The 72,089-nt window shown below is 49.6% G+C and overlaps 1 long non-coding RNA gene across 11 annotated transcripts; it reads left to right on the top strand.

Annotated features, from left to right (window-relative positions):
• The first annotated feature begins 58,292 nt into the window (after positions 1 to 58,292).
• On the top strand, positions 58,293 to 67,634 carry LOC109776630 (uncharacterized). Of its 11 annotated transcripts, XR_005757706.3 has the most exons (9): positions 58,293 to 58,634; positions 58,708 to 59,138; positions 59,342 to 59,442; positions 59,545 to 59,620; positions 64,822 to 64,871; positions 65,233 to 65,296; positions 66,583 to 66,904; positions 67,118 to 67,170; positions 67,321 to 67,634. It is a non-coding gene; the product is annotated as an uncharacterized lncRNA (long non-coding RNA). The 11 variants fall into 11 exon arrangements; XR_005757700.3 differs by lacking the exon at positions 59,545 to 59,620 and having other exon boundaries at positions 58,708 to 58,833; positions 58,934 to 59,138; positions 64,822 to 65,296; XR_005757704.3 differs by having other exon boundaries at positions 58,708 to 58,925; positions 64,822 to 65,296.
• The last annotated feature ends 4,455 nt before the right edge of the window (positions 67,635 to 72,089 follow it).

Below are 72,089 nucleotides of genomic sequence, written 5' to 3'. Positions count from 1 at the left end.
GTTGTGCCCCCTCGGGGCACCCCCCAGGTGCTTCTTTGGCCCATCGGGAGTCTTCTGGCCCATAAAAAATCTCCATGGAGTTTCGCGGTGTTTGGACTCCGTTTGATATTGATTTCCTGCGATGTAAAAAACAAGCAAAAAAACAGCAACTAGCACTGGGCACTGGGTCAATAGATTAGTCCCAAAAAATGATATAAAGTTGCTATAAAATGATTGTAAAACATCCAAGAATGATAAAATAACAGCATGAATACTTCATAAATTATAGATACGTTGGAGACGTATCATGGGTTGCTAGTAGTGTTGATTACATATTGTAGTTGATGCTAGTTGGTTCATTTGTGAGTAGTTACTTTTGTTCTCGAGGACATGGGAGAAGTCTTGTCATACGTAATCATGTGATATTGGTATGCATTTGATATTTTGATGATATGTATGTTGTTGCTTCCTTTACTGGTGTTATGTGAACATTGACTATATGACACTGCACCATACTTGGGCCTAAGGGAAGGCATTGTGGAGTAATAAGTAGATGATGGGTTGCTAGAGTGACATAAGGTTAAACCCTAGTTTATGTGTTATTCCGTAAGAGGCTGATTTGGATCCATATGTTTCATGCTATGGTTAGATTTATATTAATTCTTCTTTCGTAGTTGTGGATGCTTGTGAGAGGGGGTAATCATAAGTGGGTTGCTTGTTCAAGTAAGAACAGCACCCAAGCACCGGTCCACCCACATATCAAATTATCAAAGTAACGAACGCGAATCAACTAAACATGACGAAAGTGACTAGACGATAATTCCCATGCGTCCTCAAGAACGCTTTGCTTATTATAAGAGAATGTTCCAGCTTGTCCTTTGCTATAAAAAGGATTGGGCCACCTTGCTGCACTTTTTCTACTATTGTAACTTGTTACAAAATATCTTCCTACAAAACTATCTATCACTCTTACTTACAACACTTGCAGAGAATACCTTGCTGAAAACCACTTATCATTTCCTTCTGCTCCTTGTTGGGTTCGACACTCTTTCTTATCAAAAGGGCTACAATTGATCCCCTATACTTGTGGGCCATCAAGACTCTTTTCTGGCGCCGTTGCCGGGGGGTGAAGTGCCTTTGGTAAGGAAACATTTATATTATGTACTGAAATTTTCTGTCACTTGTTACTATGGAAAATAATCCTTTGAGGGGTTTGTTCGGGGTATCTTCACCTCGACCGGAAGAAATAAGAGTTGCTCCTCAACCTACTAAACCTACTGAAAATATTTATTATGAAATTCCTTTGGGTATGTGATACGTCTCCAACGTATCTATAATTTTTTATTGTTCCATGCTATTATAGTATCAATCTTAGATGTTTTATATGCAATTATATGCTAGTTTATATCATTTTCTGGGACTAACCTATTAACCGAGTGCCTAGTACATATGATAAAAGTTTTTAAATAACCGGGTAAAATGGTTTGGTTTTTCTTCTGGTTTCGATCGGTTCAGTTTTTTTTGGGCTGAGCTTTTCTTAGTTTGGTTTGGTTTTGGGTGTGTATAAAAACTAATTCGAGTATAGTTGGTTATGGGCTTAAATTTTTTGGTCTAATACGGGTGCAAACTGTAGGTCCAACTGGTTCCTCTCCCCGAAGCAAGCCCAATCGCGCTAACCCCAACCAAGAGCCCAGACGGCCAGACCCCGATTCCCTACTCTCCCTAAGTCCTACAGCCTCGAGGCCTCCACTGCTGCCGGCCGCCAAGGCGCCAACCACCTCCTCGGACGGCAGCGCCGCCTCATCGACGCAAGCGGCCCTCGTGCGCGTGGCGGCTAGGGTTCGCCTCCGCCCTCGACCTCGCCATGTCTCCTCCTCCAGCCCCTCCCCTCCTCCCACTCGCCTCCCATCCCCCATCAACGAGGAGGAGCAACCGGTGCCCCCGCCCTCGAGTTCGCCGATGGCGACGTCCTCCAACCCAAGCTTGTTGCTACTGCTCCTCCTCTACCCTGTCCACGGCTTCCCCAAGCAGTAAGGTAATCTGACCTCTCATCTCCTCTCCTCTGTGATCTGCATTCTTCATTACTCTGATGATTTGGTTGTCACACCAACATGTTGATGTTGATGATCTTAGACTTAAATATTTGATTAAATGTACCCCAATGCTGCTGCTTGTTTTCAGTATAGTTCAATTTTACTTTCTCGGCACTGTCTATTACAGTTCCACGCACGTGCACACTCCCGTCGCTCTTTTCATCGATATCATACTCGCACACTCCTACCACCTTGATATAGTAGGCCTCTCGCACCACCTCCTAGCCGCATCCCTCTCTCTCTCTATCCGTCTCTCCAGACCTTATTTGCTTCTAACACATGCATGCATGTATACCTACCGATCTCCCTACATACAGCTAGGTCGACTATAAGTATTTTTTCCCACGCACCGATCGACATACCTCACTAGTTATGTCTCTCCCTTTCTCCGACACATGACAATTGATCTTCCTATGTAGTTACGTCTGCTTACCACAACCATATCGTTCCCCCTCATCATCCTTTCATGCCTCCCCACCCATCTCTCACACGCACGTGCACAGACAGGCAGGCATCCCCTCTTTTATTGATATTGCAGTCGTACCCTCCGTCTGTCTAGCAGGCCTCTCCCACCATTTGTGAGAAGCAACTCCACCACCAACCCTCCGACACTCTAGCTTTGTCTCTCTCCCAACCTTATTCCTCTGCTACACATTGCATGGATGCCGATCAATCTCCCTCAATACATAGCTAGGTCTCTCTCCTTCTCCACACATATACCAGTCAATCTACCTCTCTATAGTTAGGTCTCTGCCCCCCCCCCCCCCCCACACACACCGATAGTCGAACGCTGTAGGTAGGTATCCATGCCACATAGATAAACTGCACCTCTCCCCTATCACATTCCAGTAGGCCAGTCGCCCTGTATCTTTGACGTGGGCAAACACAAATTTGATGGCACTCTTTATCTATCACGCACCCACACACTTCATCCCTCTTTTTGATTATATCGACATCTCATGCCGATGATCCCTCCACTCTCTTCTCATGGATCGCTTGCTCTATATATGATATATCCATGCCTCTATTTCACACACATTGCATATGTTACATTTTTTGTTTGAGATATCATCGACACATTGCCTCTATTTCGCACAAACCATCTCTCTCACACACACCCACATACGTACCTGCACGTAGAGAAGAGGTGCACGCACGATGCACGTACTCATGTCTCATTCCCGGCCACACCCGCGCGGGTACACGGTGGAGCTCATTTATGTACGAAAAGGCAACCCATGTGATAATTTGACGCGTGTAGCGGTTGTTTACTTGAAGGAGGGTCGTGTACAACGCGTACACAGAACAAAGTTTGACTTGACGCGTTAGTTTTAAATAAAGTTATATTCCTCAATGGCACATACAGAATATAAAATGATTGTTATTGAGAAAAAGAAATCCGCTCCACTATATACAATGGAGCCTGCCTGCCGAGGTTTGTCTCTCGTCACACTATCTCACACAAGGCGGCGGTGGCCTCTCTCTCTCACCGTTGGTCACTGATCCGGCCGCATCCCGTACGCTGACAGAAAGGGAGGATGTGCATCGTTTCTCTGTTTGACGGCGTGAGGCAGCACGTCCCGATCTGCGGCACCCGTCATTCTCTCTGACCAAGCTCCGACGCGGTAGGGCCTTCGTCACTTGCTCGCTGTCGCCGTATGGGCAGATCCCGCCCGCCGCCGCCCTCCTAGTTACATCCCAACGACCCCCAGGTACAACTTCCTCCCCTCGGGCCTTGCTCCACTGCCCATTGTCTCATGTTGTTGCATGTGTAAAATCCTGCATGTGGATCTTCCCTAGTTCTTTGCCCAAAACATAGCTTCTCCGGCGTACTTTCCATATTGCAATCTCGTCCTCACACCGTTTTAGATAAACAACCATGCTATTATCTTCCCTTAGGACAAGGAATATGCATATTTTTTGTCGTCGTATATGTGTCATCAACTGTTATTGGGCAGTAATTGTTTCTTTTCTACCTCTTTTGCAAACAGGGCTATCCATCTCACCTCGTTGCTATTGCGATCTTTTGGTGAACTACACAAATCACTTTTTTCTTAAGAGTGTCTTGTGCAGTTCTACTAAAATGTCACACGGGCAACGTCTCTACATTTCAGTGCGACTGCACAAAGGGAGATTGGTTTTGCTATCCTCCCCATCCAACTGCGAGCCTAATCTTCTCCAGCAAGTGGTTAGTTTTATGAGAGATTGCAAAGGTGACCGGCTTCTACTTGTGTGTGTATGTTTCATCAACTACTACTGGTGCCAGTATTAATGTAATCACACTTATTCAATATCTTTGCAAACAGGGATGCTCAACTCAATTTTAGTGGAACTGCACAAAATGATCGGATGTCCCATGTCCTCCATAGAATCCTTTCTTGGCTAACATGTCTTGTTCACTTCCACAGAGTTGCGTGAAACTAGCTGCCAACCAATGAACGATAGGAAATGGAACCATGCCTACGGACATCATCCTTCATTTTTTTTGTACACATTCTCACAACTTTGTATTCGGTTGTGATGTAAATATTGACGCTCTTTTAGATGCATTAGCATGCATGTTAATTTCCTTTGTATTTGATGGAATGTTGTAACGAGACTACTTTGGAGGCAAGAGGACACATGAAACCAAAGTTGAAAGCTTCATAGCATTATAGCACAATTTCATTATGCTGAAAAATTATGTGTACATATAAACATATCCCGGAAGCTTGATAGAAATGCCACAAATCATTCAAACTTCCTACAGCCCACATGTGGGACATCCAAAATCGGGGTCCACATGCCATGTACCGCTGGTGAGATTCAGCCCGCTCATTGCGCCGCAGTAATGATGACTAATGAGCAGTCAAATCACAGAGCCCCACCTTTCCCGCAGTACAAGTAAAAGTTGCTCGGGCGAAGCAACCATCATTTCACTCTTTGTTGAATGCATTGGTACTCCAATATTCCAAGAGTAAAGTTGCTCAAACAAAGCAACCATAAGTACAAGCGAATATTGGACGGTAGCCGCACAACATCAAGTGTATGGTTTCAATTAAAAAATTGAGACCAACCAATGAAGTACTAGATGGTGAGAATTTAGAGCAAGTACAATAGGAATGACGTAGGCGGGCTGTAAGACTATTAATACTAGTTACCAAAAATTCAGTTTTTCGTTTTATAAGTCACATTTTTATTAATTCCCATCACATTATTAGATTTCAACGTGCATTAAATCTCTGCTTGCAAGAATTAAGATAAATGAAACTCACCAATACATGTAAAGCTTCTTGGTCCGCTCACGTGGGTGTGCGGCCACGGGCAGTGATGAACTCAGCTCGGCAGGACGTCATCGCTTCTTTATCCTTAGCAGTGTGCTCTAGGGCGGAGTGGCCGGACACTCATACAATGCGGTGGTTTTTTAGACAAACGACGCAGGAAATTCGGATTCCCCTACAATCTTGGTCATTTACTATCGTACACACTTCATTTCCGCCGCCTCTGGAAACTGTGTACGCTCACACGACTGGGTTGCGTTGTAATTCACCGGAACCCCAGGCACGCGGATCGCGCGTGTGCACCGTAGGATGCACCGCAATTCAACGGCAATCCACGTCCCTCTCATCACACCTGCGTAGCTATTGCTGGGCTAATAAATGTCTATAGAATGCACACAATGAGCCCGGAAAAGTGCCAAATTTGAACAAGTCACCTTACGAGAAACTGGACCCACTCACTGCATGCCTATCGCGCTTGGTCCGCCGGTCAAAGTGCTTCCTATTGTCATATCACTATTCTTTTTAGATTTAGAATGCTATTGGCATATCTCTAACATGTGGGAGCGAGTGTGAGCGAACCAACCTCAATCGATGGCAAAACCGCCTGTCGGACGCACTTTGAGAGAGACGAGGAGCGAGAAGCGATACGGGCTGGTGGATTACTAGAGCTAGGTGTCGCACAGAGGCCGAGAAATATGGTGATTGCGTGCGGTGGGCATTTACATATGATGTAACTACAGAAGGCTTGTCGTTTTTCCTACTCCTCCAGTCTAAATGTGTAGAGTAGAAGATATGGTTGATTCTATAGTATTACTAGAAAGTTTAGCAACTAAAGCCTCCAACGCACCGGTGCTAACATGAGATGCTAAGCACATTAAAAAGTTTAGCAGCTAAAGCCTACAATGCACCAGTGCTTTAAGTTGTTGTAGCTAAGCATCCTTCATTTAATGAGCATTTGTGTCGTTGTACAAAAGTAGGGGCCTTTTTGTACCCCTTTACTTGTGCACGGGCAGCTGTAGCCACACCTGCGGCCACGCTCGGCGAGGCAGAGCAAGCAAAGACACAAGACTACCAGGGCAGTGCTCAAGCCAGAGGCGCGAAGAGCAAGGGGGCAAGATGGGCTTCCCCGGCAAGAGCCTTGCCAGGGCGGCCTGCGTAGCCCCGGCAAGAGCCTTGCCGGGGCAACTTGCCCAACACCAGCAAGGCCACCACCCTTGAGCCTGAGAGTCCTGACACCATCGACAACATCGGGACCAAGGCTCGGGAGGCGCCTACATGGTGGCATGAAGATCTTTGTGAAGACCAGAGGCCTGCAAGACTAGATAAGAACCAGAAGATGAAGGTGTCGTGGTTCTAAGACTGACAATAGAATGGGGGTAGGTATGAGGAGGCAAGATCCTAGCTATGGTGAAGTTTTATACATAAGACTTACGAGTTCAGGCCCTTCACGGTGGAAGTAACAGCCCTACGTCTCGGTGCTCGGGAGCTCGGTCGATTGGATTATGTGTGTGGAGTTATAGGGGGTGCGAACCCTTGTCCCTAAGGAGGGGGGTGGCTTATATAGAGTTCGCCAGGCCCCTCAGGCCCTCAGTTACACATGGTTTAAGGTACATAAAGATTGGGCGTTACTGATAACGCCAGCAATAAAGGTACATGAATGCTCATAAGTCTACAGGGTAACGCCTGACCGTTGCCATACAGAGTGACTTTAGATCTTCTATCTGTCGAGTGATTCTTGTGACGGTCGAGTGAGTACTTCCTGGTCGAGTGAACTTGAATCTTTCGAGTGGAATGTTCTGGTCGAGTGGATGATGGTATCCCTTGAATGCTTCTGACTTTAGGTAAATGTCCTTGGGAAGGGTGTCTAGGTCAGGCCTATGACCCTACCCTAGGTACATGTCGTCATCATTAGCCCCTGTATGATTCAGGGTTCGAGTGGAAAAAGGAGTGGAAGTTGGTTCCGACTCAGTTACACGCTGCGGAAGCGTTTTCCTTAGACTAATGAGCCATGTGACAACTTTGACTTCATTTTCAGTTGCCTTGATCCATTCTAAAGTAGTCGAGTGAACTTTTGCTGATAAGCTTCGAGTGTTGATATGGAAAAAATCTTCAAGCTGACAGGTTGCTCTGCTGCTCCCGGATCTTGCGGGATTTGAAATTTTGGGAAGCGTGCGGGATGGATTAGGCAGGGGTGCCTCGATCTCCGTGCCACCATTTTCGCCACGTACCGAGTGAGTGACAGGTGCGGGATTTGACAGGATTGCCCAGGCTCAGCCATCAGTCACTCGGAAATGACTCCATATAAGGCGTTGGGTTGGGGAATTTTGCACAGTGCGCCTCAATTTCTCCTTCTTCCTCCTCTGCTTCTCCACTGTTATGCTTCCGCTCTTGATGCCGCCTCCCGCCCGTGCGCCTCTTGCTGCGATGGCGAAGGACAAGACGGCGGCGCTGGAGCGAGAAAGAAGGGGGCGGCGAAGGGGAAGGGGAAGAAGACCGGCAGGAGTAGGTCGTCATCGAGATCCGCGTTGCCACGCGGCTGGGTTCAGGGCGACTGGATCCAGTCCACAATCGAGCTGGATGACTTGCAAGATCTGGCCGAGAGCGGGCTGATTGAGCATGGTTCCTGGAGGCTCCCGGGGGATGAAACTGAGCCGCAACCTCAGGAGGGTGAGTGCGTCTTACTCGCCACTCATGTCGACCGTGGTTTTTTTTTTGCCCCCACATCCTTTTTTCCGTGCTTTTCTGAACTTCTTCGGAGCTCAACTCCACCATTTCTCTCCCAACACTATCACGTACCTCGCTGCCTTTGTCTCCTTGTGTGAGAATTTCTTGGGCTGTCAACCGCACTGGGGTCTGTTTAAGCACATCTTCACATGCCGCTCGCAGACTGTGAAGAAAGCTAGCCCGAGTGATGAGAGAACCCAGGTGATCCAGATGTGTGGGGTCTTAGGTATCCAGATGAGCGGGAAGAGCGATTTTCCCGCGATAACTCTCCCTGACTCGGTTAGAGGGTGGCAGTCGACTTGGTTTTATTGCAAAGACAAGTCGACCCCTGGTCATTCGACTGGTCTTCCTCCCTTTTCCCCGGAGCGAGTCCAGAAACCCACTTCCTTGAGAGTGACTCCAGCAGAGAAGGTGGGGGTGTCCATGTTGATGGAACAAGTAGTTCAGCGGATCCGTGAGGGTGTGACTGGCATGGATCTGCTTGAGGTATTCCTCAGTCGACGTATCCAGCCTCTCCAGGCTCGTGATCACTCCATGTGGATGTACTCGGTGATTGAAGATTCCACTCGGATCAATCCGGAGGACGTTGATGAGAAGACCGTGGCGCAGTGGGTGCAAGGCATCACAGGAAACAAGGATAACCCCAGGGGGTCCTGAAGAGTTTTACCTTTTGACGCCAACAACCAACCAGACCAGGTCTATTCTTTATTTTCTAGTGTTTTTCATTCTGACTTGCAATTATTTATTGAGTCGACCATCCTTTGTTCACCTTTTTTGCTTCGCAGATCTCTACGGAGACGTACTCAATGCCGAACGGGGAGCAAGAGCAGTACCAGGAAGGAGAAGAAAGCGGAGGCGAAAGCATGGATTGGCAGTCTGATGGAGGAGAAGAGGAGGAGGAAAGCAAGGACTCGAGCAGTGGTGAAGAAGTTGAGTCACCACCTCGCAACGAAAGGCGTTCCAAGCATAAGCACGACCCAGCAAGTGTCCGTGGCAAAGTAGCTCTGCCGACTGAGCAGACTTCCAAGTGCATTCGGACCTCTTCCTCTGTGCCGACTAAGAAGGCTCCAATCCAGCCCAAAGTTGCAGCATCGAAGTCTCGGAAGACCCTGCCCAAGATCAAGATCGATGTTCCCGTCGCTTCTACGTAAGTGCCTTGTCCTCACTTTTTGCTCAAGGACCTGTGATGTCGACTCTCTTCCTGATTTAACTGAGTGAATCTTGAAACTTGCAGTGCTGCTAGCTCTGGGACTTCTGCTTACAGAGATGGTGACGAGGAAATGGGAGACGCGGTCACTTCCAACCCGGGTATGACTTTTGCAATCTTGTCTTTACTTTCTCAGCCATTTTGTTGGTCGACTGAATTCTGGTGATTGATTCTTTTGCAGCTCCTCCCAATATCATTGATCTTCCAGATGACGACGAGGATGTGCCGCTGAGGCCCATGGGAAGGAGAAGCAGGAAGACATCAACTGGCAAGGCGCATCAGTCGACGCCAGTGACGGAACCGGTGATCCAGGAGACCGGCGATGCGAACTGGGCTTCTGTGACTTTTGCCGTACCATTGTCGAGTGCCCAGCCTTCAGCGTTGACTGCACAGATTCCAGCCGATCCACCGTCTTCACTCTTCACTGCGCATCACGTCCCAGAGGACCCAGTGGGTGCTGCCAAGGAAGCTATACGCCAGGTAGGCATCATGATGGAGCAGATGAAGGTGGTTCGGGAGGCCAGTCAAGCTGCTTATGACGCCAGCTCGGCTCTCCAGAGCACGTCCAGGTTGGTTGATTACCGACTGATCCTTTAGCTTGTTACTTGTTCTGTTAGGATATGCTACCTGGAAACTTTCCTTGTGCATCTTTTCGTCAGTCTGCATTTTGCATTTGTACACCCACTGGGTGTTTAACTTACTGCTGAATAGTTTTGTTTCTTGAGTTGACTAGGTTGTGTCAATTGAGTCTTTGAACCAGTGGGGGCACGCTGAGTGCACCCATTGGGTGTAGTCCCTGAGACCATAGTTGACTGCGGGCAGTCAGCTATGGTCTAAGAATCAGAACTTTCTCACTCGGTCTGAACGGATCACGTTGAGTGGAACCTAAACCAGTGGGGGCACGCTGAGTGCACCCACTGGGTGTAGTCCCCGAGATGGTAGTCGACTGCGGGCAGTCGACTGTGGTCTAAGAACAACTTTCCTGGTTTTTTTACACTCGCCCTGGACGGACCATGTCGAGTGGAAACTGGACCAGTGGGGGCATGCTAAGTGCACCCACTGGGTGTAGTCCCCGAGACTACTGTTGGATGTTCGATCCGGCAGTAGTCTTAGAACTTGTTGAATTTGTCACTCTATTGTTCTGAAGTAACCAATCATTGCATCTGTCGACTAACCATCCTCTGATCACAGAAATCTTGTGAACTTGGAGCTCGTTTTGCTGACCTGGATCAGAAGCAGATTCAGCTCAATCTCGATTTGGAGTTGGCCAAGACGAACTTGCAGAAGGCCAAGGATGAAGCCATTGGTATGAAAAATTTGTCGACTAATTTGTTTCTGAACCGAGTGTTATTTCCTTTCTCTGAACCAAGTGCTATTTCTTTCAGAAACAATGAACCAGGCTCTGGCAAAGAAGGATCTGGACCTTGCAGCTGCGCGGAAGGCAGCAAAAGAGAAAACCGCACTCGCTGAGCAGAAGCTTGCTTCAGTCCGTAAACTGGAGGAAGAGAACGCCAAGTTGAAGACTGCCCTGGATGAAGCCAACAAGGAGGCGACTCATCTGAAGAAGGACAAGAGGGCCCTGACCGACAAGATAGAAGACATCGCCCGCAAGAGAGATGAACTGGATAATTATCTGGGGGGACTTGCCAAGAAGTTATTCGTTATGCTTGAAGGTGCTTCCCTTTGTCTGACCAACTTGTTGCTGTCGACTCGATATATAGCTATTGACTCATCATTGTATTGTGTGTGCAGAATTTTGCCAGAATTTTGAGGAAGAGACTGGGCGAATTGAGACAAGCTTGGATCCCATCCTCTCTCCTGTTAAGGATGAAGCTGCCATGAACGTGCTCCGACTGGAATCTCGTGTTGCTGCTGCTGTCGACTACCTCGCTCGGCTGAAAGTTGCGGTGTCGCGAATCGACACAACACTCTGGCCAGGGGCGACGCTCCAAAATGACCTCGAGTCTCTGATGGCTCGACTCAATGAGGTCCCTGGTCGAGTGCAGGAATGGAAGAAGTCTTCTACTCGATGCGGTGCTGACGTGGCTCTGTCTCTGGTTCGTGTCCACTGTAAGGAAGCTCGAGAAGACAAGCTGGCGGCGATCAAGGTTGCCAATACCAAAAGGCACGACTTCCAATCTTTCATGGAAACCTTCATTGCTGCTGCCACTCAGATTGCCGATGGAATCGACCTGGACGAGTTCGTCGAACCTGCTAGCCCTCCTCCTGCGGAGTGAACAAACTTTATGCCTTGCCTTAAATTTGCCTCGGAATGCCGAGTGATTTTGTAACCGTTAAACTCCTTCGGGCCTGATGCCCGAGTACTTTTATTCGCGGTCTGGAACTTTGCGAGATTTATTTGACCTTGGTCTTTCTCTAAATATGCTTGTGTTTGCCTTCGAGTGGAACATGTTTCTTCACTCGGAATAGTCTTTGTATTTGTGATGCAGTTCTGAGGAGAAGGTAGCATTCGACTAGCACCTTGTCGTCCTGGCGGATCAGGATGGAGAGCACATTGTATTTATGGCACAACTCTGAGGAGAGGGTCGCAGTCGACCTATACCTCGTCGTCCTTGCGGATCAGGATGGAGCGCACATTGTACTTATGGCGCAGCTCTGAGGAGAAGGTCGCAGTCGACCTGTACCTCGTCGTCCTTGCAGATCAGGATAGAGCATGTGGCCAAATCCCCGAGTGAGAAGATCGGTCCTCACTCGGAACGTGTTTTATACTTAGGCGAGTACTGGACTGCAGCTAAGCCCCCGAGTGAGAGGGTTGCTCTTACTCGGTGGGATTTTTTAAACTTAGGTGAGTACTGGACTGCAGCTAAGCCCCCGAGTGAGAGGGTTGCTCTTCACTCGGTGGGATTTTTCAAACTTAGGCGAGTACGGGAGTGCAGCTAAGCCCCCGAGTGAGAGGCTTGCTCACCACTCGGTAGGATTTTTTAAACTTAGGCGAGTACTGGACTGCAGCTAAGCCCCCGAGTGAGAGACTTGCTCACCACTCTGTAGGATTTTTTAAACTTAGGCGAGTACGGGACTGCAGCTAAGCCCCCGAGTGAGAGGCTTGCTCACCACTCGGTAGGACTTTTTAAACTTAGGCGAAACGGATTCGGAGGTAAGCCCCCGAGTGAGAGACTTGCTCACCACTCTGTAGGATTTTTTGAACTTAGGCAAAACGGATTCGCAGCTAAGGCACAACAGTTTGAACAACAATCAATTAGGAGACTGTAAAACTGTGTCTTTGATAATCAAACTAGGAGGTATTTCTTATTACATCTCAATAGTCTGAATGCTTAGGAGGCGGAGTAGCTCCGCATTCCAAGCGCGTGGCTCGTCTTTATTGTGCTCCACATTGTAGAGGTGATATGCTCCGTTGTGGAGCACTTTGGTGATGATGAAGGGGCCTTCCCAAGAAGGAGCGAGCTTGTGTGGTCACTGCTGATCCACTCGAAGAACCAAGTCCCCGTCTTGAAATGCTCGACCCCTCACGTTTCTAGTTTGGAATCGACGCTGGTCTTGCTGATAAATGGTCGAATAGATCAGGGCCATCTCTCTTTCCTCTTCCAGGATATCAACTGCATCTTGCCGAGCCTGTTCTGCTTCATCTTTTGAGAAAAGTTCGACTCGGGGTGCATTGTGAAGTAAGTCACTCGGAAGCACAGCTTTAGCCCCATAGACCAAGAAGAATGGAGTTCGACCAGTCGACCGATTAGGAGTTGTCCTCAATCCCCAAAGCACTAATGGAAGTTCATCAACCCAAGCGCCTGCTGCATGCTTGAGGTCATGCATCAATCGGGGTTTCAGCCCTTTGAGAATCAATCGGTTTGCTCTTTCGGCTTGCCCATTTGACTGGGGATGGGCGACTGAAGCATAGTCGACCCGAGTACCTTGGGAAGCGTAGAAAGTTCTGAACTCGTCGGAATCGAAGTTCGACCCATTATCTGTGATGATGCTATGTGGAACTCCATATCTGAATGTTAACTCTCTGATGAAGCTGACAGCAGTACTTGCTTCGAGGTTTTTGACTGGTTTAGCCTCAATCCATTTGGTGAACTTGTCGACTGCTACAAGCACATGAGTGAAGCCACTCCTACCGGTCCTTAGAGGTCCAACCATATCTAATCCCCAAACAGCAAAAGGCCAGACGAGTGGAATGGTCTTCAGGGCTGATGCTGGCTTGTGGCACATGTTGGAATAGAACTGACAACCTTCGCATTTGTCGACTATGTCTTTTGCCATTTCATTCGCTCGTGGCCAATAAAATCCCGCTCGGTATGCTTTGGCCACAATGGTCCGAGAGGACGCATGGTGACCACAGGTCCCCAAGTGGATGTCATTGAGGATCACTCGACCTTCTTCCGCTGTAATGCACTTCTGAGCGACTCCAGTAACACTTTCTCTATAAAGTTGTCCACCCATTACTGTGAAACCTTTAGATCGACGGCCAATCTGACGGGCCTCTTCTTCATCCTCTGGGAGCTCTTTCCTGAGAATATATGCAATGTACGGCACTGTCCAATCGGGTATGACGACCAAAACTTCCATGATCAAGTTGACCACGGCTGGGATTTCAACTTCAGTCGGATCAGTAGGGCTCTTTGGTTGTGGGGGCTCTTCCGTGAAGGGATCCTCTTGAACTGACGGTGTGTGAAGATGCTCCAAGAACACATTACTGGGAATAGGCTCACACTTGGAACCTATCTTTGCCAAATCATCAGCTGCTTGATTTTTCAGTCGCGGTATATGATGAAGCTCTAATCCCTCAAACTTCTTTTCTAACTTTCTCACTGCATTACAATAGCCAGTCATAGCCGGGCTCCTGATGTCCCACTCCTTCATTACTTAATTAACCACCAAATCTGAGTCACCGTAGACCATTAGGCGACGGACGCCGAGTGAAATGGCCATATGCAACCCGTACAGAAGTGCTTTATATTCAGCTTCATTGTTGGAGGAATCAAAATGAATCTGGAGAACATAGCTGACCCTATCACCTCAGGGGGATACCAATACCACCCCAGCACCAGAACCATTCAACATCTTGGATCCATCAAAGAACATGGTCCAATGCTCCGAGTGAATCTGAGTCGGTTGTTGCTGCTCAACCCATTCGGCGAGGAAATCTGCTATTGCTTGGGACTTGATAGCTTTCTTTGCCTCAAACTTGATATCCAATGGAAGGAGTTCAATCGCCCATTTCGCCACTCGACCAGTTGCATCTCTGTTGTTCAGAATTTCTGACAATGGTGCGTCGCTGACGACTGTAATGGAATGATCTAAGAAATAATGTGCAACCTTCTTCATGGTCATGTAGATTCCAGAAACAAGCTTCTGGTAATGCGGATATCCCTGCTTGGATGGAGTCAAGACTTCAGAGATATAGTACACTGGATGCTGAACTTTATAGGCTTTTCCTTCTTCTTCCCGCTCGACCGTGAGTACTGTACTGACAACTTGTCCAGTGGCTGCAATATAAAGCAGTAAAGGCTCTTTGCTGATTGGGGCAGCGAGCACCGGCTGGGTGGAAAGCAGGGCTTTGAGCTCTGCAAACGCTGAGTCAGCTTCAGGAGTCCACTCGAACTTATCAGATTTCTTCATCAGTCGGTAAAGAGGCAATGCCTTTTCACCGAGAGGAGAGACGAATCGACTCAGGGCGGCCAAACAACCAGTAAGCTTCTGAACGTCATGCACACGCACAGGGCATTTCATCCGGAGTATGGCACCAACTTTCTCTGCGTTCACGTCGATCCCTCGTTCGGAAACGAGGAAACCGAGCAACTTTCCACCTGGAACTCCGAATGTGCACTTTGACGGATTAAGCTTAATATCATACCTTCTCAGGTTGGCAAAGGTTTCAGCAAGGTCAGTCAGCAGGTCGGAACCTTTATGCGACTTGACCACAATGTCATCCATATATGCTTCCACATTTCGACTGATTTGAGTGAGCAGGCACTTCTGAATCATCCTCATAAATGTGGCACCAGCGTTCTTGAGACCGAATGGCATGGTGACATAGCAAAAGCACCCGAATGGGGTGATGAAAGCTGTTTTTATTTCATCGGGTCCATACAGTCGGATCTGATGATACCCGGAATATGCGTCCAGAAAAGACAAATGCTCACACCCCGCAGTTGAGTCGACAATTTGGTCGATGCGGGGGAGAGGGAAATGATCTTTCGGGCAGGCCCGATTGATATGCTTGAAGTCAATACACATACGAAGTGAATCATCCTTCTTGGGGACCATGACAACATTGGCGAGCCACTCGGAGTGGTAAATCTCTCGGATGAACTCAGCTGCCAGAAGCCGAGCCATTTCCTCGCCAATTGCCTTTCTCTTCTGTACGGCAAATCGTCGAAGATGCTCTTTGACTGGTTTTACTTTTGGGTCGACTCGCAAACGGTGCTCAGCCAGTTCCCTGGGTACACCCGGCATGTCAGAAGGTTTCCATGCAAAGATGTCCCAGTTCTCACGGAGGAACTGGATGAGCGCTTCTTCCTATTTGCTGTCGAGTGATGTTGAGATATGAGTAGGAGCAGCATTAGGATCGGTCGGGTGAATATGAACCGACTTTGTTTCACCGGACGACTGAAATGCAGAATCTATGGCAGGCTTCTTGGCTCGCAACAAATCACTCGGATCTGCATTCTTCTGCTATTCTTGCATTTCAACGGCTGCCATTTGTGCATCGGCAATTTTTGCACCCTTCTGGAGGCACTCTTCTGCCTTCTGCCGATTGCCAGTGACCGTGATCACTCCTCTAGGACCAGGCATCTTTAATTTGAGGTACACATAACATGGTTGAGCCATAAAACATGCATATGCAGGCCTACCCAAAATATGATAAGCACTCTGGAAATCCACTACTTCAAATGTCAACTTTTCCTTACGGTAATTCTTTGAATCACCAAAAACCACGTCAAGAGTGATCTGGCCGAGTGATTCGGCTTTCTTTCCAGGGATAACGCCATGGAAACTCATGTTGCTCTCGCTAAGCTTGGACATTGGAATGCCCATCCCCTTCAAGGTTTCAGCATAAAGAATATTCAGGCCGCTACCACCATCCATCAACACTTTGGTCAGTCGAGTGCCTCCAACAACTGGGTCAACTACCAATGCTTGCCTCCCTGGAGTGGCATCGCATGCAGGATGATCAGATTGGTCGAATGTGATAGTTGTTTGTGACCACTTTAGGTATGTTGTCGTTGCCGGAGCAACCATATTCACTTCTCTGTTTATCACTTTCAGTCGACTTTTGCTCTCAACATCAGCAAAAATCACCAGGGTGGAATTAACATTGGGAAAACCGCCATATTCCTCTTTGTCCTCATCCTTGTCTGACTCCTTCTCCTTTTCACTGGGCTGCTTCTCTCGGAATTGCTGGATCAGGAGCCAACACTGTCGAGTGGTGTGTTTAGGATAAATCAGATTACCCTCGTCATCCTTCTTGGTGTGAATGTGACATGGCAAATCCAACACATCATTTCCTACTTGATCTTTCACTTTCTTGGGGATCCAGGGCCCCATGGGTTTCCCTTTAAACTTTCCTTGGATCACTGCCGCAGTTTCACCAGGTCCTGCAGGCTTAGCTTTACGCTTCTATTTCCGATTGGAATTGCCTCCACCGGTGTCCTGACCGACTGTTTTGCTCTTTCCACTGCGGAGTCGATCATCTTCTTCTCCATTAGCATACCGAGTGGCTATTTCCATCATCCGAGTCAGAGACATATCTCCTGTCCGACCGAATTTCAGGTTAAGCTCTCGATACCTAACGCCTTCCTTAAAGGCACAAACTGCTTGATGCTGAGATACATTTTCCACTATGTGATGCAAAGTGGTCCACCTCTGAATGTAATCTCTCAGAGTCTCATTCGGTTTCTGAACACAATGTTGCAATTCTGCCAACCCAACTGGTCGTTTGCAAGTACCTTCAAAAGTTCTGACAAACACTCGGGCTAGCTCTTCCCAGCTGAATATACTGCCTGGGGTCAATTGATTTAGCCATGCTCTGGCCGAACCTTCCAGCATCAGAGGAAGATGCTTCATGGCTACCTCATCATTTCCACCACTGATCTGAACAGCCACTCGGTAATCTTCCAGCCAAGTGTCAGGCTTGGACTCACCGGTAAACTTACTAACCCCAGTCGCCAACCTGAAGTTGGGAGGGATCTCAGCGGCTCTGATGGCTCTGCTAAAACACTCGGGACCTGAGACATGCACTCTGCTTCCAGCCGGACAATCTTTGCCGAGTCCTTCTCTGTGAGCTCTGTTTCTGTCAACCAGACCTTGAACGAGAATTGATCTTGCATCAAAACCTGGCTCTCTAGGGTTGAATGGAACTCTCCGCTCGCCACTGTGCGGGCACCTGTCATCATACTGCCGGGGCACATATGACCCACTCCTCGGAGGAGGGGAAGGCACTCGACCGTGATCATCATGGCCGAGTCAGTGATCATACTGCTCGTGATTCCGACCCACATACTGCTCTTGGCGATGCCCACGTCCTTCACGCCTCAGGGGTGATCTTGGGCTATGTGTCGACTAAACTGTACCAGCCATTACAGACCTGGTATGAATTCTATCCTGCGACTGAGACACTGTTGTGTTCTGCTCTCCTGCTGCCCAAAGTAAAGCCCGGATCTGCATCAAACCTCTTCCAGCCTCCGACTGGGAAGGCTGAATGGACTCTGCTATGCGGGCTGCAGCTGTAAGATTCTGAATCGGAGTGTGGTATACCTGATGCTGAGGTGGGAAAAGTTGTCGCGGCCGTCGACTAGACTCGGGGATCCGCTGTCGAGCACACTCGTCGAGTGCATGCTGAAGGTTCTCCAGACGAGTGCGCTCAGCCAAAGTGGCCAGGCGCGCTGCCTCCAAGGCCCGAGCCTCGGAGGTCTCCCCGACGATAGGCGTGTGAAGTGCGTCCTCGTTGCGGCGGCGAAGTTCCTCCCTCTGCTGCGAGGAAAGGGCTTCAGGATGATACTCCTCGTGAACATGTGACGGGTCACCACCGTCGTCGCCGCCATCGCAACGAAACCCGGGTGGGCTATGCGGCTCATTGACCACCAAGACCTCCACCGCAGGGTCGCTGTTGTCGCATTCGGAGAGGGTCTCGACGGAGCCAGTCGAGCAGGCTGTAGAGAGATTTGTCGGGCTCGATTGCCGCGGCTTGTGGGGTGGCCGACTGACGTGCCACCGCGTGTTTCACCCACCGCTGAAGCCGCGACCGACTGGATCGCTTGCGTCGGCGAACAGCGGGGAGCGAGGACACCACGGGAGCCGACCGATACTGGGTCGGCGGCTGCCGCAGAAGGACGTCGCGAACGCACGCGTGAAAGTGCGTCGCCCCACGGACGGGGAGTGTCTCGACGTCGAGGGGAGCTTCCTGGAGCCAGGCGGAGTCGTCGACGACGAAGACGAGCGCGCCGAGACGGATCTCGCGGCCCTCAGCCAATCCACCGCCAGAAACCATGATGATGGGAATCGGAAAAAAATCGCAACCTCACCAGAAATTCGCTAAGACACCTGCCCCACGGTGGGCGCCAACTGGCGTGGTTCTAATACTGACTGTAGAATGGGGGTAGGTATGTGGAGGCAAGATCCTAGCTATGGTGAAGTTGTACACACAAGATTTACGAGTTCAGGCCCTTCACGGTGGAAGTAATAGCCCTACGTCTCGGTGCTCGGGAGCTCGGTCGATTGGATTATGTGTGTGGAGTTACAGGGGGTGCGAACCCCTGTCCCTGAGGAGGGGGTGGCTTATATAGAGTTCGCTAGGCCCCTCCGGCCCTTAGTTACACGGGGTTTAAGGTACATAAAGATAGGGCATTACTGATAACGCCAGCAATAAAGATACATGAATGATCATTAAGTCTACAGGGTAACGCCTGACCGTTGCCATACAGAGTGACTTTAGATCTTCTATCCATCGAGTGATTCTTGTGACGTTCGAGTGAGTACTTCCTTGTCGAGTGAACTTGAATCTTCCGAGTGGAATGTTCTGGTCGAGTGGATGATGGTATCCCTTGAATGCTTCTGACTTTAGGTAAATGTCCTTGGGGAGGGTGTCTAGGTCAGGCCTATGACCCTGCCCTAGGTACATGTCGTCATCAGAAGGCCCCCGGCAAGACCCTTGCTGGGGCCCCGGCAAGACCCTTGCCGGAGACATCTGCAGGGCCGCAGTCAGGCCCACACCTACCAAGGTTTCTCTGCCCCGCGCCCGTTCCGATGTGGCGGCCAGCCCGCCAACTAGGCGAGCGCCTGTGTGGCAGCATGCAACTTTTAGGCCAACTAGCCAAGCACCTGCGTGGTGGCATGCAGATCTTCGTGAAGACCCTGCCACCACACCAACTCAGCAGCCAGCCGGCCAGCGTGGCGCTGCATGCCTCGTCAGCTTGGACGCGCGTTGGAGCGAGGCGAGGCGGCGACGGACGAGACGAGCCTCGTTTCCGTCCCCGATAAAGCAAGAGGGCATGCCGGTAACGCATTAAATGTGTTTGTCCTGCGATGCCAGGCGATAGACTTGTACACTATACATACTTTCCACCTCTGTGTGCCACTATGGCAACCCCTTTGACTATAAAAGGAGGCCCGAGGCGTACTGAGGAAGGATTCAGACTTTTTGGACTGGGCATGCACCGCAGCTAGTTCAAGAGCTCAAGAACACCAAATATACACCAGAGCAGGATTAGGGTATTATGCATCATTTGCGGCCCGAACCTGGATAAAACTCCCCCGCAGTGATCTTTTAAACCCGCTGTTTCCGAAACCCTACGCCCCGCCAACCGTAGTAGGGATTCCCTGTGATCCCATAGGTGTCGTTCCCCAACATCTTTGGCACGCCAGATAGGGGGCGTAAGCTGTGAAAATCCGGTTTATAAGTTAGCGCATCGACTTCATCATCGGGATGGCCCCAAGAAGAAGGGGATCACAACAATCGGGTCGACCAGAGCAGGCCCGTCCGCACCAGTGCGGGTAGGCGACGCGGTGGCCACGGATGGTGCCAGAGGCGCGGCCCGCGAGCATCCACGACACTCTGGCAATCGAAGCCACGCGAGCGGCGTCGTTCGGGTCCAAGACGACGAGCCACACGCCACTGGGTCCGGGGGCAGGGCCGTGCTGCCCACAGGCGGCGTGGCAACCTCTATGGCGCCCGCGCCGCGGCCTTCCCAGGCCACGCACGATGAGCAACGCCGCGACATCGGTGCCCCCGGGCGCCGCCGCGGGAAGAGCCCTTTGCGTCACTCTCTGGACGCACCGGGCCGGCGTGCGCACCTGGACGCTGGCGGAAGCGGCGCTCGACTGCGAGACCGTGATAGAGCTCCTTCTAACATGGTTAGAAGTCAGAGCGCATCATGGTCCACGCAGCTTTCGCCACCACCCACGCCAGCAGAAGCGTTGGCACGCGTGCAACTACTCCTCGACTTCCCTCCGGCAGCGGAGAAGCTCGACGAGTGGAGGGCCACCATTCGAAGCCTCGTCAGCTTCACCAACAAAGATGATCCGCCCCCAGTAGGACCCTCGTGTCGGCGTTCTGTCGTGCCGGTGCATGCCAGCGGTGGGAGGACCGGGGATGCTGCCACCACGGTGCACTCTCCTCCTCCACGGCCACGACAGCAGCCGTTGGCTCGCCGGGCCGACGCCCGCGACAACGTTTCCACGGCGTCGTCCGACCCGCAAGCCCGCTGCGACCAACGCCAAGTCCTTCGGGGGCGAGCTCAGGAAGACGCTCGGACCACTATCGAGCGGCGGCGGGATGCGCACCATCAGTCAGATAGGCGCGCGGGACCCGCTATGAACCGCCCAGCGCCGGGGGTGCCAGTGACCTACCTTATGAGGTGGGTTGTCCAGCCTTTACCCATGAGCTGCGGCAGTTCCAGTGGCCTACCCACCGCACGTTCAAGCCTGAGGTCGGAGAAAAATACAATGGCAAGACTCACCCGTCGGAGTTCCTCAGCATCTAAACCATCGCGATGCAAGTTGCCGGGGCTCGCTACGATAAGCTGCTTGCCAATTATTTCCCGTTGGCACTTAACCCAACATCATGTCATGGTTGATGCACCTGCCAGTGGATTCCATCTCTTCTTGGTCGGATCTGTGCCACGAGTTTGTTGGCGCCTTCACCGGAGGCCACCAAGCTCCTGGCCAGGCGAGTGATTTTTGTCGGATGTGGGGTTCCGGCAAACCCTTAAGGTTCGAACACTGGGGTGCGCGCGAAGTCTTTCCCTCCTACCGATCTACGCCCTAGCTCGCTAAGATCTCGCGGACGAACTCGACAAACTCGCAACACAGAGAGACACGAGGTTTATACTGGTTCGGGCCACCGTTGTATTGTAATACCCTACTCCAGTGTGGTGGTGGTGGATTGCCTCTAGGGCTGATGATGAACAGTACAAGGGAAGAACAGCCTCCTGAGGTTGAGGTGTTCTTGTGGCTAGGGTAGGCTCTCGATCGGGTTGGATCAAGCTAAGATGAGATGAGATGCCCCTACTATGGTGGCTAGCTCTACTTATATAGGCCCTGGTCCTCTTCCCAAATATCGAGCGGGAAGGGAGCCAACAACGGCGGGCAAATTTGAAGGGGGACAGCTAGTACAAGATATCTTGACAAAAGCGATCTTTGCCTGCGAAAAGCTCTGGTCGTGACGCCGTCTTGGGCTCCACGATGACCTCCGTCTTGTCGTCCTCCTGGTCTTGATCTCGTTGTACCAATATAGCAACCTTTGCCTAATGCCTCGGTACTCTTCGCCTGCGCTGGCCTCCTTAGCACCAAAGAGGAAATAAGGATGCTGCGCGCGCTGGCGCCCGCCTGGTGTCGTTCGTCATGGCTCACGTCACGAGAGCCTCGTGAGGTTTTGCCCCGCCTTGATATCTCCGCTCCTTGTGAGCCTGCCTGGCTAGGCCACTCCCGAGGAGATCTTGCGTCGTCCGCCTCGCGAGGCTTGGACCCTCACAAGGGTCTTGGGTGCCTTGTTGATGAAGATGGGCCGTACAGCCTGCTGGCTTAGCCACGCCGTGGGCCGCAGGCAGGCAAGTCTGGGGACCCCCGTTCCCAGAACGCCGATAGTAGCCCCCGGGCCCAAGGTGCGCTCGGGCTTGGCTTCGCGGCGAAGCCAAGGGTCGAGTTCGGAGCACCGCGGGCCCCAAAAGCCTGCGGCCTCGGTTGACGCGTGGCGGTCGATTGGACGTGGGTGTCTCCGCTTTCCCACGCTGCCTCGGCAACTGCTTGATCTGACAAAAGGCTGGCACGGGCAGTTCTTGCCTTCATTGCTTCCTCTTCGCCTCGCTCCAGATCCCCTTTCTCGCTCCTCGCCACCGCTACCTCCAGATCTGCTCCAACTTTGCTCTGCATCTGCATCCCATGGCGCTGCGCAAGGTCAAGACTTCCTCGACACCGGCTTGGTATGAGCCCGCTCTTGAAGCGCCCACCGTCACGGAGAAGAGCCTCACCTCCGTGCGCCTACTTACGGCGGGGGAGAGCAATGAGTGGGGGGAGACGGAGCTCCGGCTCGCCTCCGACGAGCCGGAGCCTGAGGGGAGCACCTTCTTCCCCTTCTTCTCGAGCAGCGTCGCCGTTGGGTTGGTCCCTCCTTTCTCCGATTTCTTTTATGAAGTCCTCGACCACTACGATCTGTAGGCGTTGCATCTCCATCCCAACTCTGTCCTCCTCCTGTCCATCTTCGCCTACTACTGTGAGGCGTACCTGGGCGTTATGCCATCTGTGGCGCTCCTGCGCCATTTCTTCTTCCTCTGTGTTAGCGAGACGCACATCTCCGGATGCGCTAATTTCATTGCATGCAGCAAGGCCAACTCGATCTCGAGCACCGGGAAGAGGGCCGACAACATTCAATCCAAATGGGTCATGATGGACGCCAAGCACGCCGACCCTCGCCTGGCGTTGCCAACGGCGGCGCCCCCTTCCAACGGGGGGTGGCCCAAGGCAGAGCTTGCCGATGAGCGGGCATCGCCAGTGTTGGGGTGGATGATGACCGATTTGAAGCCGGGCAACGCGAGGGCGGCCAAGGTAATGGGGGCAATGCTCCTGAGGGAGTTCTTGATGCTGCGGGTTGCCCCACTCCAGGCGCGCGCGCCCCCTGTGGGAGCTTGAAGAAGAGGGAAACAAGACCCGCCTGAGGCCGGGTGACCTGCCTGGCGATGAATTGGACGCCGTCCTGCGCCTCATAGTCGGGGACAACCAGGAGTACCCGCCTAGCGCCTTCATTTCCTTGTTTCAACGCAGGGACCGGGAGGAATTCGTCGCCTCCAGGCCGACTTTTGACGCGCGCGGGCTGGTGCCGCCGGCGCTTCTGGGGGCTCCTGCGGCACAGAAACCGGTGGAGGTGTCTTCTGGCGAGTCCCGTGGAGAGGGGGAAGAGGAGGTGGACTCGGAGAAGACTCTGGAAGAGGTGGGGGAGACTTCCCCTCTGAGCAAGGCCAAGATTCTCCGCGCCCTTCCTGACAATGCTGAGGCCGACGCCTACCAAGGGGAGAGGGAGCAGCCCCTCGTCCCGACGAGGGGTAGGTCGTCGCTGGTGGCCCGCGGTGCCGCCTCCGCCCTGGCACCTCCTGGGGCTGGCTCTGGCTCTGCCTCTGCTCCGCCTGGCGCCGCCGGAGCCCGAACGCCTGTTCCTCAGGTCCCGAAGCTGTCAGGCTTCAAGCTTCCCAAGCGAACAGTGGAATACATCGCAGTGGATCAGTAAGTGTCTTGAGCTTCGCCTTGTCCTTGTTTGTGCTCGCCATTTCCTAATGCTCGCCCTTGGTTGATCAGGCCGACGTCTTTGGCGAAGAAGAGGAAAGAGGATACGGCGGCCGTGCCTCCCTCCGCGGAGAAAGGAGGCAGCAGCGCCCGCATCTCCCTAGCCCGATCGTCCTCGCGAGGCCAAGAGGAGCATGGCCGCGTGGAATCAGCCCCCATGGCCCCGCTGGCTCCGGAGGTGCCGGCACTTGGCGCGGCTGATGAGGTCCCAGCTGCTTCGGAACCCGTGATCTCCCAGGTCCTGGTGATGAAGTCGCCTCCTCCCACTGCTGCGCCTCCACTCACAGGTTCTTCTGCTCCTGCTGCTGTTCTGGAACGCGCTCTTTCGGAGATGACCCAGCTGCAGGCGGATCTCCTGAGCGCGGACCCATGCCTTGTGGTCGGGCGCCTCGAGTTGTCCTCAGGCTGGCTCCACTCTGACTTGGTTGTTCGCGCGGCTCTGGGCCGGGCCGCTGCGGCTTCTGAGAAGGAGAAGCAAAGTGCCGCCAACACTGCAGCCAATCACGAGGCGGCACTAAAAGACGCCAAGGCCGCCCGTGATCGCTGCCAGGTGCTGGAGGATGAGCTGCAGAGTCTACGCGACAAGCATGCCAAAGAAGCACGCTGCTGCCAAGCAAGGGAGGAGGAGATGAAGGCCCGGGAGGACGCCGTCAAAAACCGTGATGCTGAGCTGGCGGAGTTGGGGAGGCTGCAGGCCGCCGAGCGCAACCAGTTGGAAGAGCTGGAGCGGAAGGCGACGGCGAGGGAGGCCGATCTCGATGCCAAGGCGCGAGTCCTGGCCGAAGACCGCGTGGCCTTCGCCGATCTCGAGAAGAGATCTTGCCAGGCGCTGAAGACGCTGTACGAGCATGGCCTGGAGAAGTCGCTTGCCACTGACGAGGACGGCCCCACCCAGCTGCTTCCTCTCTTGGTGGAGGCGCTGGAGGAAGTCGTTGATGGTGTTGGTCCCATGGCGGAGGCGGAAGCTCGCGTCCTGTCTTCACCTGCGTTGACCCGCGTCTTCAGCCACCTGCACCTTCGCGACCCCAGCGCGTGCCTTGACGAGCTGCTGGAGCCTGTTGCTGAAGATCAATGCGAGGCCGCCGCCGCAGCCGTGCAAGGTCAGGTGGAGGCCTTGCTGAAGAAGTTCCGCGGCTTTGTCTCCGCTCCTCTGTCCGGCGAGGCCGCCGATCCTGCGGCGGAGGCGAGAACATCGTTGCCCATGGGGAAAGCGCCTTCCGCAGGCGATGGCGACGTCCAGGGGTGACCTGCGGCTGTTTCTCCTGTTTCGTTCCTGCAACATGTATCAGGCCTCGTGGAGGCATTTAGACTTTTCATTTGGTACTGTGAGGACAATATGCTTGTAATATTTGCTTTGAGATTTTGCGATTTCCTTCCTATTTGCTTTGCGTTCTGCGTCGGCAGAGCCCGGCCCCACGCATACCTCAACCGCCATTGGGCCGACCGGAGACCAGGATGAACCAAGGAGTGAGGGGCTACGTGACCAGTTAAGCTCCTGAGTCGTGATGCTCAGGAGTCCCCCTTGATGCGCAAACAGCCTATAGGGAGAGTTCGCGAGGATAGATTAATGTTCTACGTCGGCAGAGCCCGGCCCCGCGCATACCTCAACCGCCATTGGGCCGACCGGAGACCAGGATGGACCAAGGAGTGAGGGGCTACGTGACCAGTTAGGCTCCTGAGTCACGATGCTCAGGAGTCCCCCTTGACCTGCAAACAATTTCCATACCTGCCCTCGTCAAGGCCTCGGGAGGGGTGCGCGACGCCCAGGTCCGGGAGACCTGGTTGGGTGGCGTGCGCTGGGGCGCGACCCGAGCGGGTGCGACCCGAGCGCAGCCCTCGTGCCCAGCCCCCTCGCGTGGCTCTCCCGAGGGGAGGCGTTGCGGTGAGGCTGGACGCTGAGCTCTGGGCTCCCTGAGGTTGGTACGACCGTGAGGCCGCCCTCAGTTGTTTATCACCAGCGCGGAGCATAGTGCTTCCGCTTGTGCACGGGCATAGCCGCTCCTCGGCTGTGTCGTCAGCCAGCGTGGAGCATGGTGCTTACACTTGTGCGTGGGATGGGGCCCCCCTTCGGGAGGAACCCCCGGGGCGTGTACAGCCCCGCCCTGACACGTGGCTTGCACGGCAGGGCTGCGAGGTGTATCTGGGCACTCGTGAGCCAGCGCGGGACTCACGAGGCCCTACCTCAAGGCGGGTTGCGCCTGGTCTTGGGCCTTGGTGACTGTGTGTTCCTGCAAGGCGGTTAGATGCAAGCACTCTACGTCCTTAGGTCCCGGCCCTCGAGCGAGCTCAGCCGCCGCTGGTATGCCAGGTCGCGATGCCGTGGTCAAGGCCAGGGGGTGAGGGCTGGAGAGCCAGTAAGAGCTCCTGAGTCGCGATGCTCAGGAGCCCCCCTTTTAACGCGCAAGCGAATTGCATAGGATGAACAGACTCGTGACGGGCAGCGATCGAGCAGGCGATAGTAGTTGGCAGGTTAAGCATGAAAAGCAGATCAACATGGATAAATGCAGGAAGATACATGCCACCGGGTCCGGCCCGAGCGGCTTGGGGATGATGCAGCCCGAGGGGCGCCCCCAGCAAGGTAAGCTAAAGACATAAACAAAAGGGATACATGCCACAAGGACGGACCCACGCGGCCTGGGAATAATGCAGCTTGAAAGATGTCACCTGGTTCTGTAGACGAAGTAGAGTTGGTGCAGCTGAAGGCGTGCGTTGGAGAAATGACTCCTCATGAGCCGCCAGAGCCCTGAGCCTCAGGAGGCTCTGGGGGCTCAGGAGGTTCCCTGAAGACCGTCTCCATCTCTTCCAGGACGGCGTGGTACCTGGCCTCCTGAGCCGCCAGGACACGCCACATGTTGCGCTGATAGGCCGACGCCACGCTCGGCAAGCCGAAGGGCATGCGAACGTAGCTGTGTGGCGGGCCCTCGCAACGGCCCACACGCGGAGGCCAGAAGCGCTCCTGAGACGCAGCCCTGTTGAGCCCTGGGACGTCGATGCAGACACGCAGCCTAGCATCCTCGCCAGGATGGGGGTTTGCGCATCGTGAGCGGCGGTCGCCGCGCATGGCTCTTGCGTCTTGTAGTTCCTGGGTCGTCTTGGTGATGAACTCCTGGGTGGTGGGCACTCCTTGCCCCGTTCTCTCCTGAGGAACATGTGCCGCGAAGCACGCTTCCAGGTAGTGCCCAAGCGCCTCCCTCATGAGGTCGGCAAGGTCTGAGGCCCTCCAGAAGAGAGCCCCTGAGCCCTGCCTGAGGAGGGCGCCGGGCGCGCCTTCCTATGCGATGGAGGGAGGCGCCCCTGGGACGGGCGCTGATCCTGATGAGGCTCCTGCCGCGACGCCATCCTCCTGAGGTCCTGCGCGGCGCAACTGCTTCTTCTTGGGGATGGCCTCCGGAGGGCCCTCACTTCTGCTGTCGAGGTCGTCGATTGCTGCAGCTTGGAAGGCGCGCTCGAGGGAGCACACCGCATCCCTCTCTTCACATGGGACCGTGATGATTCCTCCACTTCCTGGCATCTTGAGGACGTTGTAGCCGTGATGGGTGACTGCCATGAACTTGGCCAGGGCCGGATACCCGAGGATGGCATTGTACGGCAGGCGGATGTGCGCGACGTCGAAGTCGATGAGCTCAGTGCGGTAGTCTTGCGCTCCCCGAAGGTGACAGGCAAGCGGACCTGCCCTATCGGTGTGGTGGACCCGTCGGTCACTCCTGAGAAAGGCTTGGTGGGCTCGAGCTGTTCATATGGCACTTGGAGGTTGTCGACAGACAGGACGTTGAGCCATGCGCTGCCGTCGATGAGGGTCTTGGTAACCTGCACATTGCTGATGACTGGGGAACACAACATCGGGAGGGCACCAGCGGTGGCCGCGCATTTGAGCTGATCTGCCGAGCTGAAAGTGATGCGCATTGGGACCACTTGAGCGGGTGCATGGCCTCGAGCTTGGGAAGCACCGCGTTCACCTCGCGAGCGAACTGTTTGAAGATGCGCTGAGAGGCTGGGGCCTGGGTGCCACCCAAGATGCAAGCGATCGCACGCGGCTCCTGGAAGCCCCCAGCCCCCTCGTCCTAGTGGTGGTCGTTGTTCCTTCTTGGTGGCGGCAGTGGGGGAAGACCGGTGTTGCCCTGAGGGCGATCCTCACGAGGCGGGTCTCTCCAGGCGCCCTCGCGAGGTTGGTCCTGCCAGCGGTCCTCGCGAGGCCTGTCGCGCCAGGCACGGTCGTCCCAGCGTCCGCCCCCACGTCCTCCTCCGCGGCCGTAGCCCCGGTCACTGCGCTCGGGGCGTCGACCGAAGTGTCCTTCTCGTATGGCTCTGAGCTCTTGACAATCACTGGTGTTGTGGGTATTCAGGTTGTGGAAGGCGCAGAACGGTCGGCTGTTCTTAGATGACTCGGGCAGATCTCTGCCCCGCTTGGTGTCGGGCTCCGCTGCGAGCACAACCGCCTCCTTGCGCTTCACGTCCTTGGCCTTGGCTTTCTTCTCCTCTGCACCCGCGGCTGGCAGCTCTAAGAGAGAGAGAGAGACGCCCCTCCTCAGCTCTTGCGCACTTGGTCGCCAGGTTGAACAACTCCTGAGAGGTGCAGAGCTCCTCGTGGATGGCAAGCTCTTCCTTGATCTTGACGTCACGGACGCCGTCTGAAAACGCGGAGATGATGGCTTCGTCCGTGACCTTGGGGATCTTGAGGCGGGTGTTGTTGAAGCGCTGGATGTACTTCTGGAGGATCTCTCCTGGTTGTTGCTTGATGCGGCGTAGATCACCCGCGGCCGGCGGGCGGTCGCGAGTGCCCTGGAGTTGGCTACGAAGCGGTCGCGCATTTCGTCCCAAGAGGAGATCGAGCCGTGCTGCAGGTTCAGGAGCCAGGAGCGGCCTCCATCCTTGAGAGCCATGGGAAACCAGTTCGCCATGACTTTTTCGTCGCCGTTGGCCGCTTCGATGCTCAGCTCATAGAGCTGCAGGAACTCCGCGGGGTCGGCGGTGCCGTCGTAGCGAGGAGGCAGATCCGTCTTGAACTTGCCTGGCCAGGCGACGCTATGCAGCTCGGGGGTGAAGGCGCGGCAGCCGGCCATGGTTGCCGGGCCCCGCTTCAGAGGTGGAGCTTGGTCTTGATGAGGTCCGCGCTGCGCTGCTGCGGGCGGTGCGCGGTCTTGATGAGGCGGCGCGGGAAGCGCAGGTGCAGCTTCTCGCGGCCGAGGGATTTCTTGGCAGCTTCTCTCTTCGCGCGCGGGCACCGAGCGCGGTGGATCATGCCGCGGGGCCGCGCGCCTTGGTGCCAAGGCACCGTCTTGAGGCAGGGGTGGTGGAGGCACGCCATGAGCCTCATCGCCCATGGCTGGTTGAGGGGGAGGTAGAGAGAGGGACGGCGTCGGAGAGCCCACTGCGGCGCGGACGAGCTCGGCGACACGGTCGAACCACTCCTCATAGAGGTCGTCGACTGGGCGGTAGCGCAGGAGTTCGTTTGCCGCGAGGAGCGCGGCCCGCGCCTCCATGGGAGCGCGGCACGCGTGAGACGAAGAACCGGCAGGGGTCAGCGATGGAGTGGCGGTGCGGCCGTCCTGCCGCACCGAAGGGTGTAACGAGGACGTCTGCTGCTCGTTCCCCGCCGGGCCGGTGGCAGCGTTGGCGGCGGGAGATGGAGAACGATGAGGTGGCCCACCGATGGGAGCCGTCTGAGCGACGCGGGCGGTAAGGGCAGCCCGACGCTCAGCTCGAGCAGGGCGAGCGTCCGCCATGGAGACGACGGAGTGACGGAGCGACCAACTGATGGAAGGGAAGCTACAGCGCACCCCTACCTGGCGCGCCAAATGTCGGATGTGGGGTTCCGGCAAACCCTTAAGGTTCGAACACTGGGTTGCGCGCGAAGTCTTTCCCTCCTACCGATCTACGCCCTAGCTCGCTAAGATCTCGCGGACGAACTCGACGAACTCGCAAAACAGAAAGACACGAGGTTTATACTGGTTCGGGCCACCGTTGTGGTGTAATACCCTACTCCAGTGTGGTGGTGGTGGATTGCCTCTAGGGCTGATGATGAACAGTACAAGGGAAGAACAGCCTCCTGAGGTTGAGGTGTTCTTGTGGCTAGGGTAGGCTCTCGATCGGGTTGGATCAAGCTAAGATGAGATGAGATGCCCCTACTATGGTGGCTAGCTCTACTTATATAGGCCCTGGTCCTCTTCCCAAATATCGAGTGGGAAGGGAGCCAACAACGGCGGGCAAATTTGAAGGGGGGCAGCTAGTACAAGATATCCTGACAAAAGCGGTCTTCGCCTGCGAAAAGCTCTGGTGGTGACGCCGTCTTGGGCTCCACGATGACCTCCGTCTTGCCGTCCTCCTGGTCTTGGTCTCGTTGTACCAATATAGCAACCTTTGCCTAATGCCTCGGTACTCTTCGCCTGCGCTGGCCTCCTTAGCACCAAAGAGGAAATAAGGACGCTGCGCGCGCTGGCGCCCGCCTGGTGTCATTCGTCATGGCTCACATCACGAGAGCCTCGTGAGGTTTTGCCCCGCCTTGATATCTCCGCTCCTCGTGAGCCTGCCTGGCTAGGCCACTCCCGAGGAGGTCTTGCATCGTCCGCCTCGCGAGGGTCTTGGGTGCCTTGTTGATGAAGATGGGCCGTACGCCTGCTGGCTTAGCCACGCCGTGGGCCGCAGGCAGGCAAGGCTGGGGACCCCTGTTCCCAGAACGCCGACAATTTTCATCTCATCCCCCAGAAGGACGGTGAGTCCCTGCGCAAGTACATACAAAGGTTCAGTCGTGTGCAGTACAACATCCCAGATGTTCATCGCACCGCTGTCATCAGTGCATTCCATCAGAATGTGCGCAACCGCAAGATGCGCGAGGAGCTGGTGATGAACAAGGTTAAGGATGTAGCTGAGCTCTATGTTCTGGCCGATAGGTGCGCTTGGGCTGAAGAAGGAAGGAAGTACCCCAGCGAGGATGCCGGCGCGGAAACCGACTCCACCGACGAAGATGTCGTCGCCCCGGCAAAGAAGGGCCGACACCGCAATAGGAAGCGTAAGGGCAAGACCGTGCTTGCCGTCGAGGAGCCTGGCGACCCCGGCGCCGCCAAGAAGGCCAAGGCTGACGACCCCAGCAAGGAAGTTGCCGGGTGCGCCGCCTGCCGGGCCTTGGCAGCTGCCGACAAGCCAGGAGGCTCCGACAAGTAGTACTACAAGATCCATCGCACCAAGGGCCATGACCTCCAGAACTGCCGGCAGGTTGAGCTGCTTGCGGAAAAGTAGAAAGCTGAATATGAAAGGCGGGACAAGGAGAAGGGTCAGGATGGTGCTGAGGGGTCCGGCAAGAAGCGTGGTAGCCAAGGAGGACGCCGCGGCAAAGATAATCAACAAGAGAGGCCCGCTCGGGGCCGTGATAAGAAGGAAGGAGATGATGATCATGATGAGGACGACGAGTCCGGTGAGCACGAGTTCCAGAAAGCTACGGAGGCCATGTGTGTCAACGGTGGTGCCTCGCTGCACACCTCTCACCGCCAACTGAAGCAGTGGGCGTGTGAGGTCACTGCGGCAGAGCCATCGTTCGATGCCCAGAAGCCACTGAAGTGGTCCAGCACACCTATCATTTTTGACACCGAGGATCACCCTGATCGCACAACTGCGGCCGGGTGTATGCCGTTGTTGGTCTCACCAACAATACGCAACCTCAAGGTGACAAAAGTGTTGATTGACGGCAGGGCCGGTCTGAACTTGATCTCGCCTGCCGTGATCGAGAGGCTGCAAATCCCCGATGGAGATCTCAAGGAGACGGGCACGTTTCAAGGGGTCAACCCGGGGAGGAGTCAGCCAAAGGGTAAGATCATGTTGCCCGTTACATTTGGGGCGAGCTGAACTATAGGACGGAGAAGATCGTTTTTGATGTCGCCAAGATCCCCTCGCCCTACAATAGGATCCTTGGCCGCCTAGCGCTGGCCAAGTTCATGGTAGCATCACATTATGCCTACAACACGTTGAAGATGCCCGGGCCACTGAGCATCATCACCGTCCCCTCCAACAAGAAAGACGCGCTCATCTGCGCCGACCAACTCTATCGAGAGGCTGTTGCAGCAACTGCCGCCAAGGCACTTGCTCCTGCCGCTGAAGCCCCGAGAGGGAAGAGGACCGGCAAGACCTCTGCCTCTCTCGACAAAACCTCTTCCAGCAAGACCTCCTGCACCCACTCCGGCAAGCGCGCCTCTTCGGAGTGTTGCGCTCCCGTCGAGGACGTGCTAGAGAGCTCCACCAGCAAGAGCAAGAAATCCAAGGCAGCACCACCAGAGACCAAGAAGGTGCCCGTCAAGGAGGACGACACGGGCGGGGCTTTTACTATAAGCTCCACCCTTGACAGTAAATAGGAAAGCGCGCTCGTCGCCTTCCTGCGGGCGAATGTCTACGTGTTTGCATGGCAAGCATCTGACATCCCCGGCGTTCCCAAGGAGGTGATTGAGAACCATCTTGCTGTCTGTCCTCATGCGCGGCCCGTCAAGCAGAAGGTCAGGAAGCAAGCTTTGGAGCAGCAAGAGTTCATCATCGAGGAGATCAGGAAGTTGGAAGCGGCAGGCCTAGTTAGAGGAGTGCTCCACCCCACGTGGTTGGCCAATCCAGTGGTGGTGCGTAAGGCAAATGGGAAATGGAGGCTGTGTATTGACTACACAGATATCAATAAAGCCTGTCCAAAGGATCCTTTCCCTCTGCCACGCATCGACCAGATTGTGGACTTCACTGCCGGGTATGACCTGCTGTCATTCCTCAATGCCTATTCTGAAGGAAATATGCCCTAGAGGCAATAATAAAGTTATTATTTATTTCCTTATTTCATGATAAATGTTTATTATTCATGCTAGAATTGTATTAACCAGAAACTTAGTACATGTGCAAATACATAGACAAACAGAGTGTCACTAGTATGCCTCTACTTGACTAGCTCGTTGATCAAAGATGGTTAAGTTTCCTAGCCATTGACATGAGTTGTCATTTGATGAAGGGATCACATCATTAGAGAATGATATGATTGACATGACCCATCCGTTAGCTTAGCACTATGATCGTTTAGTTTGTTGCTATTGCTTTCTTCATAACTTATACATGTTCCTATGACTATGAGATTATGCAACTCCCGAATACCGGAGGAACACTTTGTGTGCTACCAAACATCACAACGTAACTAGGTGATTATAAAGGTGCTCTACAGGTGTCTCCGATGGTACTTGTTGAGTTGGCATAGATCAAGATTAGGATTTGTCACTCCGATTGTCGGAGAGGTATCTCTAGGCCCTCTCGGTAATGCACATCACTATAAGCCTTGCAAGCAATGTGACTAATGAGTTAGTTGCGGGATGATGTATTACGGAACGAGTAAAGAGACTTGCCGGTAACGAGATTGAACTAGGTATTGAGATACCGACGATCGAATCTCGAGCAAGTAACATACCGATGACAAAGGGAACAACGTATGTTGTTATGCGGTTTGACCGATAAAGATCTTCGTAGAATATGTGGGAGCCAATATGAGCATCCAGGTTCCGCTATTGGTTATTGACTCGAGATGTGTCTCGGTCATGTCTACATAGTTCTCGAACCCGTAGGGTCCGCACGCTTAACGTTTGATGATGATTTGTATTAAAGAGTTATGTGATTTGATGACCGAAGATAGTTCGGAGTCACAGATGAGATCATGGCATGACGAGGAGTCTCGAAATGGTCGATACGTAAATATTGATATATTGGAAGCCTATATTCGGACATCGGAAAGGTTCCGAGTGATTCGGGTATTTTTCGGAGTACCGGAGAGTTACGGGAATTCGTATTGGGCCTTAATGGGCCATACGGGAAAGGAGAGAAAGGCCTCAAGGGTGGCCGCGCCCCTTCCCCATGGACTGGTCCGAATTGGACTAGGGAAAGGGGCGCCCCCTTCCTTCCTTCTCCTTCTCCCTTCCCATTTTCCTATTCCATGTGGGAGGTGGAATCCTACTAGGACTCCTGGACTAGGGAAAGGGGCGCCCCCTTCCTTCCTTCTCCTTCTCCCTTCCCATTTTCCTATTCCATGTGGGAGGTGGAATCCTACTAGGACTAGGGAGTCCTAGTAGGACTCCACACTTGGGCGCGCCCTATGAGGGCCGGCCTCCTCCTCCCTCCATCCTTTATATACGTAACCAGGGGCACCCCATAGACACACAAGTTGATTTCTTAGCCGTGTGCGTGCCCCCATCCACAGTTACACAACTCGGTCATATCGTCGTAGTGCTTAGGCGAAGCCCTGCGTCGGTAACTTCATCATCACCATCACCACGCCGTCGTGCTGACGGAACTCTCCCTTGGTCTCAACTAGATCAAGAGTACGAGGGACATCATCGAGCTGAACGTGTGCTGAACTCGGAGGTGTCGTGCGTTCGGTACTTGGATCGGTCAGATCATGAAGACGTACGACTACATCAACTGCGTTGTCATAACGCTTCCGCTTACGGTCTACGAGGGTACGTGGACAACACTCTCCCGCTCGTTGCTATGCATCACCATGTTCTTGCATGTGCGTAGGAAATTTTTGAAATTACTGCGTTCCCCAACAGTGGCATCCGAGCCAAGTTTATGCGTAGATGTTATATGCACGAGTAGAACACAAATGAGTTGTCGGTGATAATAGTCATACTGCTTACCAGCATGTCGTACTTTGATTCGGTGGTATTGTTGGATGAAGCGGCCTGGACTGTGTTTGATTGATGTTTGGATGCATTTTTCATCAATGCCATGTTTAACTTAGTTTGCTCATATCTTCTAGGCCGTAGCTCCGAATTAAATGAACTTTATATGTAACTTGACTAGAATCTTGTGTAGATCATTTTGGTGCATCTTAAATTGTTGTTTAACAACTTGAACATAAGGTTTATTCAGATCTGGACCAATTTCAAAACTTGCATATGAGGACTTACCGGAATTGTTATATGTTGTTTCCGGCCTCATTTAAACTTGCTTTGATGTGTTGCTCTCGTATGCATCATCTCTTGCCATGAGTAGCATCATATAGCCTTGTCATGCATCATACTTGGTTGAGCATCATGTTTGGTTATGTGTTGTGTGTTTACCTTGTTGTTTGTTTCTTTCCGGTTGTGCTTCTTCTCGATAGGCTGCTGCAACCTCACCACTTATTCTTTCCATCCCCTTTAAGCTTTGCTAGTCTTGATACCCATGGTAATGGGATTGCTGAGTCCTCGTGGCTCACAGATTACTACAACACCAGTTGCAGGTACAGGTTTTTGCGATGATCATGACGCGAGAGCGATGTTTCTTGTTTTGGAGTTCTTCTTATGCTTCCTCTTCGATCAGGGGATAGGTTCCAGGTCGGCAGCCTGGGTTAGAAATATGGAAGCTTATATGGATGATATAGTGGTCAAAACCAAGGACAGGGCCACGCTCGTGCAAGATCTAGAAGAAATATTTGCAAATATGCGCAAGATCAACCTCAAGCTCAACCCAGAGAAGTGCACGTTCGGTGTCCCATCCAACAAACTTCTTGGGTTCTTTGTGTCTCAACGCGGAATCGAAGCAAATCCCGACAAGATCAAAGCAATTGAGTAGATTGAGGCGCCAAAACGGGTCAAAGACGTCCGTAGGCTCGCCGGCTACGTTGCTGCCCTGAGTAGGTTCATCTCCAAATCTGCTGAGCGCGCCCTCCTCTTTTTCAAAGTTTTGAAAAAGGCGGGTCCAATGAAATGGACTCCGGAGGCAGAGGCAGCGCTGCAAGATTTGAAGAGGTACCTCTCCTCCACGCCAATACTAATCGCGCCTAAACCACAAGAGCCGTTGCTGCTATACTTAGCAGCAACGAATCAAGTGGTCAGTGCTGCGCTGGTGGCACATAGGGAACTTGAGGAAGAAGCAGCAGTAGTAGCGGAGCCGTCGGATGATGGGCCGGAGTCACCCCCGGCAAGGCCCGGTCCCGGCAAGACAGAGTCTACGCAGATGGGCGAAGTGGAACAGAAGAAGAAGGTGGTGTAGCACCCGGTTTATTTTGTCAGTTCCCTCTTGCAGGGGGCTAGATCAAGATATCATGGAATGCAGAAGCTACTTTTCGGCCTCCTTATGGCCTCGAGAAAGCCGCGTCACTATTTCCAAGCGCACGAGATCACCGTCGTCACCCGCCTCCCTTTGCAACGAATCTTGCACAACCCAGATGCGATTGGGAGGATTGTGGAATGGGCATTGGAACCGTCGAGCTTTGGCCTCAAGTTTGAAAGTACTTCGACAATCAAGAGCCGAGCCTTGGCAGAGTTCATAGCAGAATGGACATCAACGCCCGACGAAGAGATTCAAGAGACCACCCTTCCCGGCAAGGGGACGAGCCATGATTGGATTATGTACTTTGATGGAGCCTTCTCACTGCAAGGTGCTGGTGCCGGCGTGCTACTCGTTGCACCAATCGGAGAGCGCCTCAAGTACGTAGTCCAGATGCACTTTCCCCGGGAAAATCAACGAACAACACGGCGGAGTACGAGGGATTGCTTGCCGGTCTCAAGATCGCGACAGACCTCGGAATCAGGAAGCTCATCATCAGAGGTGATTCGCAGCTCGTCGTCAAGCAAGTTAACAAGGATTACCAGAGCCCATTAATGGAGGCCTATGTGGATGAGGTGAGGAAGTTGGAGGAGCGTTTTGACGGTCTACAAGCAGAGCATGTTCCCCAAGCAGAGAACAGCATTGCCGACGACCTGTCAAAGCGCGCTGCCCTGAAGTTGCCTGTGGAACCAGGTACCTTTGTGCTTCAATTAACCCAGCCATCCGTTGAGCCATCAGCAGGACAGAACAAACGAAGGAAGGCAGGCCCCGGCAAGTACTTTCCGGCTGAGCTCCCAGGAGCCACCGGCAAGGACGTTGTCGGGTGCCCCAAGCTTGCCGGGGAGCAGCAACCTTCGGCAGGGCCTCAAGCCTTGACTGTAGAGGCAGCAGCCCCTGCGGCCATAGATGGGCCTTTAGTCCTTGCCGTCGAGCCCCAGGCTCCAGCATGGGCCCAGCGCACCATCTGTTTCCTCCAAATAGGGAAACTCCCTGAGGAACAGGAAGAAGCAGAGAAAGTAGCCCGTCGGTCCAGCATGTACCAGTTTGTGGATGATACCCTATACAGAAGGAGACCAAACGGCGTGAAATTGAAGTGCATTCCTCGGGAGGACGGACTGGAGCTGTTGGCAGGGATACATGGAGGCATGTGTGGCTCCCACATAGGGTCGAGAGCCCTTGCCGGCAAAGCATTCCGGCAAGGTTTCTTCTGGCCCACCGCTCTCCAGGATGCGATTGCACTAGTAACCAAGTGTGAAGCGTGACAGTTCCATTCAAAAAAGCTTCATCAACCAGCTCAAGCTCTTCAGACGATCCCTCTTTCCTGGCCATTTTTGGTCTGGGGGCTCGACATATTGGGCCCCTTTCCCCGTGCTGTTGGGGGCTTTGAGTACTTGTACATCGCAATCGACAAGTTCACAAAGTGGCCGGAAGTGGAGCCGGTGAGAAAGGTGACAACACAGTCAGCCGTCAAGTTCTTCAAGGGGCTAGTCTGTCGTTTTGGTGTGCCCCATAGGGTCATCACCGATAACGGCACGCAGTTCACAAGCCGCACCTTCATGCAATACATCCAAGACCTCGGTGGCAAGGTTTGTTTTGCTTCTATTGCTCATCCCAGAAGTAACGGCCAGGCCGAGAGGGCGAATGCATAGGTGTTGCGGGGCCTCAAGACCAGAACTTTTGACAGGCTACACAAGTGCGGAAGGCGCTGGATTGATAAGTTGCCAGCGGTTCTTTGGTCAATCAGGACGACACCAAATCGAGCCACTAGCCAGACACCCTTTGCCCTGGTATACGGGGCAGAAGCAGTTCTCCCCACGGAACTCATATACGGGTCACCTCGAGTGCTCGCTTATGATGAGTTTGAGCAAGAGCAGTTGTGCCAAGATGATGCGACACTCCTTGAGGAAAATCGTCTTCAGACTGCTGTGCGAGCCGCTCGCTATCAGCAAGCCTTGCGCCGCTACCATAGCTGCAAGGTTCACGCCCGAAGCCTTGAGGAAGGTGACCTTGTTCTTCGGTGAATCCAATCCGCCAAGAATTTAAACAAGTTGACGCCGAAGTGGGAAGGCCCTTATCGGGTAATACGAGTCACCAGGCCCGGTGCAGTCCGCCTAGAGACCGAAGATGGCATTCCGGTGAGCAATTCCTAGAATATCGAACATCTTCGCAAGTTTTACCCCTAAGGCGCGGTTGCCGGGAGCCCCAGCAACCCCCATTTTGTACTAGCCTTGCCGGCAAGGCATGTAACCTTATGTACAGAGCCAGGCGCAGACCCTGTGCGCAGTCAGGGAAAGAAATCTCTTAGCATGTATAGTTTCCTGTTGATTTCCATGTTTATGTGTATACGTATATGCATGCTTGTCCAGGATATTGTACGGCTTTTTGATTCCAACAAATATTAGTGGACTGCCAAGGTTCCATGCTCTTGCCCTCTCTTCTTTGCAGCCACGATGAGGACGCGCAATCCCGCTAAGCACCCGGCGCTGGCAAGAATTTGAGAAGACCGCCCGGCACGGCGATCCCCGGCAAACCAAATAGATAAAGTTTACCTCTTGCCCATTCGTGTTCGTAACCTATGACTTGTGCATTAGAAAACCTCGCCACTCTTCTTTAAAAACTCGGGTGCTCCCATTCCCGGCACGAACACTGCTTCGGTCGGAGTGGTCGTAGTAGCCCTTGCTAAAAGGAGGTGGACGGGGGGCTGGACCCTTTGTCTGTAACCCGGCAGATGTGATTCTCCGGCAGGCGCAAAGGGCACCGGCAGGACAGCTTGCCGGGAGGACTCGTTTATTTACATTAAGGAGGCGTTTCGCCTCTGCACGAACGTACGCGTGCGCGGGTTCCCGACAAGGCTAGTCTTTTTCATCAACATGCTGATGCGAGTACGAAGGTTACAGGACATAAGCATGGGATCAAGAGATTACATCATCTAGAAATTAAGATTTGGCAAGTGCCTACAAGTTAAAAAGAAAGATAAGTGCCTCGTAACCTCCGTTCTTGCCCCTTTCCTCCCAGGTGCGGCAGGTGAAGGCAAAGAGGGGGCAACGGGGAACGCGCCGATGGAGAGCTTGACGAGGAAGACCCCCGGCAAGGCGCGTGGCCAGGGGAGGAGGGCGATGCGGTCATCCGGAGTCGGAATCGGCGTCCTCCCGCTTGATACCCCCGTCGTCGCTGTCGCTGTCCTCCTCGTCACACTCGCCCGAGGAGGAGGTTTCGTTGTCGGTGGAGCTCTCCGCGCAACACCTTAGGCGAGTTCCCAAGTGCCCAAAGACCTTGACGGAGAGCAGGCCATTCTCCATCAATTTGAAGTGGAGGACGAGCCCCTCCGACAGGCTATGGGCACGGGCGAAGGTTTTCCACCCGCGGCGGAGATACATGACATGAGGAGCAGGGAAGTCGACGTCGACCCGAATGCTGCCATTCCCGAAGCCCCTCATATGTAGCCTCAAGGCATGTGGCGGGTCGAGCTCCATCTCCCGAGCAAACGGAGTGGGAAGGCGGAGGTGGCCGCGCACTAGCTTGTACAGCCTGATGAAGAACTCGCGGGGCCGGTCTCCAACATGGACCTCCATTGGGGGAAGGGCCGCTGGCGGAAGCGCGGCCGGTGCGCCACCCCGTCCTCCTCTCCCCCGAGCGCCACGGCGGCCTCGGCCTCACCCCTCCCTCTTCCTCTCGCAGCAGGCTCCGCCACCATGAGCTCCTGGGGAGGGGGGATGCGTTGTCGAGCAGAGGCCCTCGTCGCTGCCATTGGAGCGCCGACGCACCCTCTCGCCATGGCGAAGGGAAGAAAGGAATCAGGCTGGAAGGAGACGAATGTTGAAGGATGCCATCCCTCTCCCCTTCTTATAAAGGGGCGGGGCCGGGGCTCGCCCCCCGACCTAAGGGCGGCCGCCCCACTCGACCAATTCGGCCGCCAGAAGCTCAGGGAATCGGGACTGACCCGCTGCTCCAATCAGCAACGACCCGACTTCCCGCCTTGGTGTTAAGGCCCGTGCCCTCCGTATCCATCACCTACCCTCCCTGGAGCATGAAGGACACGTGGCGGGCGGGCCGGAATCAAGAAGACAAGTGAAGCGACCGTTTTCCACCCCGTGATTGTGGGGCGCGGGCGCCTTGAAGGCCACGACCCGAGTCCACTTAGTAAATGAGCCGCGCCCCTGCGGCCTCCTCTTTTTTTATAGGGAAGAAGCGGGCCGCCTCTATACTATTTACCACAACGTGACGCAAGTGTGTAGCAACCGCTCCATGCACGACCCCCACGTCACGCATTCAATGCGGGTCGTGGGGAAGCGTAACTGGTGAACGAGTTACTGCAGTTAAAACTCTGCCACGCGTGGTCGCGCACCGTTCTGGGCCTGGCCCAACAACGCTCTGCGCTTATGTGTGGCCCAGGCCTGGGGGCTCCTCTCGGTGTACAAAAGTAGGGGCCTTTTTGTACCCCTTTACTTGTGCACGGGCAGTTGTAGCCACACCAGCGGCCACGCTCGGCGGGGCAGAGAAAGCAAAGACACAAGACTACCAGAGCAGTGCTCAAGCCAGAGGCGCGAAGAGCAAGGGGGCAAGATGGGCTTCCCCCGGCAAGAGCCTTGCCGGGGCAACTTGCCCAACACCAGCAAGGCCACCACCCTTGAGCCTGAGAGTCCTGACACCATCGACAACATCAGGACCAAGGCTTGGGAGGCGCCTGCATGGTGGCATAAAGATCTTTGTGAAGGCCAGAGGCCTGCAAGACTAGATAAGAACCAGAAGACGAAGGCCCCCAGCAAGACCCTTGCCGGGGACGCCCACGAGACCCCGGCAAGACCCTTGCCGGGGCTCCGGCAAGACCCTTGCCGGAGACATCTGCAGGGCCGCTGTCAGGCCCACACCTACCAAGGTTTCACTGCCCCGTGCCCGTTCTGACGTTGCGACTAGCCCGCCAGCTAGGCGAGCGCCTACGTGGTAGCATGCAACTTCTAGGCCAACTAGCCAAGCACCTGCATGGTGGCATGCAGATCTTCGTGAAGACCCTGCCACCGCACCAACTCAGCAGCCAGCCAGCGTGGCGCTGCATGCCTCGTCAGCTTGAACGCGCGTCGGAGCGAGGCGAGGCAGCGACGGACGAGACGAGCCTCTTTGCCGTCCCCGATAAATCAAGAGGGCACGTTGGCAGCGCATTAAATGCGTTTGTCCTGTGATGCCAGGCGATAGACTTGTACACTGTACATACTTTCCACCTCCTGTGTGCCACTGTGGCAACCCCTTTAACTATAAAAGGAGGCCCGAGGCGTACTGAGGAAGGATTTAGACTTTTTGGACTGGGCATGCACCGCAGCTAGTTCAAGAGCGCAAGAACACCAAATATACACCAAAGCAGGATTAGGGTATTACGCATCGTTTGCGGCCCGAACCTTGATAAAACTCCCCCGCATTGACCTTCTAAACCCGATCTTTCCACAGCCATGCGCCCTGCCAACCGTAGTAGGGATTCCCTGTGATCCCATAGGTGTCGTTCCCCGACACATTGGGAGGGGTCGAGCGCAGATGCTCCACCGCACGGTTCCTTGGTCCTTCTCGATCGTCAGAAATTGTTCTTCCTCCTTCTGCCGACACATGGGACATCCAGCATCCAGGTTGTGTCAGAGCAAGTATAACAGGGTGACATAAGCGGGCTAAGGGTTGCCACCTCAGATTTATGAAGATGTGGAGAAGAGAGGAGAGGAGAGAGAAGAGGAGTGCGCTGTAAACCTTTAGCCAGCTGCAGCACAGGCTCCAATGCACTTTGTGAGAGAAGTGGGGTCAAGCATTAACTAAATAGCGTATAGGGTCAGCAACTATTATATGAATGGGCTTCTAGGTATAAGTGAGGTGGCACAAAGATAGAGCTAGCAGCCGGCTAATCTTGCTCTCATGCAAGAAAATGGCTGGTCTCATGTTTAAAACTTGTTGTGCTATAGTAGATGTAGATGTAGTGTAGACATAGATGCAGATGTAGAGAAGTAGAGATAAGTGAGACTCACCAACGGTCACTAACGTAGGCCGAGTACTTGCACGAATCACCCGCAAAAAAAGGAGTACGTGCACGAAGAGAAGAATTCCACGCATGGACGCACGTACTCTTTGCCTCTTTCCCTAACACAAATGCTTGGGTACACGGTGGAGCTCATTTCTGGATGAAGAGGTGATATGTATCCATCATATCTACTTTTCCAAACTCTTTTACCCTTGTTTTGGTCTCTAATTTGCATGATTTGAATGGAACTAACCCAGACTGACACTGTTTTCAGCAGAATTGCCATGGTGTTATTTTTGTGCAGAAATAAAAGTTCTCGGATTGACATGAAAATTTACGGAGAATAGTTTTGCAATATATAAAAAATATTGGCGCAAGAATCAACCAGAGGGGGCCACCCAGAGGCCACAAGCCCTGGGGGCGCGCCTATGCTACTTCTTGAGCTTGCGTTGGTTTTTCCCTTGAAGGGAAAAGGGTGATGCGGCAAAGTAGAGATACATATTTCCCTCAGTTTGAGAACCAAGGTATCAATCCAGTAGGAGACAATGCACAAATCACCGAATACCTGCACAAACTATCAAACAACTTGCACCCAATGCGATAAAGGGATTGTCCATCCCTTCACAGTTACTTGCAAAAGTGAGATCTGATAGAGATAGATAAACGATAAAGTAAATATTTTTGGTATTTTTTATTTATAGATCGGAAAGTAAAAGATTGCAAAACAGTAGATCGGAAACTTATATGATGGAAAATAGACCTGGGGGCCATAGGTTTCACTAGAGGCTTCTCTCAAGATAGAAAATAATACCGTGGGTGAACAAATTACTGCCGAGCAATTGATAGAAAAGTGCAAAGTTATGACAATATCTAAGGCAATGATCATGAATATAGGCATCATGTCCGTGTCAAGTAGACCGAAACGATTCTGCATCTACTACTATTACTCCACACATCGACAACTATCCAGCATGCATCTACAATATTAAGTTCATAAAGAACGGAGTAACGCATTAAGTAAGATGACATGATGTAGAGGAATTAACTCAAGCAATGTGATGAAAATCCCTTCTTTTTATCCTCGATGGCAATAATACAATACGTGCCTTGCTGCCCCTACTGTCACTAGGAAAGGACACCGCAAGATTGAACCCAAAGCTAAGCACTTCTCCCATTGCAAGAAAAACCAATCTAGTTGGCCAAACCAAACCGATAGTTTGAAGAGAATTACAAAGATATCAAATCATGCATAAAAGAATTCAGAGAAGATTCAAATAATATTCATAGATAAGCTGATCATAAATCCACAATTCATCGGATCTCGGCAAACACACCGCAAAAAAGTATTACATCGAATAGATCTCCAAGAATATTGAGGGGAACATGGTATTGAGAATCAAAGAGAGAGAAGAAGCCATCTAGCTACTAGCTATGGACCCATAGGTCTATGGTAAACTACTCACGCTTCATCGGAAGGGCAATAGGGTTGATGTAGAAGCCCTCCATGATCGAATCGCCCTCCGGCAGGGTGCCTGAAAAGGTCCCTAGATGGGATCTCACGGGTACAGAAGGTTGCAGCGGTGGAAAAGTGTTTTCGTGTATGCCTCTGGTGGTTTGGGGATATATGGGAATATCTAGGCGAAAGAATTAGGTCAGGAGGTGCACGAGGGGCCCTCAAGGGTGGGGGCGCGCCCTCCGTCCTTGTGGCCACCTCGTGGCTCCTCCGACTTCATCTCCAAGTCTCCTGGTTTTCTTCTGGTTGGCGGCTCAGGGGGGTGCAGGTTGAAGATGAACTGTAGGCCCTCCCTAAACTACATGTGAAGTGCCTCTCTGCTACCATTGCGTTCAACTTCGACAGTAACATTGAGATTCCACAGTAAATTTCAATTTCGACAGTTAAGTTCAGAGTCAACAGTTTTTACCTCACCTGTTGTAGTCAGGTGGTTTTTGGTGATGTAAATTTTACATCTATCACCTTTTGGTAATGTATTTTACATCATCTATTGGAGATGCTATTAGAGTCCCACTTGAGATTAACGATGTATGTCTTGTACTGCTTCAGCCTCGACGTCTTACGGCTCGCCGGAGCTGCTCCAACGACGGAACCATCCATCACAACAGAACAGTGCCCTGGACGCCGTCTACAGATTCCTCAGATCTTCCTCCACACCTCCGACAGCCACCTTTGCCTCAACTTCTTCAGTGACCAACCCAATGATGCTGAGGTCGACACGGCTACGACAAAGAGGTTGTACACTTGTCGCGTCACTTATTACTCTACATTCATGTCGATCCATTAGGGCTATTTTGGTTCAAAGGAAAAACATAGTAATAGGAAATTTTCCTATGGCACTCTACTATTCAATTATTCATGCATTTTGTTGAAAAGAATGGAGCAAAACATCCACCTGGACCTACTTTTCAAAATCCTATGCATGAAAACAAGACCAAGTGCATTAGTGGCGGAATAACATTCTAACTATACACGCTTTCATATGGTTTCACTTTAATTTGGCCATGTTTCTTTGCATTCCTCTGCTCTTCCAATTCCTGTGAACCAAACACCCAAGTTGACAGAAATCCTGTGTTTACAAATGCTCTGTTTCCCATGTGCATTCCTATCCTATTCCGGTGTTTTTCCTATCCCTGCGTTTTTAGAATCATGCAAGCCAAAGGAGCCCTTACAAAATTACTTCAGTTATAGGTAGGTGTCGAAGAAAACTTTGTGTGGTTTGTCCTGCTCCTGCCGCGACGTCGTCCACCTCACTGGAGCTGCTCCATCGACAGAAACATCCAGCAAACCAGACATCACGACTCCTGACCGTCTTTCGCCGCCTCAGATCTCCTTCCCTACCGTCGACACCCACCGCAATGGCATCACCATCATTGACTCAACAGATGAACCTGAGGAGTACACGGTTCCGCAAGAGAGGTCGCGCTCTTTTGTTTCTACTTATGTTATGCATTGCTTAATATTACCTGCTACTTTATCGTCTTGTTCACCTCTTAGACTCCAAGTCAGGTCCAAATTAATGTTCAAACTTGAGTTCTAAATTAGTTGTGGGGCACATATCCAGGCAGTAATGAATAGTATCTCTGTCTAATATCTGGTTCACCTAGGGTATGCCTATGTTGTTCATCTTAGGTGGGAAACAAATAGTAAAGCAATCATCATCTGTCTTTTTATTAAATTAAAGCAATCATCAGCCTGCTATCATTATTTTTGGATCCATCCACTGGTTGTTACCATCACACTAGATTTCTGCATGCTCTCCTTACATAATTTCACTATATTTTTTGTATGCATGTCAGATATTGTACACATCACTCCATGTAGAGAAAAAGAGAAGAGTTTTGCACGGCAATACAATGTCATGCAGACATCGCTCCATGGTGGGTTCAATGGCAAACCCTCACCCCCTCTCCAGATTGTAATCTAGAGGAAGAGATCTGTTCTGAGGCGGATTCAGACGTAGCTGACCACTCCTATTTACCCCCCAAGGTGTTTGCTCTAACTTGGCATGATGATGTTAGTCATATCATGCATATGTTGCCTTGCAGTGCCTACTTTCGACATCATATATGTCATCTACTTAGTTTAGACATGTTCTGTAATGCCAGCTGTTTCGTTCTATATCATATATGGGAATTATGCAGTCTCATGTCATTTAGCCAGCCATAATATATGTGAAATGTGCAATGCCATCCTGTTTAACCAGGCATCATATATTTGAATGATATCTTGCCCATCCTTTTCTTCATTACATTTCCATTTGTCGATAATGTTTGTACATTAAACTACTCTTCCTGTGAATCAGCCATTTGAGTGGGTGATGGAAAAATCTGGAGTGAAAACAAGGCCTTCAGAGCAGACAGTGCTACCTGTCGAAGCAGATCTCTTGCTGGGTCCCGATAGCTCCTCAGAGATGGATTCAGAGATAGATGACCAGTCCTATTCCCCCACCGAGGTGTATGCTCTAACTTGGCACGGTTATACTGCTCATATCATGCATATGGTGTCTTGCATTGCATAGTTTAGACATCATATACACAATATTCAACACCATGTTCTTAGATCAGACATCATATATGCGAATGCCCTCTGCTTAGCATATAAATCACATATGTGAATTAAATCATGTGATCCTGATTACTTAGATAACATGTATGTGAATTATGTCATGCGATCCTGTTTAGTTAGTCATCATATCTTTGAATTATGTTATGCTATGCTATCCAGTTTAGATAGACATCATATATGTGAAATTATGTCATGCTATCCATTTTAGTTAAACAATATACATGTCAACTATTTAATGCCCTCTTTCTTCCACACTATCTATTGCATCTGTCTCTCATACAATGTCTGTACATTCAACTATGTTTCCTGTTTATCAGCCATTTGAATTGGAGCAGGTGATGGCAGTATCTAGCGGAGTAAAAACACGGTCTTCAAATAAAACAGTGCTACCTCTTGGCGGAGATAGCACCCCGGTTGTACATGCACGAGAACCAGCCCTACCACACATAACCTAGACTCTCATAGATTGTACCCCTACTGCGATGGACGGAGAACCAGCTTCACCCAATCTAACCCCAAACCCAACAGATAGTAACCCAGTTCCCGTTGACACAGCACCATCTCCACCACAGAGCTCCCAAACAAGAGCAGATAGTAAGGTAGCTCCAGTGCCCAAAGCGCCAGTACTACCATGGCGAACCCCAACTCCACCAGTTAGTACACCTATTCCTGTGGAGGAAGCACAACCAGCCAGTCATAGTTTAGCATCTATCGCAATTGATGTTGTTAAATCCTATGTGCGTATCTTCCCATCATGGAAATTATACTGAAAGATGAAGGAAAATGCCAGTTGCAGGTGTTTGTCCAGGAGTTATGTGTAAGTAATGTTATTCAGGGCAATTACTTTGCTTTGTCCCATACATTCTACCTCCATGATGGTTATAATACAACAAATTTTCCCATTTTTCTCTATAGAGAAGGACCGATTTGGAACCTCAGGATGAGGTAACTCGTGCTAATACCTCTGCTATCTTCAAGAATGCTTGGTGGCAGTATTGGAATTACCTGAAGCAAACGTGCTTCACTGGCAAAGAAACTCATCCAATTCCCTTATGTTCTCCTGAGACACATTTACTGGACGATGACTGGGAACGCCTTGTTCTGTACTGGTCCCGAACCAAGAATGTGGTAAGGTCTATGAGCTCTTTTTTTAAGTACTATATGCTTGCGTCTTACTGTACTCTGTTCATGTAGAACAAGTGCTTAAACCTGAAGAACAACTGTTCTCATTTAAGATTCCATTGCTATCGTGCATACTGCTTTGCTCTTGTATCACTATATTTACTCATACAAACTTATTTTTAAATTGAAGGATCCAATCAAAACTCCAGTGGCACAACATGTATGTTTACGCATGTTTCTTTAACAGGTTTGCTCTTATAAATAGCTCTGTTGATTTCAATTTCAATTGTGTATACAATTGACTTCTCATATCATGCACATTACTAGCATCACAACAGAGCCAATAGTGTTGTTGTACATGTAGACCTGTGGTACCCATCTGAAATCTTGTTGTGCCGTGTAGTTTCTCATGCTTTGTATTCTTTCAGTGCCGCTTTCTATTGAACTGATATGATTTGAACCGTGTCTCTATTTTGATTTGGCAAGACAATGCAGTGACCACTGGACATAGATATATGTTTGTTTGATGCTTTTATAATGTACTGCTTGGCAATAGAAGGCTTGGTAGTTTAATCTTGTCCGCCTTACTAATGAACTAGTTCGCCGAAATGAGTTTCATATACTAGTACATGCTAAACCTGTTATGTGTCTGCTTGTTTCTTCTTTTAGAATGCTGACAGAATATTGGGGAAGAGTGCCTTATTAAGCAATGGTAAAGGAAGTAATGCAGATAAGGTTCAGGATAGTGAGACATCCTTGTTGGTCTCCAACAAAGCTGATAAAACAGCTAAGGAAAACTATCTTGAAGACAGTGAGACAACCCCAAAGTCCTGTCTTGGTTTAGTGTTCGAGTTACTGGCCACTACCGCTGGCACAAGCTATTCAAACTCACTGTCTGAATCAGTTCGGTTTCTTGAGTCTCAACTACAAGCTGAAAGACATCACTCAGTTGTGCTGCGACAAAGAAGCGGAAGGACTGCGGAAGTCCCTGGAGCATTCAGATGCATACTTTCTGGTGCAACAGCAAGCGTTGGAGGATTTTAGTGCCAAACAGGACAAAGCTAATAAGCTTGCTAAGCTTATTGCCAGCATGGTGGATACCCAGGATAATGTTTCCTGAGCTCTTCTGAAGTTGTTTCAGTTATGGACTTGTTTTGTTGCCGCGTTTATCTGCACTGGTGGCCAATTTAGACGGCCAGTGTATGTAATATGCTGCTTTGTTCCCTATATTTGCACTGGTGGCGAACTTTGATGCCCAGTGGATGTAATATGTGTAATAGCCGTAATAGCCTAGCGTTAGTTGCTTGCTTATTTATTTCCTTATTGTCTTGTTTAGTTGTTTGCTTGTAGTCACTGTAGTTCTTTTTCCGCGTTTTTCTAGTGGCCACAATAACCTATTTTTGGTAACTAGGCCACAATAACCATGGCAACACGAGGACTGTTGTAACCATGGGCCTCCTGCGGGCCGTAGGATCCATGGGCCTTCTACAGGCCGTAGGATCCATGGGCCTTCTACGGGCCGTAGGATCCATGGGCCCTCTATGGGTCGTATGATCCATGGGCCTTCTACGGGCCGTAGGATCCATTGGCCTTCTATGGGCCGTAGGATCCATGGGCCTTCTACGGGGCGTATAATCATTTTGCCAAACATGGGCCATACTATTCGTGGACCATAATGGGCCATTAATAGGCCATATTTGTTAACGCTATGAAAACAGCCCAACGGGTTAACGGGCCACAAATGGGCCGAATGTAACCACGGGCTGAATTTGGCCCACAAACGGAACAGGCCAGTAACGGGCCGTAGCTAACCGAATTCTGGAAATGAGCCCAAGAATAAATGGGCCCTTAGAAGGCCGAAAGTTAACACGGGCTGGAAACGGCCGACGGAATAATGGGCCGTTAATGGGTATAAAGCGATACACTGTTCATTATGGGCCAGTTTCATCTCGGGCCTTTAATGGGCCCAGAGTTACAAAGGGCCTCCTATGGGCCGAAAGACATCATGGGTCATACATGGGTCGGAAGTTACAATGGGCTAGTATCATATTGGACAACCCAGATGACGCTACTGGGCCAAATTCCGGTAGGCCGTGAGTTAGCGGGCTGTAAATGGGCTAGATGCGAACATGCCGTTAACAGGGTTCCCGTGGGCCAGCCCGCTACCTTTTGACCAAGTCAAATGGGTCGGCCTTTTCACTGGAATGGGCCTCTGTTGGGCCGTGCCACGTGTCGATGAATCATAGGCGCCTTCGATCCAATGAGTGGATGACATCTGTCCCAACGGTGAGCCGACACGTGGTTACTCTGGCCATTGAGAATTTTACACGTGGAAAATCCCCATTGGTCCGGGCTGTTAACGGGTTATCGGATCCAAACCGAAACCTGATAGCTTAACGGCAACCTATTACGGTGGATGCCACGTGTCGGTCACCCTTAACGAAAGCACTTCTGTGATGCGCGATTTAACGCCATGGAAGTGGACACTTCCCTGATGATAATTTTGGTAATGTCATGGAACACTTCTACGACAGCACAGGTATGACTATCTTGATTATGTCATAAAATCGTCATGGATGTACATGCATGACAGAAAACGTGACCTACTGTGACAAACATGTATCATCACGGAAGTGTTTTTTTTTGTAGTGCATCATCTCGGTGGGACCGAAGTGAAGCAATAAGGCAATAGAGAGTTGGTCAAGCCATCTCGGTGGGACCGATTGCAATTGTCGGTGGGACCAAAACAATTGCAACAAGCAACAGACAGCTCGCAAGGCCATCTCGGTGGGACCGAGATCCATATCGGTGGATTCGAATTGTTAGGGTTTTGGCAGTGGCTAAGTCCAGATGTACTCGGTGGCTCCGGGTAGGAAATATCGGAGGGGCCTGATACGTCTCCAACGTATCTATAATTTTTTATTGTTCCATGCTATTATATTATTCATCTAGGATGTTTTATATGCATTTATATGCTATTTTATATGATTTCTGGGACTAACCTATTAACCTAGAGCCTAGTGCCAGTTTTTGTTTTTTCCTTGTTTTTGAGTATCGCAGAAAAGGAAAACCAAACGGAGTCCAATTGACCTGAAATTTCACGAAGCTTATTTTTGGACCAGAAGAAGCCCACGGAGTATCCGAGATGGGCCAGAAGAGTCCCGAGGCACCCACGAGGGTGGGGGGAGCGCCCTACCCCCTGGGCGCGCCCCCTACCTTGTGGCCGCCTCGGAGACCCCCCTGACTTGTTCCCGACGCCAAAACCTCTTATATATACAGAAACCCCCAGAACATAACCTAGATCGGGAGTTCCGCCGCCGCAAGCCTCTGTAGACACCAAAAATCAATCGGGACCCTGTTCCGGCACCCTGCCGAAGGGGGGATCCCTCACCGATGGCCATCTTCATCATCCCGGCGCTCTCCATGACGAGGAGGGAGTAGTTCACCCTCGGGGCTGAGGGTATGTACCAGTAGCGATGTGTTTGATCTCTCTCTCTCTCGTGTTCTTGATTTGGCACGATCTTGATGTATCGCGAGCTTTGCTATTATAGTTGGATCTTATGATGTTTCTCCTCCTCTACTCTCTTGTAACGGATTGAGTTTTTCCTTTGAAGTTATCTTATCGGATTGAGTCTTTAAGGGTTTGAGAACACTTGATGTATGTATTGCGTGGGATACCCATGGTGACAATGGGGTATTCTATTGATTCACTTGATGTATGTTTTGGTGATCAACTTGTGGGTTCCGTGACCTTGGGAACCTATGCATAGGGGTTGGCACACGTTTTCGTCTTGACTCTCCGGTAGAAACTTTGGGGCACTCTTTGAAGTTCTTTGTGTTGGTTGAATAGATGAATCTGAGATTGTGTGATGCATATCGTATAACCATACCCACGGATACTTGAGGTGACATTGGAGTATCTAGGTGACATTAGGGTTTTGGTTGATTTGTGTCTTAAGATGTTATTCTAGTACGAACTCTATGATAGATCGAACGGAAAGAATAGCTTCGTGTTATTTTACTACGGACTCTTGAATAGATCGATCAGAAAGGATAACTTTGAGGTGGTTTCGTACCCTACAATAATCTCTTCGTTTGTTCTCCGCTATTAGTGACTTTGGAGTGACTCTTTGTTGCATGTTGAGGGATAGTTATATGATCCAATTATGTTATTATTGTTGAGAGAACTTGCACTAGTGAAAGTATGAACCCCAGGCCTTGTTTCAACACATTGCAATACCGTTTTCGCTCACTTCTATCACTAGTTACCTTGCTGTTTTTATATTTTCATATTACAAAAACCTATATCTACCATCCATATTGCACTTGTATCACCATCTCTTCGCCGAACTAGTGCACCTATACAATTTACCATTGTATTAGGTGTGCTGGGGGCACAAGAGACTCTTTGTTATTTGGTTGCAGGGTTGTTTGAGAGAGACCATCTTCATCCTACGCCTCCCACGGATTGATAAACCTTTGGTCATCCACTCGAGGGAAATTTGCTACTGTCCTACAAACCTCTGCACTTGGAGGCCCAACAACGTCTACAAGAAGAAGGTTGTGTAGTAGACATGAGGGCCGAGTTGGAATTTAGGGTTTGGACATATTTGGGTAGAGAAAGTGGTTGATGGTTTTGGAGCAATATCACTAAGCACTTGAGCAAATAGATCATTAAGCAACACCTCATCCCCTTTTAATAGGATTGGTTTTCCTATGGACTCAATGTGATCTTAGATCACGTAAACAAAAATGTAGAGTCTTGAGCTTTTGCCAATCCATTTGCTTAGCACTTTGAAGGGGTTCCACATCCTCTTGTCCTTGCTACGCCACTGTTGAACTTATCCGAAATATACTAGAGAAAGCTATTAGTCCAAAAAAAGATATGTTGACATTAATTACCAAAATCACCAAGGAATCCCCGCAGAAGGCCTGCAAGAGACCCCGCAAGGCCCAACAACAGAAGGGAGCCCAAAGAAGGGGATAAACCCTTGGCGACCAACTTAACCTCCAAGCTGGTAGCGACGAGTACCCTAGATCACATATATCTATGTAATACCCTAGCCTCCGCCGGGTATATAAGGGGAGTCTATGGAGTTCTCATTCCCATCTACTCCCGTAGAAACAACTCTCGATAGTAATCTCATCTACACCATTGTAACCCCTAGCAAAAGGTATCCCTCCACCATGAAAAACAAACATGGGCAAGATGTAGGGTATTACTCTTCGGAGGCCCAAACCAAGGTAAATTCCCCGTGCGACCTTCGCACCCATGGGTGAAGTTTCATGAAGAAATGACACCCGTGGTATTCTTGTGGAGAAAATATAATCAGGGACTTACTATTCATCTAACAATGTTTTTAAATATAGCTTGGATTTTGTCATTCCTGCCCAGAATACCACGAATTCATTTCTTTGTGAAACTTCATACACTAGTATGCCGGTTGACTATGTATGTTATAAACAAACTCAGATTTCTTTGTTTTTCTACTATTTTTTTGAATTTGCTATTCATAAGGGGTGCACGGGGAACCATGTTCACCAAATCTGTGTCCCTTTAATAACACATTAAAGTCTTCCAAATAAATTTATCACACTAAAACATTCCAAATAAAGTTTTCTAGATGAGTACCACATCAAAATGTTCCAAATAAATTTCTCACAATGATAACACAATCAAATCTTACAAATAAGATTTTCCTTAGTAATACCACATTTAAATCTTCCAAATAAAACTTTCACATTAAAATATTCCAAATAAAACTTTCACATTAAAATATTCCAAATATAATTCCCCACATTAACACCACACTAAAATCTTCCCTATAAAAATTCAACATCAGTAACACATTATTTTTTCCAAAGAAAAGCCCCCTCACATTAATATCTTCCAAATAAAATTCCCACATTGGTACCACAACAAAATCTTACAAAGAAAAATCCCCACATCAATACCACACGAAAATATTTCAATTCTTTCATTTTATTCAAAAAATTAGTCATTTTTAGTCACATAATTTCATCAGTTTTGTGACAGAAACTGTGCATGAATATTAGGATTTTGTACAAGACACAAGTGTGCTAAAATTAAAATCATTTTGTTGTTCTCATTTTTTTGTAAACTTAGATACAAGTAAACTAAGTAAATAAAATACAACTAAATAAAGTAAACAATAAGATGGTAAAATAAATGTAAATGAACACCTGGGAGAACTTGATGTTATTTCCTCGACAGCAAAATTAGAAAAAAAATGCTTGCTAGCTCTAAGCCTTAATTTGTAGGTTGTAGCCAGCCCCCCCCCCCCCCCCCCCCCCCCCCCCCCCTCCCCGAATGTAAGTGACATAGAACGGTAGTCGAAAATATGATTTTCGATGATGGAAAGTCATACCGTGGACTTTCTGGGACGATGGGCATGCCATTCGAAAACAATCACGAGCCCATTTTAAGTGACGGAAATTTATATTAGGTGACAAAAGTGAACCGGGGTCTTTTTTAGGTCAATTTGGTCTTTGTAGTGATGTAATTAGTGAAGATCAAAGCATGTAATCATCTTTTACTCTTGATTGATACAATTCAAAAGTGTTTGTCTAGTCGCGAGCTCATGTGCTCTCGGAGTTAACAATTTTTTAAAAAAGTACCCATGTAAAAATAATGTTTTCCTAGGATAAAAGTGGTCGAGTGCCCTACCTATGTGAAATTATTCGCTAATAAATGACATTCGTCGTGATCTACGCAAAAAATAGTTTTTCTCAAAATACTTTGAAATACAACCTTTTTTATAACATAGTTGTATTTCCTACAACACTGCATATGAAATTTCTTCACAAAAATTTATACCACATTTGCTGGAGAGAAAAAAATTCAACATTTCGTTTGTTTTGAATTTTACTATTCACGTGGGTGCAAAAAAATGTTTGACACAATTTGTTTATTTGGTAGGTGACTTTATATGATTAGATTGTATCCCTTATCATCATGCACATATGCTTCCTTACCTTTGCAATTTGTGAGTAGTTCATTAAGTTCCTAAGGACATTGGAGAACCCTAGTTGAAGAATGTCACATGGATTTGAGAATATAATTGTGGTTTGATTAATTTTTTTTTGTGGGAAAGGAACTTTTCATTCATCAGCCATTATGTTTACATTCAGAGATGACAATGCTAGCTATTTCCACAGGGAAGTTTCGAAGCCAACAAGCTATGCGCTGTTGCGAGCACCCCATACAAGCAAGGGTGTGACTCACTACATTTGCATGTCTGCTGATTTTAGCTAGACTAATGTTCCCTTCATAAGCCAGAATCCTTCTGATCTCATTGACCTGGTTCGCATACCTCGAGCGCTCAACATCTTTAGACTGCACCATCTTCAACAACTCAGCGCAGTCCGTCTCCACAACCAACGACAAGTTGGACCAGTGGAGCGCAAGTCGAAGCCCTTCGTCCATGGCCGCCATCTCCGCTTCCAGAGGATCACCACAACTAAAGAGCACCCGCGTCGCGGCGAAGATGACCGCTCCTTCATGATCCCGCAGGATCATCCCAGCCCCGGCTATACCATCCTCTTTCAAAAAAGCACCATCTATATTCAACTTAGCATAATTCACATCATGGGGCCTTCCATTGCGGCGTTATTGTTGTTTCATGTGTGTACTTTGACGTGCGCTTCGGGATGCTACCATATTGCAAGTAGGGAAGTGATATAACTTGAGAGGAAACGGTGCGAGGCCTCAATCGGGGTCGGGGGTTTATAATGTGTGACCTCATTTCTTGCATACCAAATCCTCCACATGATCATCAATGAAGCAAGCTTCTGCACTTCTGGCAATTTATCAAGCAGGCGGAACAGCCACTATGGCTCAACATCATGCAGGTCAGCAGGGGTCGGTAACACCTAGTGCTCTCGCATAGCCTCCTAGAGCGCCGCTGCATGAGCGCAGATGACAAGGGCGTGGTGCACATCTTCCTTTGCCTGACCACATAACAAGCACGTGGAGTCCACTTCTAGGTGCATGTATGTCTTGGTTGCTTGTGTATCAAGGGCCTCCTGAGCAGCTTGCCAAGCAAAGACACAGACTTTGGCCGGCGCGTCGTTTTTCCATATCAGGTCCCAAACCGACCGTTGTCCGTCCGGCTAGCCGCTCGAGGCGCCAGTATCCCATTTAGCATATGTTCATGCAGACCAAGGTAGTAGGCGCTGCGTACTGAAAAGCAACCACGCTTGTCTGGGTGCCAAGCAAGGACATCAACGTCTAACCTGCTCGAGGCCTTGATCTGAAGGATATAATGAATATCCAGTTGATAGAAGTACTGTTTGAGTAGAGTAAGATTCCATGTACCATTCAGGTTGAGCAGTTCAGAGACCCACTTTAGACGGCAATGACGCTTCAGGGTGATTGGGCGTCGAGGCTGATCGCGAGGGAGCCAAGGGTCACGCAAATGCGGACATGCGAGCCATTACCAATACGCCATATGATCCCCCTTTTAGCAGCTCTAGCCCATACTCAATAGCTTGCCATGTCGAGGATGCATTGCCAGTAAAGACGATATCGACCAGGAGCCCATTAGGGTAGTACTTCCCCTTGAGCACTTGCGCACATAGGCTGTGAGGGTTTTCAATAAGCCTCCAGGCCTGCTTGGCGAGCAACGCTTGTTTAAAAAGCTTCATGTCCCGAAACCCGATGCCACCGTGTGATTTGGGTCTGAGCATAATATCCCATGATACCCGGTGAGTACGGCGGCATCCCTCTACCGCCCCCACCAGAAGTTGCGTATCATCTTTGTTAAATCCTCGCATAAGCCGTCGGGGAGCTTAAAGATGCCCATTAAAAATGTGGGGAAGCGCTTGAGCGCCCGCATGTTGTGTTGAAGCTTTCTACTGGTAGTGTGTGAACATCCCACTTCACCATTATTGGGCTCAGATGAGAGTTCTATGTTGTAATGAATTGAAAAGGGAATGTTACAACGATAAGAAGTCGTTTCTCGGATCTAGGATTTACAACACATGGGATAGATGGAGACCATAGACCGTTAATGTTATGATTATGTTTTGTCGAACTAATTTCTTGTAGTAGACATATTATTTGTTGGTGAATCATAAGTATCATACAAGTCAATGATTTATAGTATGTTAGGCTTAGGCTTCACCCACATGGCAACGAGAAAGTTCTCATTCAAAGCATAGGATTATGTAATTTATTAAATAGGTAGGTTCTACTGTGCTTGAGAATGACAAGGTTTTACAAGCGTGGTCACTTGTTTGTCATTAAGCTCAAGTTAAGGACCAAGGCATGTCTGAACTTTATGAATTTGCTTTGGTATTTATTTCTTTGCAACTATTCCAATATATCAAAAACACAACTACTACTTTATTTAACATTTTTCCAGTTATTCCATAAACCAATTCTTTCTTGCGCCCCATTAACATTGTTACTCGTTAAAAGGCCACAAGCAAACCCTACACTTGTGGGTATCACCATATGCAACATGAGGGTGTTACAAACCGCGTTAGCGACATACATGCCACGTGTGTTGTCATCCTTGTTTGTAGTGACCCAATGGGAGGAGGTAAGTCCCTAATCCAAATTCTTCATTTTGAACTTGAGTGATATAGGGATTCATATTCCGAGTTTAGGAAAAAAACTCGGACTATCATTTTTAGGTTTTTTTTTCATTAGGGTATCATAAGTCGCCAATTTCCCTCGTGCTCTTTGTTGTGTGAACCAGATTAGCAAAGGAAAAACTTCACCTAGTGCCATCAAAACTTAACCAGGAGTAGAACATACAATCATGATCATGGCTTGCCAATCGAACATCATCAGGCCTTAATCTAGAACATTTAGAACCAAATAATGAGCAAGAGCCTGACCATCATCATTATAATTCCCCTTAATGTTATACATTAACATCAAGTTGCTATGATATTGATGTTATATATATGGTTAACATATTTACATGTAACCGTGAGCTAGAACAACTAGGATGTAAAGCGGAAACGAGAGTGGTCAATATCAAATATGGGATTAACCATCGGAGGCGAAGGCGAGGCTGCATGCATGCTTGGTGAAGGTCAAGGCAACAAGAATGTGGTTGCATCGTGAAGTTCAGCTTAGTAACGGCGTGGTTGTACTACAGGAGGTCCATGCAATCCACCGCCAACATTTGTTTTGGCAGTGGCTGTCGATGGTAGATGAAGTGGTTGTCGATGGTAGATGCTCTTCAGCACCCTTTAGTACTTCTTTAGGCTTTTGGATAGGTGTAGCTCGTGTATGTGATCTTCACCAGAAGAGAGAGAGAGAGAGATTATTTCTCCTTATACATGTTTACATGTGGCACTAAGAAATAAGGACCAAACCCATGAGGTGGGTCAAGCATCCTCCATCATGGCACATATGCGAGAGAGGCGTGGTGGGCCACACATTGTGTTATTTCTTTCTCGGCTGTTAGCCGAGATCAATTCTAACGCTTTCATTTCTAATTACTTTGTATGTAACATTTTCCCTCCAACCCTCCTGCATTATGTTGTGTTTTACGTTGTGACTATCCAAATTTGTCCGTGTGCCATATAGATGGAAGATGGACCGTGGCATGCAATGCATGGAGGAGGGAACGAGGAGAGCACGCGCCCACCCCTGTGCATCATAATAAATACCGCTACAACTCTTGATCCCTGCATTTGACGTAGTAAGCTAATTCAAGGGCAGATTCGTCCAAGGAGGATGGCAAGAGCTTTTTCTGGTACACACACCTAACCTTGTGCATATAATAAAGATTATAAATATAATTAAGAACAGAGGGAGTATAGAACATAATACATTAGCAACCATACAACGAGCTTAGCATCCTTGCGTGCTAAAAACTATTTTCGTGCTTCAAATATCTGCCAAATAAACTTTATACTGCCACAAAATACCACATTTATAGTATACTCTAATTAAAACATTTTTCTCTGTCATTTATCAGAAAGAAGATTTTCACAAGAAAAGCCGAACATATAAATGGTCCAAATGCAAAGGCCAGGTGGCCCTTTTTGCCGAGGCCGCAGACAAGAACCAGATCCCGCCGGTGGTGGGGCTATGCGTGTCATTAGTTTTACCAGATCCCTTCCGTCCCCCACCCGCACTACCGCGCCCAAGAGGATTCAAAAGGGAGCGGCGGCGGCGAGAGGCCCGGCGCCGACCGCAACCCTAGCCCGAATCAGCACCCGCCGGCCGACGCTTCCGGAGGGAGCCGCTGCGGCGGCCGAGGCCGACGACGAGGCGCGGCGCCCGTTCACGGCCCTTAGCCAGGTCTACGCCGACCTCGTCCTGGCGTGCGTCCCCCGGCGGGTCCCCGGCAAGCTGGCTAGATCTTGCGTCCCCGGCGGGTCCCGTTTCCGTCCCTAGGGTTCCGAGGTGCGCGACTGAGATCTCGATTTTTTTTTTGATGGAGCGACTAACATTTAACACCCCTTTTGCATCGGTGCAGGAGAGGGCGGATGAACGGAGGCGGCGAGGCCAGCGATTATGGGAGCTCGGAGGGCGCGCCTCGTCGTCGGCCTCAGCCAGGTCCACGCCGACCTAGCCCTGGCGAGCGTCCCCCAGGAGCAAGCAAGTTAGTTGGCTAGATCTCGCGGCCCGGCCGTCCCGTCCCCGAAGCTCCTGCTGGGCCTGGTTGGCTGTTTGCTGATTGGCCTGGTTACTAATGTGCGTAGGCCACAACTCCAGGATGCTAAAATTGAGTGCGGTCACCACGCATACAACCAAACGTAGTTACTGCATGAAATCACGATCGTGCGTGGTGGAGGCGGCAGCGGCAGCGAATAGGTCATTAGGGCACGGCAGGGCGGTAGCAGCCGGCGGCGCGCGGCTCCCATGGGCCGGCGAGGTGGTGAACAGCGACTCAGCGAGGCCGTGAGGGTGAGCAGATCAGCGCATGGCGTCAAAAAGAAGATGAATATTTGTATTATGTTGTTGACTTCCGTCTATTGAAATTGTATTAGATCAAGTATTCAAATACATACTTATGTTCTCTAGTTTTAGTTCTCTACTTGTGCATTGCATTTATTCTAGTGCTCTCACATCGTTGAACAACTAATTGATTTGTTTCCTCTTGTGACTAGATATGGATATTTAAAGGAATTGATCTTGCTGAAATTAAGAAAGAATTTCAAAATATACCAAGAAGAATGCCTTTGCCACAGTCAATAAAGCTTTATTATAGGTATGTATTCTTTCTAACTATCTTCACTTGTATAATTTGTTTTTATGATTATATTGCACTAGTTACAGATTCATGATTTATCTATGCTTCCTATTTTTGTAGACATCTTTATGCGTGTCTTAGTTAATAAAGATGATAAATTGGTGATCTGTAATCCATATAATCTTCATTTAGTGAGGTATTTTGATACAAGTATTTACTTCTGGATTTCAGATGTATTTGCTGAATATAAAGTATTCTAGTGAGCTCCTGCATCATCGTATATACATGATTTTCTTATTTAAAAACCATGCCACACCTGAAAATTATTCCGCCACTGCTAGTAACGAAGTCGAATTTGAGGTTTCCTCGTGCAGAGGTATTAAACTGGCTTGCATAAGGAAAATGTATTAATCTTCCTTGTGCAAGGGTATCAATCTGACTTCCACTTTGCTCCCCACGACCACTAGCAGTTGCACCAGACCCAAAAATGAAGCAAAAATGTTATGTTCAACATATGTCGCACCTGCATATGAGCAGATGAGACACGTTGGATGAAGTACGCGGTGGTTGTTTGCAAGGATGTCTGCACGGGCTTTGGCTGTGATTCTAACCATCTTATTTAGGCGCTGCACCATGGGCTCGTTTGTCGCTGCCGATGTCGCTCGGTCGCCGCCCCGTGTCATGCTAGCAAATTGGCCCATAGGGTGTCTGCGCGACATAGATCTAGGGCCTCCAAGAAGCGTATGCCCATGGAGGAGACCAATGTTGAAGCCCATTAGCACCGTATGTTGCATAGATCTGGTGCTCGCAAGAAGCGCACGCCCGTGGAGGCCACCAGCGTCGAAGCTCGTCAGCTTTGTTCGGTGCATAGATCTAATGCTTACAAGAGGCTCACCTCTATGCAGGTGGTCAACTTTGAAGTTCATCAACTCTGCGAGCTGCATAGATCTAGTGTCTTTGAGAAATGCAAACTTGCAGATCGGCTCTCCACACGTCACGGATCTGTCGTCCATGAGAAAGGCGAGCTCATTGTCGTGCCCAATTGGCTCTCTTCATTGCACAATTCTATTGCCTGCTTCTCGTGTAAGAGCGCCACGACAAGCGGAGTTGATGCTGTTGGGCAGGCTGGCACTCTGTGTTCGGCTTGATGCCGACGCTCCTAGCACCGACGAAGCATTGAGAGGATTGGAAGCCACAGGGATCGGGCCATTGAGGATGCCACACTGAACGAGGAACTGTATGGGCACCTCTTGTCCCGGTAGTGCTAGAAACTGTGAAAATGGTTGGCTTGTGCAAGTGCATAGAGGCTGGAGTGATATAGTAGGACGAGTCGCCAAAACCGAGTCAAGGTAGTAGTTGGCCTGAATCTGCGCCGATGCTCTAGAGTTGATGTCCTTGTTTGGGGCCGCAGAGTGTGACTGCGGGACTGGAAGGAGAAATGGCGGGAGCTCCGAGGCTGCATAGTCAAAGACACTGAAATGCCGTTCCCTCCGGTGGCGCAGTACCTCGATCAATGCGCTTGCACCACACGCGACAACGTGGGGAGAAACAGATCACAAGTTACGCCATTGTCATTGTGTGTCGATACAGTATGATCGGCGAGGAGGCCGTTAAGCTGAGAGCTCTGGACGGGGGAGACACCCATGCCGAAAGACCGAAGCGCGATGCACCATCTCTAAAAGGACCGGGATGGGCGTAGGAGGCCCTTGAAGGGACTCGGCTACTTGTCTGCGCTCCCGCAGTAGCCGGAGCATTGGTGAGGAGGTAGCTAAACATATTTGTTGGTCGAGCCGGGTTCTCCCCGGTGCCTCCGATGCTTGGTGGGCCTTTCGTCTGTCTCATCTTCTCGTCTCTATTGCTTTGTTTCCCACACACTACAAAAATACAATTAAGAACTCGTTAGCTTCACAAACTCAAAAGTATTGCTATTCTGTTATTCTTCGCATCAGTCACGTGCACATAACCTACCCAATGAAAGAAGCTGCTTTGCACGAGTCATGTCTTTTGCCGGGAGGCAAATGCGTAAAGATTTAGAGGTGCTTTATTATGAATTGACAGGCACCATTGATAGCCTCTGTTAAAGTGCTATTTAGGAACGAAATCAATTCTCATATATCCAAATTAATTGTCATCTATTCACATACAAATATACGACAACGCAAACATTAATGTGCTATCAGTTATTCTCATTACGATGTTTTCGCGAGTTTTAAATGCGACTATTTATTGTAGCGCATCCATATATGGATATCAATCAAATATTTCCTAATATATCTCAGTGCACTAATGAAACAATCATCAGGATCCACTCAAAAAATAATAACATAATTAGTGTATAAACCTGAGAATCATAGTGGAGCAAAACGGCAAGTCAAAGAAAAGTTTTCATAAGACTGAAGACTAAAACATGAGAACTATCTTCCCAAGGATTACACTAAAGCAACAAGGAGTAATTCTCATGTTTTAATCTTTCTTTGCCTTGCCGCTTTGCTCCAGTATGATTCTCAGGTTTATACGCTACTTATGTTTTATCGTCCTGCTGATCATTTCATTAGTTGACTGAGATATAGTAGGGAATATTTGATTGATACGTATATAAGGATGTGTTGCAAATAAATAGTTGCATTTAAAGCTCGGCAAAATATTAGAACGAGAATAATTGGTAGGACATTAATGTTGGTGCTGTCGTTTAATTTAGATGTGTGAATTGGTTTCGTTCCTCACATAGCGCTTCAGCAGGGGCTATAACTACCCCTATTTTTGTTCATAACAAAGCACATCTAAATCTTTGCGTATTTGTTTCCCGTTCAAAGACGTACCTCGTGCAAAACAGCCTTTTTGGATAGGTTCTACGCACATGACCAGTGTGAAGAGTAACACAATAACAATACTCTTGAGTTTGTGAAGCTAATGTGTTCTTAATAGTAGTTTTGTAGTGTGTGGGAAACAAAACAATCAAGACGAAAAGATGAGACGTTCGGGAGGCCCACCAAGCATTGGAGTCACTGAGAACTCGACCTGACCAGGAATTATGTTCAACTACGTGCTCACCAATGCTCCGGCTATTGCAGGAGCACGGACAAGTAGCTAAGTCCCTCCGAGGACATACTACGCCCATCTCGGTCCTTTCAGAGACGGCGCATCGCGCTTTCGTCTTTCGTCCACATATGTCTCCCTTGCACAGAGCTTCCAGCTTCACATCCCCTCGTCAGCCATGCCATGCTGATGCAGGGAAACAACGACGTCACTTGTGATCTGCTTCGGTGAAATGGTGTTTCCTCGTCTTTGGCTATGCTGTCTCGGAGTGACTGCCGTTTCTCCTTCCAGACGCCACAACCATACTTCGCCCCGAGCAACGACTTCAACTATGGACCGTCGGCGCAAAATCATTCCAACTACTACCTTGACTCCATTTTGGCGAATCGTCCTCTTGTGCAATGCCAACCTTTGTGCACTTGCACAAGCCACTCAATTTTCCAGTTTATGGCACGACCATGACAAGAGGTGCCCTTACAGTTCCCTGTGGAGCGTGGGGTCATTGGTGGCTTGATCCCAGTGGCTTCCAATTCTCTCAACATTTCGTCTGTGCTAGGAGCGTCGGGATCAAGCCGAGCACAGAGTGTTGGCCTGCTGAACGGCGTCAAGTCCGCTTGTCGTGTCATGCTTCCGCAAGAAACGGACAAAAAAATTGTGGAACGGAGAGAGCTGATTTGCCGTGACAATGAGCTAGCCTTTCTCATGGGCACCGGATCCATGTCTCGTGGAGAGCCGATCCGCCATGATAGCAAACTTGCATTTCTCGTAGACACGGGATTTGTGCAGCCCAGGGAGTGGACGGGCTTCTAAGTTGCTCGCCTGCATAGGGGTGCGCTTCTTGTAGGTGCTAGACCTATGCACAACCAACAGAGCTGACGGGATTCGATGATGGTTGCCTCCACGGGCGTCCGCTTCTTGCGGGCACCGGATCCGTGCAAAGTACGGTGTCGATTGGCTTCAACATCGGTCTCCATGCGCATACACTTCTTGGAGGCCCAAGATTTGTGTCGTGCAGACAACCTACAAGCCTCCTTACAAGCACAACACGGGTCAGCGACGACAAATGAGCCCATGGTGCGCCGCCTGAATAAGATTGTTAGAATCATGGAAAGACATCCTCGCAGGTATCCACTACGAACTTCATCCATTGTGTCTCATCTGCTCAGAGGCAAGTGCGATACATGCTGAACACAACATTTTTGCTTCATTTTTGTGTTCGGTGTAGCCGCTCGCGGTCATGAGGGGCAAGGTGGTGCAAACCAGGAGCTGCCTGACTGGATCAGTTAGCGAAGGATATGAATCTTGCTGGTTGACACCTATCATTTGTCAGCCAGCCTGAAGAAAAAATCTTAGATGTGTCTTTACTCTATTGGAGTATTATTTTAAATAAATGGTCACTAGAACAATATCATGTTTTACTGCAATTTATTGCTATATCAATATGTAAGATGGTTTTAATTTTATTAATTTGATGTTCCTTGGTGAAATGTGATTATATATATACCTTTTGATTTTTCTTTCGAGTAGAATTATGTCATTTACCTTAAATGGATAAGGGGTCAAAGTTAGGCATTTTTTACCCTAAGGTTGTCTAGGAGCTTATGTCTAATGGTGATAGTTCAGATGATAACAGTGAAGATGCAGAATTAGAAGGGCATCATTCAGTTAGCTTCCCTTGGTCTCGTGGTAAATTTTGACAATACTCATGATGGGGGGTCGCACTAGCTGGTAACCTAGATGTGATGCACACGAGACAAAGTTGATTGATTAACCTGATTGGCTAACCTGAGCTCTGCCTGGTCGCTTATCTTTGGGATTGGATATATTAGACATTGGTTGGGGAAATAGAGGACCATCTGTGTTGCTGTAGGTGTGGTTCTCTGAGTCAAAGTGCTGTATTTGTTTGTATTGGGTTGGGGTTTGCAGAAGAGAGGTGGGGGCTGGTGCCTGTTGTGGTTGCACTTGTTTAGATTAGGGTGTTGTTCTCAAGTGCTTGGTTAATTTGGTCCTCGCTTAGCTATGTTGTCACAGGAATGGATAGGTCACATGGTTGAGGATCTATGCTTGTTCTGGTTGCAGTCCTGTGGATCAAGGTGTTGTTCTCGAGTGCTAGAGTAATTTGGTTATCCTGTCGGCTCCCAGCTTCCAGGTTCTAATTATATGTGGTTCCAGTCCTGTGGATCAACATGTTGTTCTTGGGTGCTAGATTAATTTGGTTATCCTATCGGCTCCCAGCTTCCATTATATGAGGACTTGGTGCTTTACTGTCAGTTGTTTTGCGTCGCTTGTGGCTCTGGGGTTTCTTGTTCTTCTTTGATTATGATGTTTGTTGGCTGATTCTATTCCATCTTGCTTTTTCAGGACTGTATGTTGTTGGTTGGTCTGTGCTGTTCTTCTTTTATCGTCTATAGGTGGGACATGCTCTTTACCCTGCATTTTTGTATCCTTTTTAGGCTGTCGGTTTTCCATTCCGGGTATATAAATTCCTTCTATTGGATGCTTTGGTGGACACAAAAGCTTAACACATGTTACATCGTGCTATTTGCTGAGGTGGATGTTTGACTCCTTTCATGTGTCATATAGAACATCCATATGAGATAAAGCAAAAAGGCAGAGACCAAATATAAGAACTGAGGGATATGTGGAAGAGGGACGGGATGAGCTTGAGGCTTACAAGCCATTCAAATAATCAGACGTGCATGGTTTCTTGAATTTTCAATTGTTGAATCTGTTAACCTGAAGATTTTTCGTCTTCTTTGCGGCAAACTCCAGGTTAAAATATAAAACAGAATCTGTCACCTGAAGGCATTCTGTCGAGGCCTTGCTCAGAGATTGGGTGAGTTGATTTATCTCATCTGTATACTGATGGATGCTAATAAATAAGCTAGATCTATGAATAGTTTAGTCGCCAGTAGGTGAGCTGATGAACCAATAGCATGTAGTAATGGTAGGTATGATTTGGTTCCAAGTAGTGGTTACATAATGACATATCTAGGATGGACCTTTAGCTACTGAGGCCTGAAAATAGAAAGTTGACAAAAAGAATCTCATTTTATTTCGATTTTTTTTAAATTGCAGCCCATAAGTAGCACTATTAATTCCTTGGTTATCATTTGCTAGAATTTCTTGCTTTTGAAAGGAATTTAGAAGGATCTTAAGATTAGTACATTCAGTTATTTGTCTTGATGTTCCTTACCAAAGCAGCAACCTTCTATTGCTATTTCATGTCGTGCTCTTCTTAATTTCTTATCAATGAAAAGACAGCTCAAATGAATGTCTCTTGTGAGTTATTACTTGAACGTCTATAAAACAGCAAGCTTTCAGTATCCTAGGATTTTGCTACCAATCATTGTTTTTTTGGGTGACAAACCAATCATTAATTCTTACTTAAATGCTTGCATGATATTATTCGTTCACCATATTGCACTTGGTGAGACCATTTATCATGAATCTATATTTTTCCAGCTTCAGAGTGCGCCTTCATTTGTGCAAAAAAATCAGTATGGGTAAATATTAGTTTCACTTTGCATAGTAGTATAACCAGGTCTGTTGAACTGTACATTTTCTGCATGTTATCATGTTTTTGTTTGAAAGCAAGCTAATTGGAAGGCGGTGTTTATTTGCATGAATGCCTTGCCATTTTGCTGGAAGTTACTTGATGCGTGAGGTGCTCTTTATAATTTGCATGTGAGAGAGGATTAGTTTGTCAAGCTTTCTATTGATAAAACCATTTCATTAGTTTGGGGGGGAGGGGGTACAGTCAGGCTATCTTGGATGAAAAACATAGTTCGTGTGAATCATGACTTTCCCTGCATCTTCACTTTGGTGCATCATCGATAAATGTTTTGTCCGAATCAGTACAGAAGCACGGGAAATCATCTGGTTAGCTAATTTCGCTCAAAAAAAGTTCCACTTAGCTATAAGAATTCTTTAGAAAAAATTCTCAGGGACTATACTGAATCAGGGGCGAGGACTCAAATGTGTAGTGATTCTTTAGACAAAAGCCGAAAAGGGTCTGATTATTGTGTCTGTTCAGTGTCCACCGTCCACAAATGGTTCTATTTAAATTGGAGTATGTAGTTCATTTTAGCCGATGAACTTGCTGGATCACCTCCATTGCAGGAGTTTAGCTGATATGTATTGTATGCGGATGATTACGAGCAAGATGCAAGGACACAAAAAGCTTGGGATGCAGAAAGGTTAGAGGCGAGCTGCCGCTAGCGCACGGTGGCGTCCTGCATCTCCCATCCTTTTCATCCCTCAGCTGCTGCCTCTGCAAGTAATGCCAAACCTATAGGCTATAACAGGTTCAGGAGGTGTTTATCCAATGATTCAGTAACTTAACATTCTAATTTACTTGCCTTCTGCTCATGGGGCATGGTGTCTTTAGGTTATTGAAGGAAATTGTGTATGGATGCCGACATTCAGACTGGTCAGCTAAGAGGTTAGAATTACCCAAATTTCCTCTTATATATAATAGTATAATACTGCAGTGGTAGCCTCTCCTGCTATTTTCTTGTCCAAAAAAGTGTGATACTAACATTTTCACTACAGTTTTATCTTACTGTTAGAAAAACAGATGATTCCTATGCTATACAACTTTACTGCATGCATACCTGATCCTCTGTTTCCTCTGTTCTCTTGGTTGGCTTTGCAGACCAGGACAGGGAATCTGGAGAGGTCCTTGGTCATCAGCTGGTCCATCATGAGGTATGTCACTGAGATCATGCGTGCTCCTTATAAGATGGGGATAAAAGTTCTTAAGATTATCATCTAGCCGCGAGACGCCGCTTTTACTGTTAGAATAACTTAAAATCTTCTCTTCAAATAATGCAATGCAAGGTTGATTTTGACATGTAGATGTTGATGTCCCAAGCTGAATTTCAAGATACTCGTGGCAGCAATTTCCCACAAAAGTGTTGTGGTTTAATTCGCTATACTGTTAGAATTACGCGAGGTATGCGTATATCATCGGGGTGGTGCTGAGTCAACTAAAAGTCAGAGGCGCTAATATGTGTGCATTACCTACTTTTGTATATTTTGCAATCATGCACTTTGTTCTCTTAATGATTAACTGCGAACGAAATGGATGAGGGCAATAATGTTCATGTGCTAGAACAGAACTCTGGAAACTTGAATGGAAAGAACCTTTAAAGCAGGGGATTACTGATAAATTATGGTGCATATTGTTGTTATAAGTCCTATAGGTCTCTTAAAATGCGCTTATCCTGATTATCTCATCACTTGATTGATATGAACAAATGGTAAATTCTGTAGCTTTTTATAATGGTGGTGCAGGGCTGCAGGCTAAAATTAAGCATGTTAATGTGTCAGGGGAAGACTGCATTCCGAGATCATTTCACATGTTAATCTGGAATAAAAGAAAATAGCACTAAGCTTCTCAACATGGACATTCTCGACAGCTAGGTAATTATATAAAATATCCTTATCTACATAGACTGGAGCACGCTGGTATAGGGTGTGTTTGGTTTGTGCCCAAGGTTGCCCCACCAAAGCATTGGCAATAGCATTGGCTAGCCAATGCTTTGGTGGGGCAACGTTGAGCACAAACCAAACACACCCTTCGGTTGCCCATAATTTGGTCAACATTGGCAAGAAAGATGAACTAGAGTTGGCTAGAGTTCATTGGCATGTCAAAAAATTAGCAACCATCTAAACAAAGACCAATCTTTGGGTCATGGCCAAAATTTTGGTAAGCTGCACTTTGGCCACAATCCAAACACACCCATAGTGTCCGGTGCCGACGATCACTGAGTGCGTCGCTGACGAGCGTGACCTGTAGGCCGAGCACACCAGTTGAGGATGAAGGAGAGCGGCTGACGCCGGTGCGCGCCCACAGCCAGCTTCGTCTGCGGGCTTCAGCAGCACATCATCCAGCTGATCGAGGCCGGAATTCTCGAGGATGGGGGCTGGGACGCCAAGGCCGGGGGAGGGGATGGCGGGGATCTTGGAGACGAGGCGGTTGATGTGCTGGTTGGGGAGCTCAGGTCGGCGGCGTTAAAGGCGCTAATGTCGCCGACAGGCATGAACGAGCCGGTTGTAGGGCTGATTACGTTACACTTGATTAGAGTAACCAAACAAATTCTCATTTTTATCCATTCACTTTACATTAACGGTGTAACTCAATTGCGTTTGTGGTACCTTCGGTGAACCAAACACCTCAGTCGTACGTATGCTCCTTAATCTGTGCGTCTTTCTAGAGAAGACATCTTGTCATTTGTCAACGCGTTGCCTCGGAGTCGGCAGCTTGTAGGGCACGCACACGCAGCGTCGCAAAATTTAAATTTTCTAATCAGCCGGTGATGATGCTGAAATAACACATATACACGGGCGCGACAGTGGCCCTCCAGGGTCAGCTGCCAACCCGGCGTGACGCGCGGCGAGACCAGACGAGTATTCCTACTGTACCTCCCTCCGTCTGCGCCCCTGTCTCGTGCCAACGGAGTACCATAGCGGCATAGCCCGCTCCTTCCATGCTGCCCGTCCCCCTCTCTTGCTCGCTCCTTGTCAAACGTTGCCGGTCCCGAGCCCCACTCCTCGCTTTGACGCGCACACCGGGCGTGCTGACTGGTGTGCTGCGTCGCACCTCCGCACCAATACTCGCTATAAATGCACGCACATCCAGCTAGCTAGCCATTGGAGGAGGTTCCATTCCATTCTGTTCAACCACGTAGCCCCACTCACTCACCGGCCCCAGCTTCCCTTCTTCTTCCTTGTCGTCCTCTTCTTCTTCGTATCTCATTATGTCTGCTCTTCTCCGTGCTGAGTCGTAGCTCCTGCTGGGCCTGGTTGGCTGTTTGCTGATGGGCCTGGTTACTAATGTGCGCAGGCCACAACTCCAGGATGCTAAAATTGAGTGCGGCCACCCCGCATACAACCAAACCTAGCTACTGCATGAAATCACGATCGTGCGTGGTGGAGGCGGCAGCGGCAGCGACTCGGGCATTAGGGCACGGCGGAGCGGTAGCAGCCGGTGGCGTGCGGCCGTCATGGGCCGGCAAGGTGGTGAACGGCGACTCAGCGAGCCGTGAGGGTGAGCAGATCAGCGGATGGTGTCAAAAAAAGGTCAAATATTTGTATTATGTTGCTGACTTCCGTTGATTGAAATTGTATTAGATCAAGTATTCCAATACATACTTATGTTCTCTAGTTTTAGTTCTGTACTTGTGCATTGCATTTATTCTAGTGTTCTCACATCTTTGAAAAACTAATTGATTTGTTTCCTCTTGTGACTAGATATGGACATTTAAAGGAATTGATCTTGCTGAAATTAAGAAAGAATTTCAAAATATACCAAGAAGAATGCCTTTGCCACGGTCAATAAAGCTTTATTATAGGTATGTATTCTTTCTAACTATCTTCACTTGTATAATGTGTTTTTATGATTATATTGTACTAGTTACAGATTCATGATTTATCTATGCTTTTCTATTTTTGTAGACACCTTTATGCTTGTCTTAGTTAATAAAGATGATAAATTGGTGATCTGTAATCCATACATCTATGCGTGTCTTAGTTAACAAAGATGATAAATTGGTGATCAATAATCCATATAATCTTCATTTAGTGAGGTATTTTGAGTACCAGTATTTACTTTTGGATTTCGGCTGTATTTGCTGAATATAAAATATTCTAGTGAGCTCCTGCATCGTTGTAGTATACATGATTTTCTTCTTTAAAAACAACGCCACACCTGAAAATTATTCCGCCAGTGCTAACAACAAAGTTGAATTTGAGGTTTCCTCGTGCAAGGGTATCAAGCTGGCTTGCATAAGGAAAATGTATTAATCTTCCGTGTGCAAGGGTATCAATCTGATTTCTAGTCAGACAGCTCCTGGTTTGCACCACCTTGCCCCCCACGACCACTAGCAGTTGCACCAGACACAAAAGTGAAGCAAAATGTTATGTTCAACATATCTCGCACTTGCATCTGAGCAGATGAGACACGTTGGATGAAGTACGCGGCGGTTACCTGCAAGGATGTCTGCACGGGCTTTGGCCGTGATTCTAACCATCCTATTTAGGCACTGCACCATGGGCTCGTTTGTCGTTGCCGATGTCGCTCGGTCGCCGCCCCGTGTCGTGCTAGCAAATTGGCCCATAGGCCGTCTATGCGACATAGATCTAGGGCCTCCAAGCAGCGTATGCCCATGGAGGAGACCAATGTTGAAGCCCATTAGCACCATACTTTGCATGGATCTGGTGCCCGCAAGAAGCGCACGCCCATGGAGGCGACCAACATCGCATCTCGTCAGCTTTGTTCCGTGCATAGATCACATTCCTACAAGAGGCTCACCTCTGTGCAGGCGGTCAACTTTTGAAGTTCGTCAACTCTGCGAGCTGCACAAATCCAGTGTCTTCGAGAAATGCAAACTCGCAGATCGGCTCTCCACACGTCACGGATCCGTCGTGCATGTGAAAGGCGAGCTCACTGTTGTGCCCAATCGGCTCTCTTCATTGCACAATTCTATTGCCTGCTTCTTGTGTAAGAGTGCCAAGACAAGCGGAGTTGATGCCGTTGAGCAGGCTGGCACTCTGTGTTCGGCTTGATGCCGACGCTCCTAACACTGACGAAGCGCTGAGAGGATTGGAAGCCACCGAGATCGGGCCATTGAGGACGCCACACTCAACAAGGAATTGTATGGGCACCTCTTCTCCCGGTAGTGCCAGAAACTGTGAAAATGGCTGGCTTGTGCAAGTGCACAGAGGCTGGAGTGATATAGTAGGACGATTCGCCAAAACCGAGTCAAGGTAGTAGTTGGCCTGAATCTGCGCCGGTGCTCTAGAGTTGATGTCGTCGTTTGGGGTCGCAGAGTGTGATTGTGGGACTGGAAAGAGAGACGGTGGGAGCTCTGAGGCTGCATAGTCAAAGATGTTGAATGTCGTTCCCTTCGATGGCGCAGCACCTCGGTTGATGTGCTTGCACCACACGCGACAGCATGGGGAGAAGCATATCACAAGTCACCCATTGTCATTGTGTGTCGACATGGTATGATTGGTGAGGAGGCCGTCAAGTTGAGGGCTCTGGACTTGGGAGACACCTGTGCCGAAAGACCAAAGCGTGATGCACCACCTGTAAAAGGACCGAGATGGGCGTAGGATGCCCTTGAAGGGACTCAGATACTTGTCTTCGCTCCTGCAGTAGCCGGAGCATTGGTGAGGAGGTAGCTAAACATATTTGTTGGCCGGGCCGGGTTATTCCCCGGTGCCTTCGACGCTTGGTGGGCCTTCCGACCGTCTCATCTTCTCGTCTCTATTGCTTTGCTTCCCACACACTACAAAAATACAATTAAAACTCGTTAGCTTCACAAACTCAAAAGTATTGCTATTCTGATATTCTTCGCACCGGTCACGTGCACATAATCTACCCGACGAAAGCTGTTTTACACGAGTCACGTCTTTTGGCGGGAGACAAATGCGTAAAGATTTAGAGGTGCTCTATTATGAACTGACATTGGGGCCATTTATAGTCCCTGTTAAAGTGCTATTTTAGAAACGGAATCAATACTCATATATCCAAATTAATTGTCATCTATTTACGTACAAATATACGACAACGCAAACATTAATGTATTGCCAATTATTCTCATTATGATATTTTCGTGAGT

This window comes from Aegilops tauschii, chromosome 5 (genome assembly GCF_002575655.3).
Source record: "Aegilops tauschii subsp. strangulata cultivar AL8/78 chromosome 5, Aet v6.0, whole genome shotgun sequence".
In the NCBI taxonomy this organism is placed as follows: domain Eukaryota; kingdom Viridiplantae; phylum Streptophyta; class Magnoliopsida; order Poales; family Poaceae; genus Aegilops; species Aegilops tauschii.
The sequence above is the reverse complement of the archived record's forward strand: the minus strand, read 5'-3'. Positions and strand labels throughout refer to the sequence as shown.